The 70,474-nt window shown below is 39.8% G+C and overlaps 7 protein-coding genes and 1 long non-coding RNA gene across 8 annotated transcripts; 7 read left to right on the top strand and 1 right to left on the bottom strand.

Moving 5' to 3' along the window:
- Nucleotides 1-811: 811 nt before the first annotated feature.
- On the top strand, nucleotides 812-1,346 carry LOC104415211 (major strawberry allergen Fra a 1-3). Its single transcript, XM_039300178.1, has 2 exons — nucleotides 812-994; nucleotides 1,113-1,346. Exons 1-2 carry the CDS (start codon nucleotides 812-814, stop codon nucleotides 1,344-1,346), a joined length of 417 nt encoding a protein of 138 aa, XP_039156112.1.
- A 6,184-nt stretch (nucleotides 1,347-7,530) lies between these two features.
- Nucleotides 7,531-8,398, top strand: LOC104415209 (major allergen Pru ar 1). The gene is made up of 2 exons (XM_010026461.3): nucleotides 7,531-7,777; nucleotides 7,874-8,398. Exons 1-2 carry the CDS (start codon nucleotides 7,594-7,596, stop codon nucleotides 8,167-8,169), a joined length of 480 nt encoding a protein of 159 aa, XP_010024763.1. The 5' UTR covers nucleotides 7,531-7,593; the 3' UTR covers nucleotides 8,170-8,398.
- Nucleotides 8,399-15,033: 6,635 nt separating this feature from the next.
- Nucleotides 15,034-16,113, bottom strand: LOC104417536 (F-box/kelch-repeat protein At1g57790). The gene has a single exon (XM_010028793.2). The coding sequence runs from the start codon at nucleotides 16,111-16,113 to the stop codon at nucleotides 15,034-15,036; it is 1,080 nt and encodes a 359-aa protein (XP_010027095.2).
- A 1,624-nt stretch (nucleotides 16,114-17,737) lies between these two features.
- On the top strand, nucleotides 17,738-20,253 carry LOC120286882. Its single transcript, XR_005545596.1, has 2 exons — nucleotides 17,738-18,259; nucleotides 19,854-20,253. It is a non-coding gene; the product is annotated as an uncharacterized LOC120286882 (long non-coding RNA).
- A 7,234-nt stretch (nucleotides 20,254-27,487) lies between these two features.
- LOC120286427 (major strawberry allergen Fra a 1-3-like) lies at nucleotides 27,488-30,911 on the top strand. Its single transcript, XM_039299255.1, has 2 exons — nucleotides 27,488-27,773; nucleotides 30,386-30,911. The coding sequence occupies exons 1-2, from the start codon at nucleotides 27,590-27,592 to the stop codon at nucleotides 30,679-30,681; spliced, it is 480 nt and encodes a 159-aa protein (XP_039155189.1). The 5' UTR covers nucleotides 27,488-27,589; the 3' UTR covers nucleotides 30,682-30,911.
- A 3,591-nt stretch (nucleotides 30,912-34,502) lies between these two features.
- LOC120286764 (major strawberry allergen Fra a 1-3-like) lies at nucleotides 34,503-35,257 on the top strand. The gene is made up of 2 exons (XM_039299256.1): nucleotides 34,503-34,770; nucleotides 34,869-35,257. The coding sequence occupies exons 1-2, from the start codon at nucleotides 34,587-34,589 to the stop codon at nucleotides 35,162-35,164; spliced, it is 480 nt and encodes a 159-aa protein (XP_039155190.1). The 5' UTR covers nucleotides 34,503-34,586; the 3' UTR covers nucleotides 35,165-35,257.
- A 4,575-nt stretch (nucleotides 35,258-39,832) lies between these two features.
- LOC120286912 (major strawberry allergen Fra a 1-3-like) lies at nucleotides 39,833-40,602 on the top strand. The gene is made up of 2 exons (XM_039299516.1): nucleotides 39,833-40,081; nucleotides 40,180-40,602. The coding sequence occupies exons 1-2, from the start codon at nucleotides 39,898-39,900 to the stop codon at nucleotides 40,473-40,475; spliced, it is 480 nt and encodes a 159-aa protein (XP_039155450.1). The 5' UTR covers nucleotides 39,833-39,897; the 3' UTR covers nucleotides 40,476-40,602.
- Nucleotides 40,603-45,316: 4,714 nt separating this feature from the next.
- Nucleotides 45,317-46,474, top strand: LOC120287388 (major strawberry allergen Fra a 1-3-like). The gene is made up of 3 exons (XM_039300176.1): nucleotides 45,317-45,358; nucleotides 45,471-45,728; nucleotides 46,364-46,474. Exons 1-3 carry the CDS (start codon nucleotides 45,317-45,319, stop codon nucleotides 46,472-46,474), a joined length of 411 nt encoding a protein of 136 aa, XP_039156110.1.
- The last annotated feature ends 24,000 nt before the right edge of the window (nucleotides 46,475-70,474 follow it).

Genomic DNA, 70,474 nt, shown 5'->3' with positions numbered 1-70,474 from the left:
TTTCCTACTACACGAACGAAATGTAATTCTTCATGTTTGATGGCGATTTGCCTTTTGTATTGAAGCCCTAACGTCATGGATTCCTCGCAGGATATATGTAAGAGTTATAGGCCCGTGTGACTTGTTATATTGCTTGGTGAGATTCGATCACTAGTTGAAATTGGACGAAGAGGTAATATGGTATTTGAATTCGAAGAATTTCAAAACATGACTTGTTTCGTTGGTATCAAGTACGGACCATACATTTCTGCTGTTCCACTCCAAGAATGTATGAAGTCAAAATCAACTCTGGCTGTCAAAATTAATTGGCTTTGAGCTGCGACCAGTACTCTTTTTCTCCTAGATTTGCGTTGAATTTTCTCCTCACCCTTTCAGTAAGGCAGGGCAACCTATGTCTATCTGGAATGAAAACTAATTCAACAGATTTGCCCTATTTTTCTTCTATAAAGATAATGGTTGTGGGTCCCGTAGACTAGAAGAAAACGAGGGTTTTTCTTTTCCTTTTCATTTTTATTAAAGTTGAAGTCTTTTCAGCTTGCAAAATTGATAAAATTCTTCATTTCACAACGGTGTGTCCCTTTTCATGACCTTCTAGAGGACCGGTGGCTCCGCCCGCCCTACAAGCAAGGTCTCATTATTCCAACTCGGAGAGCTTTGACCTTTGAATGAGATGAAGTGCCAAGCTTCTACTCGCCTATAAATGCCAACTGGTTCTCTTATTCATCCTCATCAGCTCAAGCCTTCTTTATCAATTGCAATCACATTACACCCTTTTGAGTTCATTTCTCTCTTTGATTCTTACGTAGCAAATATGGGTGTCATCACCTACTCTCAAGAATTCAAATCCGCCATCGCCCCATCGAGGATGTTCAAGGCTTTGATTGTTGACTCGCACATTGTCATCCCCAAGATTGTCCCCGAGGGCATTAAGAGCGTCGAGTTCATCGAGGAGATGGTGGAGCTGGTAGCATCAAGAAAACTAACTTTGCCGAAAGTAAGATTGATCATACATGAATAATTACCACCTATTGATACAATGTTACGAATTATGGAACTCACTATTATTTGCTTTTCATAAATTGGCCTATAGGTTCCCCATCAAATATACCAAGCACAAAATTGATGCTCTTGACGTGGATAATTGTTATTGCAAATACACTTTGATCGAGAGCGGTGTCCAATTCGACAAGATTGACTTCGTTGTCTATGAGGTGAAATTCATCGCGGCCGACGGCGGATGTGTTTGCAAGATGACCAGTGAATACCATGCTAAGGAAGGTTGTGAACTGAAGGAGGATGACATCAAGCAGGGCAAAGAAAGCCATGGGATTGGTCAAGACCGTTGAGGAGTACCTTTTGGCCAACCCCGATGTTTGCGCTTAAATGCTGTTTTTTTTTTTTTTTTTTTTCAAAATCCTTCGAAGGGATACTATAAAAATTGCATTCACAATTTGTATTGTATTTTCCTTTTTCTTCTTCTTGTGGATCCACCGTGGAGTTGTTTAGTGTGGCAAAGGTGTTTTAGGTGTGATTTCTATCTTCTAAAGGATTTGATGGTCGGGTGTGTAAGGTCAAGTGGAAATAAGACTTCAAAGAGGGCAATGAGCAGTGCAATAAATTAGATTGCCCTATTTTCGATTTTGCCTTCCCAAAAAGAAAAGATCTCTCTTGGTGATTATCAAGGGGATCTTTACTATGTTTCCAAAACTTCTTGTGACTTCAATATAATTTAGAGACAGAATTAGAGGTGGCAAAATGGGTCTAAATCCCATTTTTGATTCATATTTAAGTGGGTCAGGTCATTAATTTGAAAAACAGGTTCAAATGGGTCAAAAAAATAAATTCCTAACTCTATATGAGTGTTAATGGATTGGGAACACATCCACTTGAAGCGCACTTTCATTGCAGTACCTAGGCATATTTCAGGATCTATGGCCACAACCTTTGCTATCTTCCATGTGGGAAAAAGTCGATGGAGCTTTATGAGCAAGGACGTCGTATGCCTCGATTTTATAGAACCATATTTATTTCAAGACAAATGTCGGACAAGTCCATGGTTGTGTTTTTGAACTTTTTACTTGTCAATTTTTACTTTTTAACACCAAAAAGGAAGGCAATTAGTTCGAGGCAACAACTCACAAACTTTTTGACTTTGTTATTAGTCCAGATTATAATTTGATAAATTCAATAAATAATTCTATTACGTTTGTTTTTTATGACGAGAGTCAGCAATCTTCATTTAGCGTACCGTTAACTCGCTACATATTAAAAGAGTTTTAATTTCATGATAATAAAAATGGTCCTTCAAATAGTTTTCTAATTGTTTTTACATTTTGATTCATCTAGATGCCCGAAAACCCAGTCGGGTGCAGATGTAAAATAAAATCAAGCCCCAAAACCCGATTTGGACCATCTTAACTAAGGGATTTCGGGACGGTTCATCACCGATCCAAATTTTCAAGTTTTTAAATTTCGTAATTTTTCAGCCGACATTTTTCATGTTTAATTTGCTTCACCACCTCCTTCACCCTGCCGCCGGACATCCATAACCCAATCCCTAAACGCACCCAGGCAGGTGCTCTCGCCAGTCAGCGTGGCTCTCACCCATGGCTTCACGTTGCTCATATGCAAGTGAAGTCCTAGCCCATGACCCAACTTGAGCACAGCAAGCCAAATCATAGAGTTGCCTATTCTTCATAAGTATCATATTTTAGGAAAAAATATTAAGAATTGGAGCTCAAGTTGGATTTGGTATGGGTTGCTAAATTAATATGGTATATAGATGGCTCAATATAGATTAAACTAGTCAATTTGAGTCAGAGCAATTTCCACCCAATGCAACTCACTCATTAAACGGGTCTAGACAATACATCATAATTCGATTCATTGGAATTTTTAAAGAATGTGAATATCGAATTATTCGATGAAACGATATTGATTGTGTTTCCCGAAAGCACATGATGTGAATGGTGAACCAAAGCGTAGAGCTAGACATGATATTGATTTCAAGAATTGAAAGAAAAGGAAAATAGTTTGCGTTTCAACACGCTTAAACATTCTAGTCACCAAAGTAATTAAATAATTTGTGAAATTTGTTTAATTGCATGTATAATGTAAGCTTATATTCACCTATCAAGACATTTTAAATAAGAAAGCTAAAGTATTCAAGTATTGTTCAAATGTTGAAGTGTGATAGCTTGAATTTTCAATTTTGTTTTTCATTGAATAAATCAGGCATTTTATCGACGTGCTTATAGTGCTATTCTCGAGCTGATCACTCATGAGATAATTAGATTATTCGGGGAAATCATTAAGAAAGTTTAATGCAATAGACTTGAGAATTCGACCAGAATCGGCTCATTTCGTCCGTGCTAGTTTACAAGGGTTATTACGGCATAGTCGAAAATCTATCATAAACTGGAGATAGGTCGATTCAACTGAGGTATGTGATCAGAGTATGGGTGATTCCACCATATTGCAAAATTCTCGTCGATTGGCACTAAACCGATTTTTCTATCGTTTTGGTAGCTTGTGCCCATATTTGAAATCTTGAAATTTTCACGACAACCAAAAGCCGCCAATGGGTCGAAGATGTACGTTGTGACTCGAGATAAATTGATCACGGGTCAATTGCATTAAAAATTTCTGAAATCTACTTAGTAGGTTAGGTCACGCTAAAATCGCGTCGATTAAAATTAACCGCGAATTTGAACTTGATTTTAGAAATTGAAAGTTCGTCATATTACGATTTATTTTAGGAACATCGACTCATCATTCGAAGAATTTTGGCGAGTTTGGGATTTTTATGGAAAATCGATCTGAACGTTTGAAAAAACGAACAGAAATTCAGACGAGGCTGAATTTAGGGAGTTTTGACTTCCAAGCCAGCTATTTGGCGTTGGGCACTTGCAGAAAATATGTGGGCTTCTTCCTTGTTGAAATTGGACATTAAATTGGGAAATTTGATGAAGAAATGGAAGCCCAAAATTGAAGAAATTCGGATACTAATATGGGGGCTGCATTTTTTGCTTCAATTTGGATTATTGGTGGAATTATTGTGCAAGAAATAATTGGAGGACATAGAGGATATGCATGAGGGCTTATGGGGACCAAAATAATGATGAATTTTAGGATTTTTTTGCTTGACTCTTCCTCCCCCTTCACCAAGCTTCTCACGCATGCCCCGTCTCCTTCTTCAGTCGATCTCCACCACCCGCCCCACGCCACCCGCGCCCCCGCGCCGCCCCCCCGACTTCCCATTTTGTTGACCAAAGCAACCCAAAACTCCATCGAAGACCCTCCATCTTGCTGCCACGCCGTCCACTACCGTCTGTTCCCCACGGTCAACACCCAGCAGCTAAACACCCCATCTTTGACCACCGAAGTAGCTGCCGCTTCATCCGCGAGTTGCACTCCACCGAAGCCTCGAGGTCAGACCATGCGTCCGCAGCTGCGTCTCCACCGAATCAGCGGCCCACGAGCAGCCTGCCTCCTCCTTCGCCTAGCAACCGCGAGGCCATCAACCGCAAAAAAATCCAGCCAGCTTCGTGGCTGTTTTGGCCCGGTCCGGTCTCCATTTGGCACTGCCGCTTTGGAGCTTATTGGCCGCCGTCGTGCCGCCGTCGCTGTGGATTCACCGGCTCGTTAATCCAATGAGTTTACTGACTAAACTCTACTTAGGGAGTTAATTATACTTAAGGAGTGTTTAGATTAGGCTAAACATGTTTAGGTGGTTAGATTAGTTTAATTAAATATTGATTAGATTATGTGCATGATTGGATTAGTGGATGGATTAATTAGTCTAATTGTGTAATTATATTAGTGTAATCTTAATTAGACTTTAATTAATTAATTATTTAAATTAAATATCATTTAATTTTATTATTTTATATTTAAATTAAATCAGAATTTATTTAATTATTAATTAATTAATTAATTAATATTTTCCAAAAATTATACCAAGAGAGCCATTTGTTAGAATTTCGCACTAAACGTAGCAAAGTGTGGTTAGTTTGTTCAATTGATTGTTATGTTTGTAAAATTGAGTGATTGTTGTGAAATATTGGTATTTTATTTGGAAAATATCGAGTGTTGAGTGTTGACATTGAAAGTGGTCCTTAAGTACCAAATTAGCTTAGGTAAGTAATCTAGATCTATAGCAGCTTCGGGGAGCATTAACACCAATATAGATCTATAGCAGTTTCAGTGAGCAATAATACATTAGCAGATTCGGTGAGCACTATAGATATCGGCTTCGGCAAGCATCATAGTTTTCTAGTAGCTTTGGCGAGCGTTATAGTTATCTAGTAGCTTCGGTGAGCAATAATTAATCAAGCAGCTTCGGTGAGCAATGATATATGAATATATCTATTTCAGCTTATGTGAGCAGTGTTCGAATCGATAAAGTTTATAGATGGCATCGATTAGTATGGAGTTGAATGAGTCGACCAATTGATGGTTGAATTGAATCGAATGGAATTGAATTGTTTGATCGAGTATTTGATTATATTGACGTGTAGGAAAGATTTGAGGTAAAGGTAAGTCCTCTGACTCGTGCTTAAGCTTAGGTAGCCTTCTATTTTCCCCCTAGATTGCTTGCTGCTTCTGTTGCTTCGAGTGTGTAATTCTTCTGTAATATAAGATCAAGTTATGGTCTCGAATTACAGAGAATGGGACCGTGCGACCCAATTTTTTTTTCACAAAAAGCCTGGCGTAATAAAACGGTGCGGATACTACATCGAATGGTCAGGTTCACATCAACACCAGAAAATTGCATCAGGTCGAGTTAGGATTAGTGCGTAAGAAGATTCAGCTAATACACTTCGATCTTTCTTTTTCTGAACTTTTCGAGGTCGCACGTGGATGCTTTGGATAGAATAGAAGGCTCGAATTGAAGAGTTGGCACAAAAGATGTAACTAGGTTTGATTTGAGATGGTTGTTGTTCTTGTTATAATGATAGAGATGAATTTCTTGAAATTGTCTAAACTTTGGGGGATCAACTGCTGGAAAATTCAAAAGCTTGTGCTTATGGCAATTCCAATCGAAGTCAGTCGCCGCAATACGTGCAGGTCAGGAACTTGCAAGTTCAGCATAAATTCATGGTGTAGTTACGCCAGGAATAATTCCATCGGATTCAACACGTCATACATGGGCGATTCGTTGAGCATACGATCGCGATCCATTACTTTTAAGCTTAAAGCAAACAAGTAATAACATCTCATGATGTAGGACAGGTTACGAACTTATAAAGTAGGGTCAATATGTAAAGCTCCGATCGAGCTGGATCGAGTAAACATAATTTACCGGTTTATATTTTGAAATTCGAGCTCAACCCAAATCCGGTATTTCAAAGCTTGAACCGGTTCTTTTTTATTAATGAGTAACAAAACAATATGAAAATTAAGTTTTGATTCCCCAACTAGAAAAACATCAGTTTCTTATTTCATAAATAAGAATCATATGTGAATTTATGTGTCAATATTTATATATTGTGAAAGTTTCAGAAAATCAAGATTAAAAAAATCAAAATGTGTAGGCCATGAGATCTAAAAAAAAAAGAGCAAAAAAAGGTAGAAAAATGGTCAATGCTACAAAAAAACCTCAGACTATACAAATACTATATATATATATATATTTAGTATCATTGAAAATTTCAAATTTTGCATTGTGGATGACGACATTATGATAGATCTCTCTGACCGCCCGCCACCCACACCACCAACCGCGCCCCCGCGGGTCGTCTTCTGTCTGTAGCCAGAAAACGTTTTAATTCGTTCGAAGCTTTTCCTACTACACGAACGAAATGTAATTCTTCATGTTTGATGGCGATTTGCCTTTTGTATTGAAGCCCCAACGTCGTGGATTCCTCGCAGGAAATATGTAAGAGTTATAGGCCCGTGTGACTTGTTATATTGCTTGATGAGATTCGATCACTAGTTGAAATTGGACGAAGGGGTAATACGGTATTTGAATTTGAAGAATTTCAAAACATTACTCGTTTCGTTAGGATCAAGTACGGACCATACATTTCTGCTGTTCCACTCCGAGAATGTATGAAGTCAAAATCAACTCTGGCTGTCAAAATCAATTGGCTTTGAGCTGGGACTAGTACTCTTTTTCTCCTAGATTTGAGTTGAATTTTCTCCTCACCCTTTCAGTAAGGCAGGGCAACCTATGCCTATCTGGAATGAAAACTAATTCAACAGATTTGCCCTATTTTTCTTCTATAAAGATAATGGTTGTGGGTCCGTAGACTAGAAGAAAACGAGTGTTTTTCTTTTCCTTTTCATTTTTATTAAAGTTGAAGTCTTTCCAGTTTGCAAATTTTATAAAATTCTTCATTTCATAACGGTGTGTCCCTTTCCTTGACCTTCTAGAGGACCGGTGGCTCCGCCCGCCCTACAAGCAAGGTCTCATTATTCCAACTCGGAGAGCTTTGACCTTTGAATGAGATGAAGTGCCAAGCTTCTACTCGCCTATAAATGCCAACTGGTTCTCTTATTCATCCTCATCAGCTCAAGCCTTCTTTATCAATTGCAATCACATTACACCCTTTTGAGTTCATTTCTCTCTTTGATTCTTACGTAGCGAATATGGGTGTCATCACCTACTCTCAAGAATTCAAATCTGCCATCGCCCCATCGAGGATGTTCAAGGCTTTGATTGTCGACTCGCACATTGTTATCCCCAAGATTGTCCCTGAGGGCATTAAGAGCGTTGAGTTCATCGAGGGAGATGGTGGAGCTGGCAGCATCAAGAAAACTAACTTTGCCGATAGTAAGATTGATCATACATGAATAATTACCACCTATTGATACAATGTTACGAATTATGGAACTCACCATTATTTGCTTTTCATGAATTGGCTAACAGGTTCCCCCATCAAATACACCAAGCACAAGATTGATGCTCTTGATGTGGACAATTGTTATTGCAAATACACTTTGATCGAGAGCGGCATCCAGTTCGACAAGATTGACTTCGTTGTCTATGAGGTGAAATTCATCGCGGCCGACGGCGGATGTGTTTGCAAGATGACGAGTGAATACCATGCTAAGGAAGGTTGTGAACTGAAGGAGGATGACATCAAGCAAGGCAAAGAGAAAGCCATGGGATTGGTCAAGACCGTTGAGGAGTACCTTTTGGCCAACCCTGATGTTTGTGCTTAAATGCTGTTTTTTTCAATTTTCAAAATCCTTCTGAGGGATTGCATTCACAATTTGTATTGTATTTTCCTTTTTCTTCTTCTTGTGGATCCACCATGGAGTTGCTTAGTGTGGCAAAGGTGTTTTGGGTGTGATTTCTATCTTCTAAAGGATTTGATGGTCGGGTGTGTAAGGTCAAGTGGAAAGAAGACTTCAAAGAGGGCAATGAGCAATGCAAGAAATTATATTTTCGCTTTTGCCTTCCCAAAAAGAAAAGATCTCTCTTGGTGATTATCAAGGGGATCTTTACTATGTTTCCACGACTTCTTGTGACTTCAATTTAATTCAAAGACAGAATTAGAGGTGGCAAAATGGGTCTAAATCCCATTTTTGATTCATATTTAAGTGGGTCAGGTCATTAATTTGAAAAACAGGTTCAAATGGGTCAAAAAATAAATTCCTAAGTCTATATGAGTGTTAATGGATTGGGAACACATCCACTTGAAGCGCACTTTCATTGCAGTACCTAGGCATATTTCAGGATCTATGGCCACAACCTTTGCTATCTTCCATGTGGGAAAAAGTCGATGGAGCTTTATGAGCAAGGACGTGGTATGCCTCGATTTTATAGAACCATATTCATTTCAAGACAAATGTGGGACAAGTCCATGGTTGTGTTTTTGAACTTTTTACTTGTCAATTTTTACTTTTTAACACCAAAAAGGAAGGCAATTAGTTCGAGACAACAACTCACAAACTTTTTGACTTTGTTATTAGTCCAGATTATAATTTGAAGAAATTCAATAAATAATTCTATTACATTTGTTTTTTATGACGAGAGTCATCAATCTTCATTTAGCATACCGTTAACTCGATACATATTAAAAGTGTTTTAATTTCATGATAATAAAAATGGTCCTCCAAATAGTTTTCTAATTGCTTTTACATTTTGATTCATCTAGATGCCCGAAAATCCAGTCGGGTGTAGATGTAAAATAAAATCAAGCCCCAAAACTCGATTTAGACCATCCTAACTAAGGGATTTCGGGACGGTTCATTACCTATCAAAATTTTTAAGTTTTTAAATTTAATAATTTCTCGGCCGACTTTTTTATGTTTAATTTGCTTCACCACCTCCTTCACCCTCCCGCCGGACATCCATAACCCAATCCCCAAACGCACCCAGGCAGGTGCTCTCGCCAGTCAGCGTGGCTCTCACCCATGGCTTCACGTTGCTCATATGCAAGTGAAGTCCTAGCCCATGACCCAACTTGAGCACAGCAAGCTGAATCATGGAGTTGCCTATTCTTCGTAAGTATCAAATTTAAGGAGAAAAATTACTAACAATGGGACCTCAAGTTGGATTTGGTATGGGTTGCTAAATTAATATGGCCTATAGATGGCTCAATATAGATTAACCAGGTCAATTTGAGTTAGAGCATTTTCCACCCAATGCAACTCACTCATTTAACGGGCCTAAACAAGACATCATAATTCGATTCATCGGAGTTTTTTTAAAGAATGTGAATATCGAATTATTCAATGAAACGATATTGATTGTGTTTCCTGAAAGCACATGATGTGAATGGTGAACCAAAGTGTAGAGCTAGACGTGATATTGATTTCAAGAATTGAAAGAAAAGGAAAATAGTTTGCATTTAAACACGCTTAAATATTCTAGTCACCAAAGTAATTAAATAATTTGCAAAATTTGTTTAATTGCATTTATAATGTAAGCTTATATTCACCTATCAAGACATTTTAAATAAGAAAGCTAAAGTATTCTAGTATTGTTCAGATGTTGAAGTATGTTTTTCATCGTAGCCAAAAATAATATTTAATTTGAAACTATGGGCCTGCATCTAAACACTCTAAAAAGTGTTTTAACACTTTGTACTTTTTTGTTAGGGAACAAAAAAGAAAGCAACGCGTTTAGTTGCGTTTTTGTTCTTTTTTTTTTGTTCCCGGAACACAATTGGAGCAAAAAAAAGAAACACAAAAAAGTTACTTCTTGTTCCAGAAACAATTTTGAAGAAACACATTTTCTCTCTCTTCTCTTTTCTTCTTCTTTTTTTCTTCTTTTTCCTTTGGCCAGTCGCCGGCCTCGGCCATGGCCGGCAACCGGCCGTTGAGGGCCGGCGACGCCGTCGAGGGCCGGCGACGCCGTCGAGGGTCGGCGACCTCACCGGAGCGTGCGCCCCCCGGCGAGGCCGAGCCTCGCCGTGGCTGGGCGAGGGCCCGGCCGTCGGCCGGTCGCCGGAGGCCGGCGACCGGCAAAAGAAGAAAAATAAAAAAGAAAGGAAAAATGAAAAATAAAATAAAAATATTAAAAATTAAAAGAAATAATAAAATAATAAAATTTACCAAACGTGTTTCTATTCATTTTTTATTCTCGAACAAACGTTACCGAACGTGTTTTTTTGTTCAACAACCGTTCCGGAACAGAAACACTTTTTTTTATTTCTGTTCCTTGGAACAAAAAAAAGAACAGAAACGTTACCATTCGCATCCTATCTAACTTTTGCTTCTCGAATATGATATAAGGCGCATAGAGATAATTGCTAATCTGGCAAGTTCTCTCTTTATTTCGTGTTGATGTACAAGCTAATCGACGTCAACGACATCATTTGACTTTTCCTTTAAAGGGAAATAATAAAAATGTTCTCTGAACTTTGACATAATGTACAATCTAGTATCTGGATTTTTAATTTGTTAAATATGGTCTTTGAACTTGAGCCTAATATACGATACGGTCTCTGAAATTTTGGCACTTGTTCAATTTAATTCCCAAATTATATAAAAACGTTCAATGTTGAATTAATTAATAGACAATATTTAACATTTTTATATAATTCAGGGGCTGTATTGAACATGTACCAAAAATTTAGGGATCACATTAAACAAAATAAAATTTTATAGACCACATTACATATTAGATCAAAATTTAAAAATCATTTAGCTGGTACTAAGTCAAAGTCATGCTAATAAGTTGATTGGCATGGCTTATGAGGATATTCTTTTCCGCTAGTCGGTGTCTGTGTAGAAGTCCCATATTTTATGAAAGGTCAACTAGAAGGACAGAAATGGCTCAACGAATTTTTTTAAGAAAAAATTAATTGTATATAAAAATTATGAAATATCATATATGACTCAAAATAAACCTTGAAAATTTCAAGATGTTCCCTTCACTGGATAATCTAATATTTTTCTTGTTCTTAGATAATCTATTCTCTTTGAAAGCGGTCAATCAAGCAGCATTAAGCGTAATCTCATATAAACTAAAGGGTTGCACAGAGCTCTTACATAGCGCCTGATAGACTAGCTTCACTATACTTTGATGAAGGATAAATTTCTTTGTGGAAGAAGTCCAAATCTCCATCTTTGTTAGTCAAAGCTTTGCTTTACCTTTGTCTCTCTCATTTTCCGACTGATCAGTATGATAAAACAATTACAACATTAAATAAGGAGAAAAAGAAGAAAATAAGGGGCCGTTGAATTTCAAGCTCTTAATTTCATCAATAAGATTGAATTCATATTTGGAATTGCCCTAAAAGTACCAAATAAAGTTTATATAATGAACCAATCAAGATATATAATAAAGTAAAGGACAACTCAAGGTCCCATTAAATAAACCCGCAACATCAGGGATTCGTTATATATAATCATGTCCTCTTCCATTTTTTCTCTTCCAGATGACTGATGATTCCACCTAATAAGCAAAGAAGGTAGGCTTAAAAGGCTGACTAGTCAAACTTGGTGTGCATTGAATATCGAATGACGGTGGAGTGCAATGACTATGTAACACATCTGTAGATACCATGTGCCTGTATCCCTAACTATCATCAGCTCAAGCCTTTTTCCTTAGCAATCACACCAGACCCTCCCATTACCTTCTTGAGTTCATATCTCTTTGATTCTTACAAGGCAAGCATGGGAGTTATCGCCTACTCGCAGGAGGTCACATGAGTTGTTGCCCCACCAAGGATGTTCAAGGCTTGATTCCTTGAGTCACACAATATCCTACACATGATTTTTTCTGAAGGCATCAAGAACATTGAGTTCATCAAGGGAGATGGTGGAATCGAAAGCATCAAGAACACTAACTTCGGTGAAAGTAAGTTGGATCGTAAGTGCATTTCTACCATGTCAAGTATATACATTAACAGCGAAATTGAGGATTAAATTCTCCACTTTCATTAATTTATGTAACAGCTGCCCACATCAAATATATGAAGCACAGATTGATACTCTTGATGCAGAGAATCATTATTGTAAATATACTCTCGTAGAAAGCGACATCAAGTTCAACAAGATTGACTTCATTGTAGAAGAAGTGAAATTTGTCGCAGCCAACAATGGATGACCAGTGAGTATCATATTAAGGAGGGTGCAGAGCTCAAGGAGGAGGACATCAAGAAGGGTAAAGACAAAGCTATGGGATTGTTAAAGGCTGTTAAGGAGTACCTTTTGGCTTTGGGATAAGTATACTAGAAGTGCCAAAAGTTGGGTACAGTGTTCACTTTGGTGCCAATTTTTTTTTTTTTTTTTTTTGGATCACTTAAGTGATTGTTTTTTTTTTTCAAAAAAACAATCACTTAAGTGCCAATTAGGTTGTCAGAAATTCAACATTGCTATATTTTATTAATTTCTTTCCTACGTAGCTCACCAACGTGCCTAGTTAACATATAACACCTAAACGACACTTAATAAACAAGTTGACGAGTGATAATTTGAGTGTCAATTATTGTTAAAAGTAATTATTTAAGTATCGGTTGTTAGTAAGTTAGTAAAAAAACATCACTTTAGTACCGATTATTGTTAAAAAGTGATCACTTTAGTGCTCATTTCATTTAAAAGTTGATCATTGTGCGATGTTGTTTTGGATGTCCACGTGGATTGGATTTTCTAAAAAATGTGTCAAATCATATTAAAATTTTAATTATAAATATTACGTAATCAATTTGACCAGAGTATCTCACCAATTTTTTTTTTTCCGATTTGGTATATAAGTGAACTAACGAAAACTTTTGACACCAAAGTGAGCGTTGTACACAATTTTTGGCACTTTCAATGTATTTATCTCTTTGGTCAACCCCAATGTTTGTGCCTAAATGCTTTCATCAAAATCCTTTTTGTTAGAGTGATAATATAGTAGAGTGAGTGTCATATATTATGTTTCCTTTTTGGCTTTGCCTCGAGCTTTTGGGTGACCAAAGGTTTGTTTCGTGAGTGATTTGTATGTTCTAAAGGATATGATGGTTGTGTGGAAGGTCACGCCCAAATAAAAATTGAATAAGCAATATGCAATCCAATGAATTATAAATATTACCCAAAAGAAGATCTCACTTTGTGGTCACGAAAATCAATAATTCAAGAGTTATAGTGGTTATAAGGATACAATGACAATTGATCTATAAAATTGATGTTCAACATAAATAGCAGGACAAGTTGGCCATATTCATTAAAAAAAAAGAAAAGAAAAAGAAAAGAAGTTGCGTTAGCCACTGCTCCCAGATCCTTAAGAAAAGGATGAAATTGCATTTTGAGTTGGAAGTGAAAATCGCAGGAGAATGGCAACGTGCAAGGTGTACGCAGCCTGTGAAAAAATCAGGAAGGAAGGAGAAGGGGTGTGTAGTAAGCGAGCCAAATGACGACATTATGTGAGATAAAGAGAGATAAATCTCTCTCGCTCTCGAAAGAAAAGAAAAAGAAAAAGAATAGAGAATAAAGAAAATAAAGAATAATTAAAATTCGAATTTTTTTAAATAACATAAAAATAAATGAAATTCCATTTTTTAAAATAAAAAATTATTAAAAAATCGAACTTTTTTTACATGAGATGGAATGACGAGTGAGATTCAAACGTCAAAAAGCGTTTTCGACCATATATCACTAAATAAAAAATAATTATATTTCTGATGTTTTCCTTTATTGTTAAGTTTTTTTTACCGAAACAAACGCCACCCAACTTCGTTTTCTGAAGGTAATTTTGCTAGTTTGACTTTTCAAATGTCGGTGTAGCTTTCGCACCGAATGCATGTGACTGTTCTGGGGATTAAACCGCAAAAGACAAATGTCTTTCTTGGGACCACTCTTTTTCTTTTGAAAATTTTGCCATGTTCTTTCCCCCCGCCAGCTGTTTTAATACAACGGTTTCTCTATCCTTTTTAGAATTGTCAACTTTGCGCAGCTTTTTCATCATCTTCCGAAAGGGCGGATATGACCGAGATTTCTCCTTCCCCTCCCCTTTCCTTTGGCTGTTCTGAACCTAAATTTCTCTTTCCCTTCCCTATTTCGTTGGCTGTTTCGATTCTCTCTTATCCTTTTCTTGCTTTCCTCTGGTTTCGAGAATTTTTTTCTTCCGATCTAGTATAGATCTGTAAGCTTCTTTCCTGTCTCCGGGAGGGCCCTATTAGATCTAGTCTAGATTTGAGAATCTTTTGCGTGTATCATTTTGGAGTTTCACTCCCCTTTGGATTTTGTTAATGCACATCTCCATCTTTGCTCTCGCAGGACTTAGACCTATGCCTATTTAATCTTTTTACTCTAGAGTCTTAGATGATAAAAAGTGTTGGAAATGTTGAATCTGGGCACGCATTGCCAAAAGGCAAAGATGGAGATCTCGATGCTTATTACTGAAGATGAATTCAGTGACCACAAAAGATCAATTATCAAAACAGGCTGGGGGTCACACAGAAATTATTTCTTTCACAAATCAAATTTGGATTATATACAGGCACCCAGCGTATCTTTATCAAAAGTGAAGTGATTCACTGCCCCTCAACTCCTGTTGAGAGACATTTTCTTGATTGCCAGAGTACAGATTTATGGAAATGTATATTGCAATGCCCAATTTTCCATTGCACTTTATTTCCACGTATTTTTCTTTCAATTATTGATAAGATGCATCCCAATGTTCACACGACCAAGGCTATTTGTACAAAGACTGGGCTGAATCCACCGCGGGGTGGTACCTGCTAGCATGGGCATCAATTCCGGGTGTGTCTTAATTGTTCCATCTTCCATGCTATAGGAGAGTATCTTGTGATCCCAGAGGCCGAAAAAATCCGTGAAGTATATGTGGTTTGCCCTGATCCCAGGAAGGCGAGACTTTGCTTTTAACTCCACTGAGAACGAGCACTCGTACGACAAGAAGATGGATGCGCTCCCCAACCTTTCTGCCTTCGTCCAAGTCCCCCCGTCCAAATCGACCTTGCAAACTTGGAATCTAGTACTCGAGACCGGGTCAAACGAACTGTGCTTTTGCCGAACCACAAACAACAACGAGCCAGAGCATTCCACGAGATAAAATGTCGGCCATCCCTCAAACTTCTCAAGGACTACTCGGTTTTCCTGGGGTTTATATTTATTCTTTGGGTCGAAAGTGATTACCCGACATTTTTCGTCCAAGGCTACAAATCGGCCCTTGTAATGTATCAGATCCATGATCTGAGACTGAGGGAGATATGTCCGTGTTGTCCATGCCCTTTTTCTCGGATGATAGAATGCGAACGTGTCCGGCTGAACGTGGACCATAACTACAGAGTTGTCAGACACAGAAGGGCTCGAAGATAGGGCGACCTTATGGACACGACGGAGCATCTCCGGGCCAGGGAGTTCGATGATGATGCGCGAAATCGGATTGAACAATTTGAGTCCTGGGCCCTCTGCCTCCTGTGCAATTGTCATCCATCCTTGGTAGCACAAGTGCCCCACCCTGCTCGGCAAGCGTGCTCTGTGGACTTCCACTCTGGACATGCTCCAGAACAGATATTCCGATTCTGAGAAACTTATTAACCAAGGGACTCTTGTTTTGGCATTGTATTCACCCTCAACAGCGGACTGCCACGAAGGGCACACTGACCTTAAGATTACAAACTCCTTCGCATCTAGCCGTTCTGCAACACACCTTATTAGATCTGGGGGCAAATTCCTCCAGTCCGACGTAAACTTAGTAAGATTTGACATTTGATGAAATCAGAGTTGTGTTCTGGGGCAAAAGAACTGTCTAGTGCTTGCCTTCTTATGAGGTGTTCTCTGTTTTGGGTGGGTAAATTCGGGCTCAACACTCGACGAGATTCGTACGATCTTTTTGCTGAAGATCGTTTCGAACTCTACAGTTTGTCTAGTCAACTTTGTCAGAAGGCCTGAGCTGATGAAGGTGAAGAAGAGAATGCCGAGAAAATATTGGGTGGAGCTCTGAGGCCGGAGACGACTTCCCGGAGGAGGAGCGCCGGAGGGCTCGAAACGAAGAAGAGAGAGGAGGGAGAATTAGTACAATTGAAGAGAGAGAAGATGGAATATTAATTTAAGTTATGGTGAGCCAAAACGTGATATATATCGCTCTATGAGGCCCCCTTTTATAATTTGGTTTTGGTTTCCTTGAGGGCCCCACTCCTCAATAATTAGTGATTACGCACAACATTAATTTTTTTTTTTTAGAACTTTCTCTCTTCTTCAATCCTCTGGCCCTAGGATTGAAGAAGAGAGAAAGTAAACAAAATAAAATTCCTCTGGCCCTATCGTCCAAAACAAAAATTACTCCGGCCCTCTCTCGCATCACTTTCACAGTTCTCCCTCTCACACTGATTTTGCCTCCTGGGTTTTGAGAAATTTAGAGTGAGTCCTTGTTCTATTATGTTACCTCTTCTCTTTGATCGTTTAACCTTCTTCAAGGCACTACAATTGGCCTCTTTTTGAAGGGGAATTAGTGGTTATCAACTCTTAATTTTTATTTTTTTTTCATTGACTTCTCGTGTGCTCTGAGTTTATGGATTCATTAGGACAGTCAAAGATGGAGGGAATGACTGATTTGCAAAGCTCACCGTTAGGGTTGGTGCATTAGCGTCAATGCTGAGCACATTGTGGCCACAATCCTGACGAGCATGATTGCTATGGCGTCGACTTTTCTGCCCCCTCTTTTGTCTTCTTCTCTCTCTCCTCCTTCTCCTTTTCCCTCACTTTTCCCCCTTCGGCCATCCATCCCCCTTCCCCCCCCTCTCTCTCTCTCTCTCTCTCCTCCCCTTCTCCCTTTCACACTGATTTTGCCTCCTGGGTTTTGAGAAATTTAGTGTGAGTTCTTGTTCTATTCTGTTACCTCTCCTCTTTGATCGTTTAACCTTCTTCAAGGCACTACAATTGGCTCTTTTTGAAGGGGAATTAGTGGTTATCAACTCTTAATTTTTATTTTTTTTCATTGACTTCTCGCGTGCTCTGAGTTTGTGGATTCATTAGGACGGTCCAAGATGGAGGGAATGACTGATTTGCAGAGCTCACGGCTAGGGTCGGGGCATTGGCGTCAATGCTGAACACAATTGTGGCCACAATCCCGATGAGCATGATTGCTGTGGCGTCGACTTTTCTGCCCCCTCTTTTGTCTTCTTCTCTCTCTCCTCCTTCTCCTTTTCCCCCAATTTTTTCTCCCCTTCTGCTATCCATCCCCCTTTCCCCTTTCTCTCTCTCTCTTTCTTCTCCCCTTCTCCCTCTCACACTGATTTGAGAAATTTAGTGTGAGTCCTTGTTCTATTATGTTACCTCTCCTCTTTGATCATTTAACCTTCTTCAAGGCACTACAATTGGCTTTTTTGAAGGGGAATTAGTGGTTATCAACTCTTAATTTTTATTTTTTTTCATTGAATTCTCGTGTGCTCTGAGTTTGTGGATTCATTAGGACGGTCAAAGATGGAGGGAATGACTGATTTGCAGAGCTCATGGCTAGGGTTGGTGCATTGGCATCAATGCCGAACACAATTGTGGCCAAAATCCCGACGAGCATGATTACTGTGGCGTCGACTTTTCTGCCCCCTCTTTTGTCTTCTTCTCTCTCTCCTCCTTCTCCTTTTCCCCCACTTTTCCCCCCTTCTGCCATCCATCCCCTTTCCCCTCTCTCTCTCTCTCTCTCTCTCTTCTCCCCTTCCCCCTCACGTTACCTCCTGCGGCCCTCCTTTTGTCCTTTCTTTCTTTTTCTCTCTCTCTTTCTCTCTCTCCCCCCCCTTGGCCGTGGGTTTGAGGAGCCGTGGCAGCGGCCATCTTCGTTGTGCCATTTGTGCCGTGCGACTCATGTTTTGTCGCCATCGTGCCTCCGTCATCACAAGCTTGCCATCGCCGGACATCGGTGAGTTAACCTCCCAATCATGGATTAGGACGTTAATTGTATTTAGGGATGGTTAGTTTAATATTAACGGTGATTAGTTTAAGTAATTACAGTTAGATTAATTAATCATGATTAGATTAATTAATTAAGTTTAGTTTAATTAATGATAATTTATTTATTTTTTGATTGTAATTTATTTAATTAATCGTAATTATTTTAATTAATGTTGATTACTTTTTAATTAATTATAGTAAGGCTAGTTAATTGAGTTTAGTTTAATTAACTGTAATTAGCCTAATTAATCGCACTTAGTCTAATTAATTGTGATTAGCTTAATTAATTGCGATTAGTGTAATCAATGGCGGATTAGCCGTTAAGTAAAATTTATGCTTGGATGAATTTACACTTGATTTTGATCGTTTGAGCATGTAATGCCATGATGTTTGATTGCCCATATAATGTATTTTAAATGCTATTTTTCAAAGATGGTTTATTGGTAAGAAAATAGCAAACTTTGAGATGTCGTGTTTGGACGCCATATTTTACGTAATAAAAGGGGCAATGATGTTTTAAAATGAAAGTGTGCAAAGTTTGATGGGTTGATTTTAAATATGTGACCACGTACGGTTATTTTATCGGAATTTTTAAATGTTAAGATTTTTCCGAGATTTGTTATTTAAACACGAACTCTTTTACACTGGGCTAATTGATGGAAGATAAAAATTGGCTTGAGTGTTGGTGTGCTTGTATAGTCATGTAATTGAACTCATCGCCCAATGGGAGTTTGGGGACGATGTCCGATGTTTATCAGATGCTCAGTGGGGTCCGGATGCCGAGTCGCGGTCGAGGTTGAATCGATGTTCCTTTATGGAATGTTGTCTAGGCGGGGGTTTTAGACGTTGCCGTGTCTGATGGGGGCGGGACGATGCTTGGTCATGTCGGAAGATCGCCAACTCGTGTGTTGGTCGTGGCTCCAGGAGTCGTAATAATCGGAACACATGTGAAGGATTGTGATGAATTGCGTTTGATTATGGGGTGAAACTGTTAGACATTGTATGGGATGTGCCAAAACGGGTTTTACCTTATAATTGGGACTCGTGTGGATGTTTGAGGTATGAGAGTTATGCGTTCTGATTATTGATTATGCTTATTGTATTGATAATAGCATATGTGACGTACTAATATGCAAGGGTGTGTCAAGGCGAGGTAAGATTGAATGCTGTTGCATGATTAGGCTGCCTTTGTACGAATTTGCGTCCTAATCGGGGTTTAGGAAGTTGACTCTTTGAGATTTTATCTTACCCCATTGTTGTTAACCATTTTTAGGGTCATAGCGTGGAGATTTGTTAAGTGCAAATGTGGTGGGCGTGGGATGTGACACTTTTTGGCTGGCCCTACCGTTAGTGAAGCTGGAGTTAACCTTGACCCATTTTTGCTCATAGGTTGTGTAGGAGTTGTATTTTATTGTAGGCATGTAAATGTTAAACTCCTTGGGTTAACAAGTGGATAAATAAATGTACGACTTTGGGAAATCGTTTGTTGTGTTTTACTATCCATGTTTTATTGATTGAGTGGGTGTTTATTTAAGTCGCTTCTATATGCATTTAATCGAAAGATAAAAAGAATGGGTTGATGATGCGTCCTGGGATGTCGCAATTTAATCGACTGCCGAGGGATGTTCGCGCGCTTGAGGTTCGGGGCGTGACAATTGCAGCTATCGGAGCCGAGCTTGAGGAAATTGAGCCTTGATGGTAGGGGTGACAATAGTTGGCGAGGATCGAGGAGAGGAGGCTCAATGCACGGTTAGGAAGGTGCTAGTTAAGGAGATAGAAGAACACGTAAAGTGCCAGAAAAGGTATACTTCAATGCTAACGGTGAGAATTTCTGGCTAAACTGTTGACTTGGTTTTTTCCGATGAGAATTTGAAGTGATGTGACATTTCTTTAAAATAATTTTACCCACGTATAGGGCAAGCAACGTTTATTTTGGCTATTAAGTGATTATTTTCTACAAAATTTGATACTTAAGTGTTCACTCTTAACTACGAGTGGCACTTGAGTAATCACTTACACCATAACTTGACACGTAAGTGACCATTTTTTAATTACGATTGGCACTTAAGTGAATATGGAGAATGACGGCTTTTTAGACAAGGATTCCAATGAGCCAAGTGGGCCATGTTTATCAATAAAATAATATCACGTCGAGTTATCGGCAAGCTCATCGGAGTTGACACTTAAGTGTCTAATTTTTTTGAAAAAAGTGGCACTAAAGTGTACATTTTGAAAGTTTTAATACTTATAATATCCTCTATGGTAAGTTATGTCATTCGGGCTGTGTTTCGCAGTAAAGATAAAATTTAGGATATGATAAAATTTATCCTATGATTTGTTTAGATATAAATGGAATATAGACTGGATAAAATTATCCCATGAATAAGGAAATATAAAGATGGATATGATTTCTAATATCTATAATAGGAAAATTATTTTTATCGAATAATAAACTTCTTACATTAACAAAATTAAATTATATTTCAATATAAATATATTTGAAACAACAAAAAAATTATTATTTTAATTTAATCTTATTTCATTTATATATTGGAATTTAATTATATTTTATAATATAACTTAAATATATAAATATGAATATATATTTTTATTTATTACATATTTTAGGTATTTTAGTATTTTGGATATATTAGTAAAATTTATTATTTAATAAAATTTTATTAGAGAATAATGGAAGGGAAAGAAAGAAATAAATTTAAAAAAGAGAGGAAAAAATAAAAAAAATAAAAAAAAAAGTAGGCAAAAGTGTATGGAGAATTTTTTTACAATTTTTGTTTATAAAATTTTTGGTTCATTTATATTAATATATTTTTATAGTAAATAATATACATAATATGATATGAATATATGCGACTTTATTATTGTAATTATCGAATAGTGAATATGTATATTTCATATATTTTTCTATCATATTCAATCATATCTTAAGTAGAAATCCAGGCTAACAAATGTAATCTTGGACATTCTTTAGCCGAGAGTTACTAGAAAAGAAGCTAGCGGATGGCGATGGTGTCATTGATTGATTGGAGGCGGCAATGCTCTTAGTTTGACGTGGTGGGGTTGTTTTCCTCTTTGTCATTATTGTTGCCTTGAGACATTCCTAAATAGAGGGCCTTTGCTACGCGTAAACCAGAGGAAAAGTACAGTTGAATTGCCAAAAGTTGTGTATGGCGCTCACTTTGGTGTTAAAAGTTTTCGTTGAATCACTTTAAGTGCCAAATTAGAGAAAAAACGATCATTTTGATGCCATCGGCGAAAGATTCTAGCCAAATTAATTACGTGACTTTTATATTTAAAAAGAAGAAGTTATGGTGGCTTTTAAATGATGTTGTTTTCCATCATCCTTAAGAAACGACGTCGTTTTGCCATCATACGTGGACAACCTCAAAAAATGACGCCGTATAGCTAATATGGGGACTGAAATTAGGGTTTCTTTGTCGTTCGCCTGCCATCGCTCGACCACCGTCGTTCACCCACCGTTGTTGGGCCATCATCGCTCGACCACCATCGTGGTTGTTTGATCAGTGAGCGAAGAGAGGCTGAGGTTGTTGCTCAAGCAAAAAGTGCCACGATTTAGGGTTCTTACTTAAGGAAAGACGCCAAACAATATGTTGTATTTGCATGTTGACTGTATTCTCTAACAAGCCACATCACGTCAGCTTAAAAAATTAATAAAAAAATGACACGTCAGATTTCCGGCCAATTAGTTCGGTGTTAGTACTTAAATGATCATTTTCAAATTTGTTAGCATTTAAGTGATCTAAAATAAACTTTTGGTATCAAAGTGAGCGCCGTACACAACTTTTGACACTTATAGTGTACTTATCTCTACAAACCACATAGGTAAGAAGAAAGGGAGTGGGACCCTTGGGGAAAGAAAAGGAAGCACGCCACATGAGGTTAAGGGGAAGATGCCAAAAAAAGGTAATAAAATGGTTTAAACATTGGAGGGGATGAAAAAACACGACCCATTTTAAAAAAGAGAAAAAAACAAAAGAAGACCGTCGTTTTCTTTTGGTTTAAAAATTGCCACTAAAATCTTCAATAATGTCAACATCAAGATATTATTATTGTTTCTTATAATGTAAGAGAATTGATGAAACACATATTTTGTTATGAAACACATATTTCAATAACGAACTTCTAATTAATTCTCATGTTGATAATTTTAAGTAAATTAATAGCGATTAATGGATTATGGACATATTTGGAATTAAAGAAAAGGTTAAGAATTTGAGATCGTATTGGAAGTGGATTCAAATTTTGAGATTTTCCATGAAATTTTAAGCCTCCAATAGTACAATCATTTTGGATGAGATGGCTTGGTTACAATGGCATTTGAAAAGTCAAGCAAGGAAATTGCCTTTCGAGAACGGCAGGACAATAAATCAGATATCAAGCTTAAAGTTATTGTCCAAATCAGTTCTTTTTGAAAAATAATAATCAAATTTCCTTTGCGAATAGGATCCTGTCTAAGCAAATCGGACTTTAAAATGGATTAACTTGTCTAGACTCGTACATTACATTATTTGGTTCTAGTGGAGTTGGAGATATATGGTCTGGCTCCCTCGGCCCAAGTTCACCTCCTTATACAAAGATTAGTTTTAAAATAAATTAATCGATTGAATATTTGATGTCGAAGAATGACTATCTGTAATCAAATTTCTCATTTCTTACTAATCCATAAATTCCAGTTTTTATTAAAGAAGAAGAAATAAATTTTCATTTTATGATGAAAGCATCACGCCCGAACCCCGCGCGTGCACATCCCACTACGGTCAATCAAATATGCGACATTCCCAGGTAATGTCGCCGACCCCATTCATTTATAAAACCCCTAACAATGAAATACGGAATAGAAAAGCAAGAAGCAAAACCACAACATAACACTTTCATGATTTAACAGAATTACAAACAGAGGTCTACGGTCAAAAGTCTACAAAAGACCGGCTCTGAAAAAGGAACTATCTCACAACCGACAAGTCAGACACACTCTCCAATCCTTATGACTTCACTTCTGCAACTCCTCAAGGCCAACCAAAGCTATCTAGCCGCTCTGTCCACCAGGGACTTGAAATTGTAATCCCCAAACTGGGATGAGATAATGTCTCAGCAAGTTCAACCCCCTAAACCCCTATTAGAAAGAAAATACACCCCGCGTGGCCTAGCCACATCACATAAAGACTTACCTCGCATTAGTCTTCATCTGCAGGTTAGCACAGTTTATATAATTCAACCACGTGCAATTATGATAACCAAACAACTGCGGCACAATCGCATCATTAGAACAATTCAACCACTTGGATCGTCTCAGCGATCAATCGACTCGGCCGATTACATGTCATTCTAGCACATCAATCACTACTTCCAATCACGACCCTATAGGAAGGTTTAACAATCAGTGGCAATCACGGCCCCACTTGGCATAACCTCTGGATCATGCAAACAGAAGAGAGCAATAAAGAAAATTACTCAGAAAAAAGTTTTGAATCCACCGAGAGTAAAATCCAATGGCCAGAGAAGCAGAGGAGAGGGAACAGAAAAGTCAAACCTGCCGATGCTTCTTTGGACGGCAGCACCTTGGGTCTCGTGCCTTTGCTTGGCCAGGACCATCTTGACCACCAAAAAGGTAAAATGAACTGAATCAGTGGCCCGAGCACTTCCGTGAAGCGGGAAAGGCGAGTTCCTACTTTCAGCGACCGTGGGCGTCAAAACAGGGTAGAGCCGCGAAGGGGTCGGTCCCGTTGATTCTGGAAGGAATAGACGTACTAGGGTTGTCACCGAGGGTGGCAACACAAAGCTGAAGCAGCTTGGTTGCACATTTGTGAGTTTTATAATTTAATTATATTTTTCGATAAAAAAACAGAGGGACAGAGGAAGTGCAGGGAAAAATTAGCATTTCAATACATGTTACTTTATTAGAAGTAGGGGTGAGCATGGTCCGGGTTGGTCCGGGCCACCCCCTAACCCTAGGACCAACCCGTACAGTGTCGGTCCTCAATTTTTAGGACCGAGGACCGACCCTATTGAGCTTGGGACCAAAGACCGGACCGACCCAATGGGTTCGGTCCGGTTCCAGGGTCAACCCGGGACCGATCGATAATTTTTTTCGTCTTATTTTTTATACTCCCTAAAAAAGCAAACTTACAAATTCAAATTACACATTTATCGACAATGCGGCATTGTGCAACTAAACTATAAATACCAATACATATTTAGCAAATTTAAGATGGCACAATAATAGAAATTTCATACCTACTAACTGCTCATCGAGATATGGAACAAGATGGAAAGTTCTTGTAATCATCTATCTTTAATATTCATAACATCATATGCAAAAGCGTTTTCCTGCATTTGATCATGTAGAGTCCACTCAACTAAAAAATGAACTTCACACTACTTGACTAGCAAATCACCGTAGCAAATGCAGTACTACTCTACTCTTCAAAAACTTCTACCATTTGACACAAATTGAAAGCAAAGTGTAGCTGAAATTCATTAGTAAAATACAATTAAACCATAAAAAGTTTAAAATACTTAATATAAACCATGAATATATAACTTCATATATTTTTAATTCACTTGAACTTCTAAACACCTGAAAACAAAACAAACGACACATAATTAATACTCAACAAAAGTTTTAAATTGAAATTACTATTAGTGCTATTCATAGAACATCTCAATATAATATAATATAATAGACATTTTACTTAGATTTGAATATATAAAAGAATTATAAATAATATAATATAATATAATATAATATACGGGGTTGGTCCGGGGTTGGACCGACCCAAAACTCTTAGGACCGAGGACCAACCCGCACGGTGTTGGTCCTGGAATTTTCAGGACCAAGGACCGACCAGTCCCCTTGGGAACCGGACCAGGACCGGCGGGGTTAGGCCAGTCCGGGGTCGGTCAGTCGACCCTAGACCGCTGCTCACCCCTAATTAGAAGCATCTTGCCAACATAAAAGGGAAAATTTCAAATAGAGACTCGACGTGCCCTTTTCTTTTTTTTTTTTTTTTTTTCTCAAAAGAGGATTTGCGGTGGAGTCTATCTTAAATAAGGACTCAAAGTAATTATTTAGTTTTAAAAAAAGACCCGACTCGCCAGCCAACGAGAGACGCATCTTTGATGTGTATTCCGATGGTCTGGTCATGGATATTTTCGTCCAAAAGTTTTTTTTTTTTTTTTTTTCACTTCATCTTCTTTATTTAAACAAGATTTTTTCTTCTTCTTCCTTAGGCATTAGAATAAAGCTGTCCAAATCGAGGCCCTACATGGAGGTGCTTGAGGGTAGAGGGGCAGTCAGAGGGCATCGATTTGGGAGCGATGGTGGGAGGAAGGGACGAAGAAGGCGGCATGGGGGTCCCGGTCGTAGTCCTAGTAGAAGATGAGGTTGTTGGTGGAGCAGTGGGTAGAGGAAGCCGCCCCTTGCGGCCATCAATGAGGTCACCCTCGCTAGCCTTAGGTGAGGTTGACCCTCGCTAAATCTAGGGAGGGTCCGCCGCAAGTCTTCACCGGCAGCCGGCAAAGGGCTCTATGGCCTTTGCTCGCTACGGGGATGGGTGTTGAGCCCTTGCGGCCTCGGGTGAGGTTGACCCTCGGCAAATTTGGCTTGGGTGGCCTCACCGGCTGTTACTAGTGGTCGACGAGGGTTGCGGAATGCTCTTTGGCCCTTCCCCAATTTTGGTGTTCTTGATGGGCAATGCTTATCTTCAACATTAACGAAAAGATGATGAAGATGGACAAGCTGTGGGTGGCATTAAGAAGAAGATGAATTGGGGAAAAGGAAAACGAAAAGAAAAAAATTATTTTTTGGACGAAAATACCCTTGATGGATTGCCAGAACACACATCGAAGATGCATTTGCTCGTCGGCCGATGAGTCAAGTGATTCTTTAAGACTAAATCACTACTTTGGGCCCTTATTCAAAATAGAATTTATTTCAAGTTTTCTTTTGAGAAAAAAGGAGGACACTTTAGATTCCTAGTTGAAATTTTCCCTAAATAAAATGGAGAAATTTTGGCCAAATCAAAATAAAATAAAATGAATAAAATTTGACTGGCAAAGTGGGGTAGCCGCCTTCCAGGCAGTCATTTGATAATAATCTTCGTTTTGGCAAGAAATCTCCATCTAAGACAAAAAAAAAAAGGTAGAAAAGAACTTAGCAAAATGTTATAAAAGAAAAAGAACGGTCGAACAGGAGAGGCGTTTGTCCTTGTGGACTTATCCTAGTTTAGAAGACAGTCACTTGGATTCGATGACGTGGCTTTATTGGCCTTTTAAAATTGAAACTGGCAAATTTGCCCTTGGACAGTAAATCTGATATCAAGCCTAATTTTCGTGTCTACATCAGTTCTAAATTTAAAAAAAAAAAAAACTCAATATTTCTTTTCGAACAGGATCGTGTCTAATCAAGTCGAAGCAAAAGGGTTAACTTATCTAAACTCATCGATTGCACGCTTTGGTTCTGGTGGAGTCGAAGCTCTATGGTTTGGCCCACCAGCACCGCAATCACCTTAGTTATAAAAAAAAAAAAAAAAAAAAAAAAAAAAAAAAAAAAAACTATACATTTATTAGATATTGATGTCAAAGAATGACTATCCGCAGTCACTTTTCTCATTTTCTTGCTAATCCACAAAATCCACTTTTTATTAAAGAAGAAAAAAGAAAATATTGTTCTACGATAAAAGGACTTGTTAAATTAAGTTATTCCGCAAGATATAAAGGGTCGTGAAATTTTAAGACGGAGTTTCACCAGTAAAATTAGAAGATTGATTTCACATTTGGAATTGTGCAAGAAAGGAAAAACTATTTATCTTAAAGAGGTGATTGTAAAATGATAAGAAAATGCCAATAATGTTAAATAAAAATTAAATTGTGAACAAATCAAGATTTTACGGGCCAAAAAAAAGAGCAAGGTTTGAAAAAAAGTAAGAAGAACAATAATAGGTCACTTCAAAATCCTGCAGTTATACATAATAGTTTTCTTCCGGTTTGATAATGAGATCTATTTTCAATTCTTCTAGATGACCGACAGCTCCGCCTAATGTGAAAATAGGGAAGACTTAAACCAAGGCGGACGGGTCCAACTTGGTGCGCTTTGAACTTTGAATGGTGATGGAGTACTAAGCTATGGACTTGCCCATAAGTATCAAGTAATTCTCTTCATCATCTTCATCAGCTGAAGCTCTCTCCGTTAGCTGTCACACCAAACCCTTCCGCTACCCTTCTTGAGTTCAGTTCTCTTTGTTTCTTACAGGGCAAAATGGGAGTTGTCACCTACTCAATGGAGATCACAAGTGCCGTCGCACCGTCAAGGATGTTCAAGGCTTTGGTCCTTGACTCCCACAATATCCTGCCCAAGATTGTTCCCGAGGGCATCAAAAGCGTTGAGTTCATTGAGGGAGATGGTGGAGTTGGTAGCATCAAGAAAACCAACTTTGGTGAAAGTAAGTCGGATCACACTCCTACTTCTACCCTGTTAAGTCTATATATAGACCTCAAAATTAAAAATTAACTTCTTCGCTAAATGAATTTATATAACAGGCTCCCACATCAGGTACACAAAACACAAGATCGAGGCTCTTGATGTAGGTAGTTTTTACTGCAAATATACTATGATCGAAAGCGATATCAAGTTCGACAAGATTGACTTTGTCACGGAAGAAGTAAAATTCATCGCAGCTGGCAATGGATGCGTTTGCAAGATGACTAGCGAGTACCACGTTAAGGAAGGTTGTGAGCTCAAGGAGGAGGACATCAAAAAGGGTAAAGACAGAGCTATGGGATTGTACAAGGCTGTAGAGGAGTACCTTGTGGCCAACGCCGATGTTTGTGCCTAAATGCTATTCTCAAGATCCCAAGTGATGATACAGCAAAGTGAGTGGAAAGTTTGTATTGTATCTTCTGTTTTCCCTTTTGGCTCTGCCTCGGAGCCTCTGGATGAGGAAAGGTTTTTTATGGTGTGATTTCTATGTTATAAAGGGTTTGATGGTTGTATGTAAGGTCATGCTAAAAATAAAACCTGAAGGAGCAACGAGCAATCCAATAAATTATGGATCTTGCTCAAGAAAAGATCTCCCTTTGTGGTCATGAAGGTGAATTTTCACTTGTCTTATAGATAAGTTGGATAAAGAAGGCAAAAGGAAGTGCAAGGGAAAATTGGGCATTTCATAATGCATTTCCTAACCGAGATAGATCGCCGTTAGATGAAAAGAAATGGAATTTAATGGGACAATAAAATAAGTCATTCCGACATCTCGGCTAGATCCAGTCATTTGGATTCGATGAAATAAATGCATTTTCTAAGTGAGAGCATTTCATTAAAGTCATTTCAATTCGATGACTCAGCTATGGTGGCCTTTGAAAAGCCAAACTAGCGAAATTGTCTTTCGGGGAAACAAAAGCACATTAAATCGGATTCACTTCGATTTAAAAAAAAAAGTATATTGAAAGTTTTAAAATTTATCATTAAAGTGTAATTAAGCTCTAAAATTTTCAAAAAAGTGTAATTAAATCTTAAAAATTATCATAAAAGTATAATTGAATCCTAAAACTTTGAAAATGTATACTTAAATCGAAAAACTCGTCAAATTAGTCAAATCAATTTCTTCTGTTGATTGCATTTTTTGAAAGTTCTAAGATTTGATTACATTTTCATAATAAGTTTAAAATTGAATTGGCAATTGTAACGGGTTTAATACTTTTTTGGTAATTCTCCTAATTGTCGATTCTTCTCCATACGGACGTGAGCATGATACAATTACTGGCCATAAGTTTATTCGGTTGCACTTGTTTGAAAACATAGTAAATTATGCCATATATATATTATACGCTGCAAAAGGAGTTACAATGACTCACGAGCAGAAACGAACTGAGTTCAGAACACGAAGGACCAAAAGATACGGGCGAGTGAAGAAGCGGAGAGAACTCACTGAGGGAATGTCGAGAACCAAGCCTAAAGGGAGATGAACCACGCCCGGAAAGCGAGACTACATGGTTGGAGATGCAAAATCGGCCTCCGTATGGCAGACGATGGACTGAAGCTCGCGAGGAGCGATGAGGATTGGGCAAGGAGCAGCGAGGACCGAGTGCGCGGCGGCCGAGGATCGAGCGAAAGCGATTTGCTCGACCAGCGTGAGAGAAAGAAAACTGAAAAGGAGCAACGAGAAAACGTGAACAAATTGAAAAGAATGATCTAATCAATTCGATTTGGGGATTTTCCTTGTTTTTTTTTTTTTTTTTTACTTAATTATAAATTTTGGATAAAATTGCTCATTTTCTACCTCCCGGAAAATGTCCACCGGGGAAAATTTGGTTGGCTGGTGATCTTAAACCCTTATTTGATATTGACTTATTTGAAATAAAATCATTTTCGAGTTCTTTTAGAAAAAAAAAATGGCTCCATTTGGAGTCATTATTTAGAATTTTCCCAAAAAGTAAAAGAATAAGAAAATGTCAGCTTCAAATAATCCTGCAGTTATATATAATAAATGTTTTACTTCGGGTTCAATAAAGGCATCCATTTCCAGTTCTTCTAGATGGTCGACAGCTATGCCTAATGAGAAAAGAAGAAAGACTTGAACCAAGGCCAACTAGTCCAACTTGGTGCGCTTTGAACTTTGAATGGTGATGGAGTACTCGCCAATGGACTTGCCTATAAATACCACGTAGTTCTCTTCACCATCTTCATCAGCTCAAGCCTTCTCCTTTAGCAACCACACCAAACGCTTCCACTACCATTCTTGAATTCAGTTCTCTTTGTTTCTTATTGGGCAAAGATGGGAGTCATCACCTACTCGATGGAGATCACAAGCACCATCGCACCGTCGAGGATGTTCAAGGCTTTGTTCCTTGACTCCCACAGTATCCTACCCCAGATTGTTCCCGAGGGCATCAAGAGCATAGAGTTCATCGAGGGAGATGGCGGAGTTGGTAGTATCAAGAAAACCAACTTTGGTGAAAGTAAGTCAGTTCATACTCATACTTTTATCATGCCAAGTCTTGATATAGATCTTGAAATTAAGAATTAACTTCTTTGCTTAATGAATTCATATAACAGGCTCTCACATCAAGTACACAAAGCACAAGATCGAGGCTCTTGATGCAGGTAGCTTTTATTGCAAATTTACCATGATTGAAAGCGATATCAAGTTCGACAAGATCGACTTCATCACAGAGGAAGTGAAATTTGTCGCGGCTGGTAGCGGATGCGTTTGCAAGATGACCAGCGAATATCATGTTCAGGAAGGTTGTGAGCTGAAAGAGGAGGACATCAAGAAGGGTAAAGACAGAGCTATGGGATTGTACAAGGCTGTTGAGGAGTACCTTGTGGCCAATCCTGATGTTTGTGCCTAAATGCTATTCTCCAAATCCATTCGAGTGATGACATAGTAAAAAGTGAGTGGAAAAATTGGGTTGTATCTTCTTTTTCCTTTTGGGCTCTGCCTCGAAGCTTTTGGCCGAGGCAAGGTTTTTCTCATGTGATTTCTACGTTCTAAAGGATTGGATGGTTTTGTGTAAGGTCATGCTAAAATAAAGCTGAGAATAAGCAATGAGCAATCCACTGAATTGTGGATTTTCCCCAATAGAAGATCTCCTTTTGTTGCCATGAAAATCGAAAAAAAAAAAAAAAAAACAAAGAAGAAGAAGAAGAAGAAGAGATAAGAGCACTAAAGGTCCCAAAACTAATGAAGAATGTGCAAACGAGTCATAAAACTTTTGAAAATCATAATCAATATTTATACTTATTAACTTGATGAATTAATTCTCTCCGCTATAATATTTAATTAACAGAAAATACCGACATAGCTATTTCGTTTTTACTACTTGCTTAAGATATATCCCCCACACTACACAATAAAAAAACCAGAGACATGTTTCAGCAAGAAACCTGAGAACTCATCCAGCATGAGAGAAAGGGATCCAAGTTCCTCAATTCCTTCTTGAAAATCCACCCACCCATGACAGTTTACAATCTTTGGATCTCGCAAACGGAAGAGAACAATAAAGAAAATTGCCCAGATAAAAAGTTTTGAATCCACCGAGAGCAGAATCCAATGACCAAAGAAACAGAGAAGGCAAATCTGCCAATGCTTCTTTGGACGGCAGCACCTTGGCTCTCGTGCTGTAGCTTGGCCAGGACTTCTTGATCACTAAAGGGTGAAATAAACTGAATCAGTGGCTTACTCGAACTGTCAAACGTGCAAACTAGCGAAGCACTTGGCACGAGCACTTCCGTGAAGCGAGAAAGGCGAGTTCCTGCTCTCAACGACGGTGAGTGTTGAAACAGAGCAGAGCCACAGAAGGGGTTGGTCCCGGTCGATTTTGGAAGGCATAAATGTGCTTGGGTTGTCAAGGGTGTTAACACAAGGCCGAAGCACTGCCGTGGCCTAGGTTGCCGGCCAGGGATGTGAAGCTCGCAAAATCACGAAAATAGGGGCTCTCAGGTCTTACTATGCATCGGCGGTTCTAGGTGTCGCTCGCCCTTTGCTTGGATGTGGATGGGGCACGGAATGAGGATTCGACGCTCTAGAAACAGCTCGACAAGTGTCGTAGCCAAGAAAAATGGCTGCTTGGAGCTCCAAAAATGGTGAGTCCAAACGAGGGGATCTCATTCGGACTTGTCAGAACCGATGCCGGCGGCTGTCGACTGTCAGGGAGGGATTGATGACGGTGTTGACGCTCCTCTGGAGGCTTGATTGGTGGGCAAACACCGTTGATAATTACAGTCGTAGTTGAACTCGCGTTGAGAAGAAGATGAGCAGTAACAAGAGTAGGCATGTAAATAAAGAGAAGGAAAAAAAAAAAAACAAAATAATTGGGTGATCTTTAATCTAGTGTGAGAATAAAGTATGTTCTATATCACACCAAATAATTAATAAATAATCATAAATTATTGTGGGGTTCATTTCTTTAAGAATTTATGGCTCACAATAAAGCAATTCAAAACTATTATACTAGTAAAGCAAAAATCAAAGGGTTAATATCCTGAAAAACTTCAAACTGGTACACTTGTGACAAATTTACCAAAAATTATTTTTGACCACCAAAAACCCCAAACTGGTATACCTTTAATAAATTTACCCCCAAACTGGTACACTTGTGACAAATTTACCCTATATTAGTTTTTGTTAAATTTTATTCTCAAATTATTAAGTTAAATGACACGTGACTTAGGTTAACGGTATACCGATTTAGGATTTTATACTCCGTTTGTCACAGTTTACAATTTTTGTGATTTTTGTGGTATTAATCTAGTTTAGCAAATGGTATATTTGTCACAAATTTATCGGTTAGGGTTTTTTGCAGTCGAATAAATTAGTTTGGGGTAAATTTGTCATAAATGTACAAGTTTATGGTTTTTATAGTCGGTCGGGGTAAATTTGTCACGGGTTTACCGGTTTGGGGTTTTTCATGGTAAAAAAAATAGTTTGGGGTAAATTTGTCACAAGTGTACCGGTTTGGGGTTTTTCGGGATATTAACCCAAAAATTGTGAAAAACCATGTTGGCCTCATGTATTTTAAGAAATTAATAAAAAAAGTCATGGACATTTTCCCTTCATAAAATTAGATAGAGTTAACTGAGAGACCTAATTGTACCAATTTGATGAATTTTAATATTTGATTGCCTTTTAATAGGTTTTATTTTAATTCAATTGTATTTTCTGATCAAAAGAAAAAGTGAGATAGATGTGTTTAGGGAAATTTGGGCATTTCAATACGCATTTCTTTATTAGAACCATCTTGCCAAATAAAATGGATAAATTTGGCCAAACAAAAATAAAATAAATTGGAGAAAATTTTACTGGCCAAAGTAAGGTAGCAGTCTGCCAGGCAGTCATCTAATGATAATCTTTGTTTTGCCGATAAGTCTCCATCTAAGACAAAATAAAAAAGTAGAAAAGAACTTAGCAGAATGTTACAAAAGAAAAACAACGTTGCCCAAGAGAGACTTTGGGTGCGTTTGTCTTTGTGGATTAGAGAGAGAGAGAGAGAGAGAGAGAGAGAGAGAGAGAGAGAGAGAGAGAGAACTCTGTCTTGCTTGGAAATTTCCATGTGCTTGTCTTTGAGAAAGGAAATTTTTATGGACATCTTTTGACCGTCACCACACACGGTGGATGAGAGAAAAAGAGAACCGTGTCTTGCTTGGAAACTTTCATGTGTGAAAGGAAATTTTTATGGACTTTGACTCTCACGGCATGAGACCGTGATGCTAGCACTATTCTAATCCAAGTATAGACGACAGTCATTTGGATTCGATGACGTGGCTATAATGGTCTTTGAAAAGTCAAAGTAGTAAAATTGCCTTTAGAGAATGGAAGGACAATATATCTGATATCAAGCGTAAAATTCATGTTTACATCAGTTTTAAATTAAAAAAAAAAAATCAACTTTTTCTTTGCGGGAAGGACCTTGTCTAATCAAATCGGACCAAAAAGAGACTAACTCATCTAAACGCGTCCATTTCATACTATGATTCTGGTGGAGTCAGAGCCTCATAATTAGGCTCACCAGCTCCGCAATCACCTCTCGTACAGAGATTAGTTTTTAAAAGAAAAGTACATTTATTAGATACATTGATGTCAAAGATTGACAATCTGCAATCGTTTTTCTCATTTTCTTACTAATCCATAAAATCCACTTTTTATTAACGAAGAGAAAAAGAATTTCATTTTTGATAAAATGAATTTTAAAATTAATTTATTCCACAAGAAGAAAATAAAGGGTCGTTAAATTTCAAGTTTATAGTTTCACAACAAAAATTAGAAGATTGACTTCACATTTGGAATTGCACAAACAAAAAATTATTTATCTTAAAGAGGTGATAGATAAGAAGACACCAATAATGATAAATAAAAACTAAGATGTGAACAAAGCAAGATTTTACGGGCCAAAAATAAAAAAGAAGTGAGATTTGAAAGAAAGTAAAAGAGCAATAAAAGGTCAATTCCAATAATCCATCTGTTGTATATAATAATTTTCTTTCGGTTTGATAATGATATCCACGTTCCACTCTTCTAGATGACCGACAGCGCCGCTGAATAAGAAAAGAAGAAAGGCTTAAATCAAGGCCGACTAGTCTAACTCGGTGTGCTTTGAACTATGAACGGTGATGGAATACTAACCAATGACTTGCCTATAAGTACCAAGTAGTTCTCTTCATCATCTTCATCAGTTCAAGCCCTCTCCATTAGCAATCACGCCAAACCCTTCCACTACCCCTCTTGAGTTCAATTCTCTTTGTTTCTCACAAGGCAAACATGGGAATCGTCACCTACTCGATGGAGATCACAAGTGCTGTTGCACCGTTGAGGATGTTCAAGGCTTTATTCCTTGAGTCCCATGATATCCTACCGAAGATTGTTCCCGGGGGCATCAAAAGCATTGAGTTCATTGAGGGAGACGGCGGAGTTGGTAGCATCAAGAAAACCAACTTCGGTGAAAGTAAGTCGGATCATACTTGTACTTCTATCATGTCAAGTCTATATATAAACCTCAAAATTAAGGATTAATTTCTTCGCTTTAATGAATTTACATAATAGGCTCACACATCAAGTACACGAAGCACAAGATCGAGGCTCTTGATGCAGGTAGCTTTTACTGCAAATTTACTATGATCGAAAGTGATATCAAGTTTGACAAGATCGACTTTGTCACGGAAGAAGTGAAATTCATCGCGGTTGGTAGTGGATGTGTTTGTAAGATGACCAGCGAGTACCACGTTCAGGAAGGTTGTGAGTTGAAGGAGGAGGACATCAAGAAGGGTAAAGACAGAGCTATGGGATTGTACAAGACTGTTGAGGAGTACCTTGTGGCCAACCCTGATGTTTGTGCCTAAATGCTTTTTTCAAGATCCTTTCTGAGTTATGATATAGCAAAGTGAGTGGAAAGTTTGTGTTGTATCTTCTATTTCCCCCTTTGGTTGTGCCTTGGAGCTTTTGGGTGAGGAAAGTTTATTCTGGGATTTTTATGTTATAAAGGGTTTGATGGTCGTGTGTAAGGCCACGGCAAAAATAAAACTTGAAGGAGCAATGAGCAATCCAATAAATTATGGATTTTGCCCAAGAAAAGATCTCCCTTTATGGCCACGAAGGTGAATTTTCACTAGCCTCATATATGAGTTGCATAAGGAAGAGATAAGAGGGCAAAAAGAAGTGCAAGAGAAAATTGGGCATTTCATCACGCATTTCCTAAGCTTTATAGATTGTCATCAGGTGAAAAGAAATGGAATTTAATGGGACAATAAAAAAGAAAAATCCATTTCCACATCTCGCCTAGATCCATTCATTTCGATTTCCGCAGCTGTCGAAGAGAATTCCATGATTCAATTAAAAATAAATGCATTTCCTAAGTGAGAGCATTTCATTAGAGTATAGTCATTTCGTTTCAATGACTTAGCTATAGTGGCCTTTGAAATGTGAAACTAGGAAAATTGCCTTTCGGAAATAGAAGTACATTAAATCGGATCCACTTTGATTTTTTTTTTTAATTTTAAAAAAGTACATTGAAAGTCCTTAAACTTGTCATTAAAGTGTAACTAAGTTCTAATACTTTTAAAAAATATAATCATGTCCTAAAATTTATCAAATTAGTCCAATCAAATCTCTTCGTTGATTACATTTTTGAAAATTTTAGGGATTGATTACATTTTTGTAATAAATTTTAGAATTTGATTACACATTTCAGAAAGTTTTACGACTTGACTATACTTCGTTATAAGTTTTATGATTTAATTGCATTTTTTGAAAGTTTTAAGACTCAAAATGTGCTTTGGTGACAAGTTTTAGGACTTTCAATGCATTTATCTTTAAAAAAATAGCACTCCTCTATTGTCTTTTTTTTTTTCCTAGATGCAAAACCTACATTATTAGGTTTATGGGTTGAAGCCTAACTCCAACCCGGATTGTGTTAAAATAGGAAGCAGGAATCTATGATGAAAGGTCAAATACTCTGAGGGCAAAGAACTTTTGTTGGATTACATCAATTAAGACATTACAATCGGTTTTAAACATTTCTTTTTAGATGCCAAGAGACTGCATAATTGCAGGCAAGAAGAAGAGTAGCTGCTCACACCTCCCCTTCCAACGCCCTGTTCATGTCCCAGCTTTGACTACTAAGCCGCTAGCTGATCATGGAATAATACCTGCGGCTCTTTTGTTATCTTTTCAAGTACCATCTTCATTAAATTTTAGCCCCTGATCTGGCGGTGAGATCACCTTCCCAAGATAATCGGCTCCTAAACTTATTTCTGCAAGCTGTCCTCGACAGCGCAAAGAAGGAACATAGAATTATGCCTCAACAAAGGTGGTCATAGCTGTTTGATATCAAGTCTAAAATTCGCGCCTGAATGAGTTCATGATATAAAAAAAATTCAATTTTTTTCAATAAAGATTGTATTAAGGTAATTTGGAGCTGAAAAAGGGATTAACTTATCTAGACTCACCTATTTTACTTTTTTGTTCCAATAACGGATAATTCACATTATGACCAAAATATTTGATTTGAATTACTTTTTCTAGAGAGGTGGCATACCCGGTATGGAATATTGTGTTGGGCCCACAGTGTCTGCAAATGAGTGTGTAATTTCTTATTAATTGTAATACCCACGTTGTTACAAATTTATAATAATGGCCAGACAAAAGAGCTTTGATCGTGATTTGCCTTTTTCTTCACCTTCCAGATAATTGGTGGCTCCTCCCAATAAGAAAACAAGAAAGGCTGGAAAGTAATTCGGCTCGGTCCAATTCGGAGTGCTTGGAACTTTGATTGATGATAGAGTACTAAGCCTTGGACTTTGCTAAGTGCCAAGTAGTTCTCTTCCTTGTCTTCATCAGCTCAAGCCTTCTCCATTAGCAATCATACCAAACCCTTCCGCCCCCGTTCTTAAGTTCCGTTCTCTTTGTTTCTCACAAGGCCAACATGGGAGTCATCAACTACTCGTAGGAGATCACAAGTGTAGCTACACCATCAGGGATGTTCAAGGCTTAGGTCCTTGACTCCCACAACATCCTACCCAAGATTGCTCCCGAGGGCATTAAAAGCGTGGAGTTCATCGAGGGAGAAGGCAGAGTTGGTAGCATCAAGCAAACCAACTTTGGTGAAAGTAAGTTAGATCATGCTTGTACTTCTACCGTATCAAGTCTATATATAAACCTCAGAATTATGAATTAACTTCTTTGTTTTGATGAATTAACATAATAGGCTCCCACATCAAGTACATGAAACACAAGATAGAGGCTCTCAACGCAAGTAGCTTTTACTGTAAATATACTATGATCGAAAGTGATATCAAGTTTGGCAAGATTGACTTCATTGTGGAAGAAGTGAAATTTGTTGCAACAAATAGTGGATATGTTTGTAAGATGACCAGCGAGTACCACATTCAGGAAGGTTGTGAGCTAAATGAGGAGGATATCAAGAGAGGTAAAGATAGAGTTATGGGATTGTACAAGGCTGCTGAGGAATACCTTGTGGCCAACCCTGATGTTTGCGCCTAAATGCTTTTCTCAAGATCCTTTTGGAGTTAAGACAAAGTAAAGTGAGTGGAAGTTTGTAGTGAATTTTTTGTTTCCCCTTTGTGGCTCTGCCTCGGAGCCTTTGGGTGAGAAAAGGTTTTTATGGTGTGATTTCTATGTTATAAAGGGGTCTGATGTTTGTGTGTAAGGCCATGCAAAAAATTAGAACTTGAAGGAGGAATGAGCAATCCAATAAATTATGGATTTTGCCTAAGCAAATAGCTCCCTTTGTAATAATGAAGGTGAATTTTCACTTGACTTCTAGATGAGTTGCATAAAGCAGAGATAGAGGGCAAAAGGATGCGCATTTCATTATACATTCCCTAACTGAGATAGATTGTCATCAGATGAAAAGAAAATGCAATTTAATGGGACAATGATGGCATAATCTGGCAATCCAGAAAATAAAAGAAGTGGTAGTGAATCTTTTTACTTTTGATGAGAATACAGTGGGACCCTGTATTTTTTTTATCCAATTTGATTTATAAGAAATAAAAATTTTCCACTAACTGTATTAATCATAGTTGAACAACTTAACATGGATTAATTAAGCTATAGTGTTATTCTTTGAAAATCATGGAAGGCAAGCATTGTTTCCCAAATAAAAGGGAGAAAATTTAACAACCACAAAAGAAAAATAACAGGTAGAAAAAAATTAAAAAAAGTAGAAGAACGGTCATGATAGGGACATTTGCCTCTGTGAGGTAACCTAAGTTTTCGGTACGGTCATTTCGATTCCATGACTTAGCTACAGTGGCAATCGAAAAGTCAAACTAGCAAACTGGCCTTTCGTAAACAGAAGCATAATATCCAGAATAATAATAATAAACAACAAATCAGAAACACAATAAATCGGATCCACTTTGATAAAAAAAAAAAAAAAGCGCTTCGCCAGTGTCCCTTCCCCCCAGAAATAACTTTTAATTACATTTAGGATGCGATACCTGCATTAGAATAATAAATTAAAGAAGACTACTAATATAATATTTTTAACTTAGATAGGAGTTTGTAAAAAGAAAAGGTAGCTCCTATTTGATTGAATGCCCAATTTAGAAGCGTATGAGTAGCTCCATTATTAGGTTCATGGCCCAAGCCTAACTCCGACCCGTATTGTGTTGAAGTAGGAAGTAAGAATTTGCGATGAAAGGGAGACATTAATTAAGACATCCCAATCAGTCTTTTCTGATGCTGAGGGACTGAGCATAAATGCATGCGAGAATAAGAGCTGCTGCTTACAGTTCCATCAACGAGTTCCAACGTTTTTTTTTTTTGTCAAAGATTGGACTACTTAGCCACTAGTCGATCATGCAAAATACCTATAGCTCATTTGTTATCTTTTCATGCAGCATCTACATTAAAAATTGGACCTTTATGCCAAAAGTCTGTCCTTTCCCCAAGGGAATCAGCTCCTAAACTTATTTCTGCATCTATCCTTGATAGCGCAACCAACGAACATAGAGTTATGCCTTAGCAAAGGTGGTCAAGGCTATATGATATTAAGCCTAAAAGTTGTATTTGAATGAGTGTATGGTATAAAAAATTCAATTTTTGACAAATATTTTATGCAGGCAATTTGGAGGTGAGAAAGAGATTAATTTATCTAGACTCACCTATTTTATGCTTTCGCTCCGACGAAAATGGATGATTAACATTACGACCAAAATATTCCGTTTGAATTACTTTTTCTAGAGAGGTGGAATACCAAGTATAGAGTCTATAGACTATCGTGATGGGCACACAACGTCTGCGAACATTTATAATAATGGCCGGTCAAAGAGCTTTGACCGTGATTTGTCCTTTTTCCTTGACCTTCCAGATGATCGGTGGCTCCGGCCAATAAGAAAAAAAAGAAAGGCCGGAAAGAAATTCGGCTGGGTCCGATTCGGCGTGCTTTGACCTTGAATGATGGAATAATAAACAAAAGACTTCGCCTATAAGTACCGAGGAGTTCTCTTCATCATCTTCATCAGCTCAAGCCTTCTCCTTTAGCAATCGCCCCAAACCCTTCCACCACCCCCTCTTGAGTTCAGTTCTCTTTATCTCTTACAAGGCCAACATGGGTGTCATCACCTATTCGCAAGAGATCACAAGTGTCGTTGCACCGTCAAGGATGTTCAAGGTTTTGTTCCTTGACTCACAGAATATGCTACCCAAGATTGTTCCTGAGGGCATCAAGAGCATTGAGTTCATCGAGGGAGATGGTGGAGTTGGTAGCATCAAGCAAACCAACTTCGGTGAAAGTAAGTCACATCATACTCATACTTCTACCATGTCAAGTCTATATATAGACCTCAGAATTAAGAACTAACTTCTTCGCTTTAATGAATTTGCATAACAGGCTCCCACATCAAGTACATCAAGCACAAGATTGATGCTCTTGACGCTAGCAGCTTTTACTGCAAATATACTATGATTGAAAGTGATATCAAATTTGACAAGATTGACTCGGTAGTGGAAGATGTGAAATTCGTTGCAGCTGGTAGTGGATGTGTCTGCAAGATGACCAGCGAGTACCACGTCCAGGAGGGTTGTGAGCTCAAGGAGGAGGATATCAAGAAGGGTAAAGACAGAGCTATGGGATTGTACAAGGCTATTGAGGAGTGTCTTGTGGCCAATCCCGATGTTTGTGCCTAAATGCTATTTTGAAGATCCTTTTTGAGTTATGATATAGCAAAGTGGGTGAAATGTTTCTATTGTATCTTTTGTTTTCACATTGACTTTGCCTTGGAGCCTTTGGGTGAAAGGTTTTTATTGTGTGATTTCTACATTATAAAGGGATTTGATGGTTGTGTGTAAGGCCCTGCCAAAAATAAAACTTGAAGGAGCAATGAACAATCCAATAAATTATGGGTTTTACCCACGAAAAGATCTCCCTTTGTGGTCATGAAGGTGACTTTTGACTTGACTTATGGATCAGTTGCAAAAAGAAGAGATAGAGGGAAAAATGAATTAATCCAATTTGATTTATTAATTTTTTTTTTTCCACTAATTGTATTCATCATAACTATGCAACTTAAAATTGATGAATTAAGCTGTAGTATGGTTCTTCGCAAATCCCGAAAGCAAACATTGAGATTGTTTACCTAATTAAATCCATCCTGCCAAACAAAATGGAGAAAATTTGGCTAGAAACAAAAAAATAAAATAAAATAAAGGAAAAGACCACCAAAAACCCCAAACTTTGCCTTAAGTGACAGATTTACCCCAAACTTTTTTTGTGACACGAAAACCCCAAACTTTGCAAACCTGTGACACATTTACCCCATTAAGGGCATTTTCGTCTTATCTTTTATGTTTTTCTTTTATTTCTTTTTTTTTAATTTTCTTCTTCTTCTCTCCGCCGCCCGCGGAGGAAGCCGGCGCCGGCGAGGGCTACCCTCGCCGGGGCCGGGCGAGGGTCGCCCTCGCCCGGGCCGACACCGGCGAGGGGTGCCCTCGCCCGACACGGGCGAGGGCGGCCCTCGTCGGCGTCGGCGAGGGCCTCCCGGCGAGGGTCGCCCTCGCCAGGCCTGGCCGGCGAGGGGTGCCCTCGCTCGACGCAGCCCTCATCGGCGTCGGGCGAGGGTCGCCCGCCCGGGCCGACGTCGGCGAGGGTGACCTCGCCCGACGCAGCGAGGGCGGCCCTCGTCGGCGTCGGGCGAGGGCCTCCCGGCGAGGGCCCCGCCCGGGCCGACGCCGGCGAGGGGTGCCCCTCTCGACGCAGCCCTCATCGGCGTCGGGCGAGGGGCCTCCCCGGCGAGGGTCACCCTCGCCCTGGGCCGACGCCGATGAGGGGTGACCTTGCCCGACACGGGCGAGGGCGGCCCTCGTCGGCGTCGGGTGAGGGCCTCCCTCGCCCGGATCCGGCGAGGGCGGCCCTCGCCAGCCGGCAAGGGCACCCCTTGCCGGCGTCTCGCGAGGGCCACCCTCGCCGGCCCCGTGAGGGCCACCCTCGCCCCGTCGGCGTCGGGCGAGGGCCTCCCTCACCGAGACCCTCGCCGGATCTGGCGAGGAGGCCTCGCCGGCGTCGAGCAAGGGTGCCCTTGCCCGACGCCGGCGAGGGCAGCCCTCGCCCGACGCCGGCGAGGCAGCCTCGCCCGACGCCGGCGAGGCAGCCTCGCCCGACGCCGGCGAGGCCTCCCTCACGGGAGCCGGCGGAGGAAGAAAGAAGAAAAAAGAAAAAAAGAAAAAGAAAGAAAAAAAATTTAAAAGTAAAAAGACAAAAATATCCCTATGATTTAGGGTAAATATGTCACAAAAATGAAAGTTCAGGGTTTTTTGTGTCACAAATGAAAGTTCGGGGTAAATGTGTCACGGTTAGCAAACTTCAGGGTTTTTCATGTCACAGAAAAAAGTTTGGGGTAAATTTGTCACTTTTGGTAAAGTTTAGGGTTTTGGTGGTTTTTCCCTAAAATAAAATAAAAGGTAGAAAAGAACTTAGCAAAAAATTTGAAAATGAATGAAGGGTCCCAAGAGAGACATTTGTCTTTGTGGGTTGATCCAAATTTAGAGTATGGTCATTTGGATCCGAGGACGTAGCTATCAAAGGCATTTGAAATGTCAAACTAGCAAAATTGCCCTTCGGAAACAGGGCAAAAGCGAAAAGAAAAGGGAAAGAAAGGAAAAAGCGCTCTGTGGCCATCCCTGATGGCGCAACGAACGAACGTAGAATCATACCTTAGCAATGGTGGTCATGGTTGTCTGTTATTAGCTTAAATCTGTGTCTAAATCAGTTCATAGCATGAAAATTCAATTTTCTTCACGAGAAAGATCGTATCCAGGCAAATCGGGGCCAGACAAAAGAGCTTTTAATCGTGATTTGTCCTTTCCTAACCTTCTGGATTGGTTCCTCCCAAAAGGAAAACAAGAAAGGCTTGAAAGTAGTTCGCCCGGTCCAATTGGGAGTGCTTTGTACTTTGAATGATGATGATGGAGTACTGAACTCTGGACTTGCCATGGTTGTAAGTACTATAGATTTCTCTTCATCATCTTCATCAGCTAAAGCCTTCTTCTATCACACCAAACCAGATCCTTCCATTTCCTACTCGAGTTCGTTTCAAGGCAAAGATGGGTGGCATCACCTAAAGATGAACATGTAGTCTTGGATAGATTGGCAATTTTTTTACAAAGAATTCGCTTTGACTCTATAATCTACAACATTTGGTTACATAAACTGCTACCAAGAATTAAAAATTGCCTTCTGTGCCTCCTATTATTCGGTAACACTTATCTATCCCGCTACTTGACGGCTACATCTTATATTCTTTTCCATCGACCGAGTTAACCTGCCTCATTTAGTGACTCTTTGCTCCACACTTGGCCACTTTCCGCTGACATCTCCATCGACCTGACCCGGTCTTCTTTATCGGCTAAACCCTCCCAAAACTTAGTAATCTTCATCTCCTATTGCCATCTTAACAATCTTTTGTCGGTCAAGCTGCAGACCAAACGTTTGGGCATTTTGTGATGTTAGCACAACCACAATCAAGAGAGAGTCCCCGAGAATGACGGTTTTACGACTCAAAGATTGTAATTCGATCGAACAAGTCATTTTAAAAAAACTTAATCCTCTTTAGCTACATGTATGTATGTAAGTATGTATGTATGTATGTATGTATAAAATTGTGCATTGAAGGTTGTTTTGTTTCCTCGCGCTTGCTTTTTGCGATTGTTTTAATGTTTTTACTTGAAAGCATATTTGTGTACATTTACATATAAATAAAATGCACGTTTTATTTTCGTGCCAAAATTCGTCGTATTGTTTGAATATTGAAAAATATCCCGACGCTTGCGGCGCCGTGGAGATGGAACGCTCGTCCATGGCGCCTCCACTCTCTGACTTGATCTAGTTTATTTTTAAGATTTTTGTTTTCGCCAAACTTTTTTTCCTATTTTAATTTAATTTTTTTGTATGTTTGATATATTTTCTGATGTGGTGCCACGTATGCTAACAAGTAGTTTAAAATACGACGATAGATTCTTGCGTGCAAGATCATCGAATTTGACCGTTTACCTCATCAGAAGGACCAAACTACATCCTGTAAAAAAAAAAAATTTATTGCATAAATTCAATTGTTTAAGATTTGGTTTCATGTTTAGCATAATTTTGGGACTACTGATGCCATTTTTCCCATTTGTATGTTGTGAAAGTTTTAAATTTTTTAGGTATAAACAAGTCAAATGGTCTGCAGGGCAAAGATTAATTAAGCGAAAGTCAATCTAGACATGCCTTGAAAAATCACATTTCTTATCCATCCCCATATTTAATGCTATAATGTGGAAGGTGACTATTCACGTTGTATCCCATCATTTTCAATTTTGAATGGTTTAGAATCTGGTTGTACCTCAATGCATGTCACATAAAAACATCTTTTAATGCGATACTTGACAAATAATATCATAGCCTGGAACTATTATATGGGCATTTCCAATTATTCCAATAGTGACTTGAGAATATGGTAGTTAACATGATTGAATGTCTAGAGAATCTTAATCGATGAACGTGAACATTTAATAAATGGAATAATTGATTTATAGAAGAATACATTGCCGGCATGATAAATAATTTCTATGAAGTTGATATCTCTATTTATATCACCAATTTAGATTGTACTGCCTCTACCGTGTCAGTGAACACGACATGAACAAAGAATTATGGTCCTTCATGTTTGATCTATAATGAACTCGTCCCTAATCTTCTAGATTACTGGTGGCTCTGCCCCAATGAGAAAGGAAGAAAGGCTTAAAGCAAGGCTGATCAGTCCAATTTGGAGTGCTTCGAACAGCTAACTAACTATAAATACCAAGCGCTTCTCTTCATCGTCTTCATCAGCTCAAGCCTTCCTCAATAGCAATCACCCAAATCCTTCCACTGTCTTCTCAAGTTCATTTCTCTTTGATTCTTACAAGGCAAACATATGAGTCATCACCTACTCTCAAAAGTTCACATCTGCCATTGCTCCATCGAGGATGCTTGGTCCTTGAGTCACACAACATCATTCCCAAGATAGTCCCCGAGGGCATCAAGAGTGTTGAGTTCGTTGAGGAAGGTGGTGGAGTTGGTAGCATTAAATAGACTAACGTTGGGGAAAGTAAGTGGAATCAAACACATAGCTTTACCATGTCAAGTTGATTTATAGTGGTAGATGTACAGTGCAAGTATCAAAATTTGGCACTGGAGAACATTTAGATACCAAAAGTTAAGAAAGTTATACTTAAGTGCCACTTTTTTGAAAATTAGAACACTTGAATGCCAAATTCGGTGACCTTGGCTGGAAATCCTACGTGGCATTTTTTTTTATTAATATAGCTCGCCGAAGAGCTGAGTCGACGAAGAGCCAAAATAACGTCGTTTTGCCTCAAATTTGAATTTGAATATTAATATTAATTAAATTAAATTTAAAACTAAATTATTTAAAATAAAAATTAAAAAAAAAACGAAGAAGAAGTTGTTGAAAGCGAGCGAGGGCTTGCACAAGAGTAATTCATTGAGGGAGATGGTGGAGTTGGTAGTATTAAGCATACCAAGTTTGGCGAAAGTAAGTCAGATAATGGATGTTTATCTATCATGTCATATTCATTTATAGAATGCAAAACACAAAATTAATCTTTTCACTTTTGTGAATTCATGTAATAGGTGCTCTCATCTAGTACACTAAGCACAAGATTGACACTCTTGAGGTTGAGAATTTCTACTACAAATATACTTTGATTGAAAGGGGTATCGAGTTCGACAAAATTGAGTTCATTGTCTATGAGGTGAAGTGCACATCAATTGATGGTGGATGCGTTTGCAAGATGAGTAACGACTATCATGTTAAGGAAGGGGCAGAGCTCAAGGAAGATGAAATCAAGCAGGGCAAAGATAGGGCTATGGGATTGTTCAAGATAGTTGCAGAGTACCTCTTGGTAAAATCGATGTTTGTGCTTAAATTGTCTTTTTAAAATCCTTCGAAGTGGTAATTATTGAAACATGAGGGGATTTCTTTTGTATGCTTCTTTTTTTCTCTAGCTTGGAGCTTTTCAATCCAAATTTCTATTGAATAAATCGAGCATTTTAATTGACGCACCCATAGGACTATTCTTATAGCTGATCACTCTCGGGATAACTAGACTATTTGGGGAAATCATTAAGAAATTTTAAAGCAATAGACTTGAGAATTCGATCAGGAATCGACTTCTTGACCGTGTCCATCTTTAGAGGCCATTATGGCACAGTTAAAAATCGATTTGAAATCAGAGATAGACTGGTTTGATAGAGATGTGTGGCTAATTGTGGATGACACCATTAAATTGGAAAATTCTTGTCGACCGGCACTAAACTGATTTTCTTATTGTTTTGGTACCATGTGTCATTATTTGAATCATTGAGATTTTCACAACAACCGAGAGTTGCCAATGAATTGAGTGAGTCCAATGTGGCTCGAAGAAAATCGACCACGGGTCATTTACACTTAAATTTTTTTGAAAGTTACCCGGTGGCCTAGGTCACGTTAAAAAATGCGCAAAGTGGAAATTAACTGTGAATTCAAGTACGATTTCAGAAATTGAAGTTTTTGTCTTTGGAGACCGTTTTGAGGTGTTTCCGGGCCCTGTACCTTAGGCCCGCTTTGGAGAAAAACATCCCCTGCGAAGTTCCCGACGTTTCGATCTGAATGGATTGTTAAATGGGTGAGTTTAACTCACTAAACCTCGCTTAGTTTTCTAATGATGCTTAATGATTGATTAGTGTTAATTAAACATGATTAGCATGTTAGATTAGTTTAGATTAATTAAATTAGTGACTTACCAATGCATGTTAGGTGGTTAGACATAGTCATTAGCAAGTAGAAAGGTTCTATTATTTATTGAAGGAACCTCGAGATTTTTCCCGGTCCGTTCCAGCTCCCAATTAGGCAATATGGGCATAAATTGGATTTATTAGTATTTAATAATTAATTTTTAATAATTAATTATTTATTTTTCGAAAACTCAACCAGGATGATCGGTGACCAGAATTTCATGTTGATTGTCGTGGTGCAGTCCGTTTATTTATTTGAGCTTTGGTTTGTATCGAATTGATTTAATTGTGGATTTTAGGATATCCTAAATGAATTGATTTTGAGTATTTGATTGAGGAACAACCGGGTATCGGTTGTCAGTATCAAAAATAAATTGGTGAACCACGGAGAATAGTGGAATTTGTGGGGTTGGGATTGATTATGTATAGTATTACGCCGGCTCGATGATTAAGCATATCATCTCGGAGAAAGGCGTCATATTATATTGGAATAGTGGTAGGATATATATCACCTTGGAGAAGACACGTGGGCTTGGTGAGTCGATATATCACCTGGGAGAATGCAAGTGGGCTCAGTGATTGAGTATGGCATCTCGAAAGGGACACGTGGGCTCAGTGATTTGATGCATCACCTTAGAGAATGCACGTGGACCCAATGATTAAAGTATGGCATTTTGGAAAAGACATGTGGGCTCGGTGACTTGATGCATCACCTCGGAGAATGCATGTTAGCTCAATTACTAGATATTCCACCTTTGAAATGTACGTGAGTTCGATGAGTAGATACGTTGTCTTGGAGAATGCACGTGGGCTTGAAAACTCGGTATGTCATCCTGGAGAATGCACGTGGGCTTGGAGACTCGGTATGTCATCCTAGAAAATGCATGTGGGCTCAACAACTAGATATTCCATCGTGGAGAATGTATGGTACTGATTGAAATGACCGAGGAATGGTTTGATTGACATGTAATTGACTAGGTCGATTGATTGATAGTTCGATCTGTGTTGAATAAGTGGGTGCCTATTATGAATTGTATTGATTTGCAGGTGGGATCTGAGGCTAAGGTAAGTCCTCTGACCTGTGTGTGCTTAGGCAGCCCATAGTGTATTGGTTTACTAATCGAGTCTTAGGAGGGTAGAATTCGCTGAGACGTAGTCGCACCCCATTGTGGGACAATATTTCAGGCCCCTAGATGGCAGCACCTCCACCTCGTCGTCCTCCAATGCATTTCAGCATCCCTGAAGAGATCTTAGAGGTAGCATACCACTTCTACATACACCCTCATCCGGAAGGACTAAAGTATGTACTGGTTAAGTTGACCGTTTGGGTTGACGTGGGTCAGGACGTCTTGAGGCCCCATGAGTATTGATCATGGTACCGTCATTACTTCAATGGGTGAAGAGAAGGTCTTATACCGGAAGGTGAGGTGCTTATGTACGTTCTGGAAGAGGCGTTTGAAGAAGGAATAGCCGATCATAAGGATGGGTTGGTAGTGGATGTTAAGGATCTGAAGCTTGAGGACGAAGCTCACACTCCCGTGTACTCAGTTGATGACGACAACTGGAATGGAGAGGATGGTGAGATCGTGGACCAGGAGGAGTGGCAAGAGGATGAACCCATGGAGGAGGAGCTTGAGGACGAGCCGGTGGATGAGCTTGAGGAAGAACCCCAGGTGGAACCTGAAGAGGAGGAGTCTGAAGAAGAAGACCTTGAGGAAGAGGAGTTGGAAGAGGATCTAGAAGATGATCCAGTATGATCCCGACGAAGATTGAGACCTCTACCTTGTTTTGTAAACTTTGAGTTTTGATCGAGAGGATAGTAGATTAGACTTGTAAATAGTATTGTATTATATATTATGGGGTTATCTTTGTATAAAAGTGTGGTTGTGTTATTTTTCAGTTGTGAAAAATATAGACCTACTTTTCTATCCCATTATTTTATTATCTAGGGATTTATTTATATGCTTCCCCATGCGTATTAAAATGAATGGGTCCGAGATGCGTCTTGGGACGTCGCTATTAATCGACCAAGTGAGGGATGGGCACACGTTTGAGGATCGAGGCATGACATCACGTTTTGGTGGTATCAGAGCAGAGTTCAAGTTTTGAGTGATAAGGAGTGATGGTTCATAGGATAGTAGTAGGAGAGGCCTTTAAATTCATGTTGGTGCATGTTTGTGTTAGTTGAGTGCTAGAATTGCTTGTTGTTTGGATAGCTCATTTCGATTCGGTGTTAAATTGGAAGCGGTATCGGTAGATTAAAGGTACACCATGAGCAATCAGGAGCCAATAACTCCTGCCAAGAGGGCTAGTAGGGCCGTGACTCGGGGTAGAGCTCTGACCAGGGTCGATACCCAAGGAGGTTGCAGTCGAGCGCCAGCTCAAGCTAGCACAAGTAGAGCGGCACCACTTGCAGTGGATGCCGGGGTAGCAGCTCCTGGTGATCTCATAATAGAAGGGATTATGCAAGCGCTAGGGCCATGAGGGATGTCATGGCACAGCAGACCTTGAATCAAGCAATCGTTGCTGCTGTTGCACCTATCACCGCACTTGTTGCCGCTCCTGCCACCGCACACGTCGAAGGCTCGCCAGGAACAGTAGTCGCCGAAAGACCAATTTACAAACTGGTGGAACAATTCTTGAGGCTGAATCCGCCTCAGTTCACTGGGACAAGAGACCCTAGAGCTGCTGCTTCATGGATCCAGAAGTTGAAGAAAGCTTTTGCACTACTGATGTGCAATGAAATGGAGAAAGTAGTCCTTGCAACTTACCAACTAGAGGAAGTTACAAATACTTGGTGGAAGACTACCCGAGGAGCAATATTTCCAGAAGGTGTCGTTCCAGAGTGGAACACCTTCTTAGAAGCCTTCAATGAAAAACTTCTCCAAGACTGCTAGAGAGGTGAAGATGGCAGAGTTTCAATGTTTTCGCCAAGGTTCCCTGACCGTTGACCAATATGAGGCGAAATTTACTGAACTTTCGCAGTATGCTCCAAAACTGATTGAGAACCCGACAAATCGAGTGAGAAGATGAAGGTTTATGGATGGATTTAGGCCAGACTTGAGAAGCATACTAGTCTCTTTGGATCTAAGAACTTATAATGACAGGGAGAGCCCAAAAGATCGAGAAAGATCAGAACGAAAGAGCTGCCTCATATGGATTGAGGTTAAGCTCTCATAGAGACAGCATCCGCCAAGGAAAGAGGCCTGTTCCTGGAGGCAGATTCCCAGTCCCGCCTAACAAGAAGGGTGGATTTGGTAGGTCAAAGGCTAATGAGACTGAAATGTGTCGCTTTTGTGGAAGGCGACATGGGTCAACGCCGTGCCCATCTAGGTCAAGTGCGTGTTTCGAATGTGGCCAACAGGGTTACATAGCCAGAAATTATCCCAGGAAGCTAAAGGGACAACCGCAGCTACTGCCGCTGCTGCCAATGGGACAGATAAGAGGGTATGCCCCTCCGAATGTGCCACATGGAGGATAGCTAAGACCTCCAGTTCAGGGTACCATGTATGCTATTACACAGGGTTAGGCAAAATTTGTGCCTGAGATGATAACAGGTATGGTTTCGCTCAACGACCATCCTGCTTATGTTTCATTTAATCCATGAGCAACTCACTCCTTCATTGCTAAGCAATATATTAAGTTGATAGGAGTCAGTCATATATTATTGGAGTCAGCAATTTGCATATCTACACCCTCGAAAGATAAAGTCATTGTTGCTTTAGGTTGTTTGGGGTGCAAGTTAGTGATTTGTGAGCGAGAGGGGAAAATATATTTATTAGTCCTAACCATGTATGATTTCGATTTAATAATTGGCATGGACTGGCTCACCAAGCAAAGAGCTAAAATGGACCACTATCGCAAAGCGATTCAGTTTGACCCGTTAGGGGGTGAGAGTTTTGAGTTTGTAGGAAGTCGAGGAGGACCCTCGATTGTCTTGATCTCGTCGCTAGAGGTAACTCGTCTATTAGACGAGGGTTGCCAAGGGTATCTGGCAACTATCGTGGATACGAGAGCTAAAAAACTGAAAATGGAAGACATTTTAGTCATGCAAGATTATCCAGATGTTTTCCCTCAGGAATTGCTAGGATTGCCACCTGAGAGAGAGATTGAGTTTGTAATTGAGTTAGCACTCAAAATAGAGCAATCTCTAAACCCTCTTATCGGATGGCGTTATCTGAGTTGAAGGAACTGAAGGTGCAGATGCAGGAATTATTGGATAAATGATTCATTCATCCTAGTGTATCACCTTGGGGAGCACCATTTCTGTTTGTTAAGAAGAAAGATGGTTCGTTGCACTTATGTATCGATTATCGACAACTCAACCAAGTAACCATTAAGAACAAGTATCCCCTCCCAAAGATCAATGACCTGTTCGATCAGTTGCAAGGAGCGTTAATATTCTCGAAGATTGACTTAAGGGCATGTTACCATCAGCTAAGAATTAGGAATGAGGATATTCTTAAGTCAGCGTTTCGTACTCGATATGGTCACTATGAGTTCACAGTGATGCCATTCGGGTTGACGAATGCTCCAGCTGCCTTCACAGATTTGATGAACATAGTATTCAAGGAATACCTAAATCAAATTGTGATCGTGTTCATCAATGATATCCTGGTATACTCGCGAAGTGACGAAGAGCATGAGAATCATATGAGATTAGTGATGCAAAAGCTGAGAGTCCATCAATTGTACGCTAAGTTTAGCAAGTGTGAGTTTTGGTTGACTCGTGTTGCTTTCTTAGGACATGTGATCTTAGGTGAAGGAATTTCCGTAGACTTGAGCAAGATAGAAGCCATGATCAATTGGCCAAGATTGAATACATGTGACGAGAGATAAGAAGTTTTATGGGTTTGGCATGTTATTATAGACGGTTTGTGGAAGGATTTTCATCGTTAGCATCGCTACTAACAAAACTTCTGAAGAAAGACGAGAAGTTCATATGGACAGACAAGTGAGAGTAGTTTCCAAGAGCTGAAAGAAAAGCCGACTACCACACCTGTATTGACAATTCCATTTGGTCTTGGAGGATTCAAGATCTACAGTAATGCGTCATTCAGAGGGTTGGGTTGCGTGTTAATGCAACATGGTAGAGTTGTTGCATACACCTCCCGTCAGTTGAGAACCCACGAGCAAAATTACCCAACACATGACTTAGAGCTTGCGGCAATTATATTTGCTCTGAAGATTTGGAGACACTATCTGTGTGGGGAAAAATTCCAGATCTTCATGGACCATCAAAGTTTCAAGTACCTGTTCTCTCAGAAGGAGTTGAATATGAGACAATGCAGATGGATGGAATTGCTAAAAGACTACAACTGTGATATTCTATATCACCCAGGAAAGGCGAATAAGTTCATCGATTTTTTGAGTCAAAAGTCTTTAGTAGCGCATATACTGATTAAGGCGTGGAACTTAATCGAAAGAACTCGAGATTCGGTCTTCAATTTTGAGGTAGGCCACCTTTCAAGTCTTATGGCCATCCTCAGAATTAAACCGGATGTCCAAGTCAGGATCAAATTACTCCAATTGACAGATCCAGATGTATAGAAAATTCTTCAGGAGGACATTGAGAAAAGAAAGGTTGACTTTCAGATCTCTAGTGACGGAACACTAAGGTTCTGAGGATGTTTGGTTGTGCTTGATGATGTGGAGCTTCGAAAAGATATTTTATTTGAAGCACATTGTAGCAGCTACAGTATTCATCTTGGAAGCACTAAGATGTATCATAATCTGCGTCAATACAATTGTTGGTCAGGTATGAAGGTAGATATCACTAAGCATGTCGCCAAGTGTTTGACATGTTAGCTTGTTAAAGCTCAACATTGCAACCCAGGAGGACTTCTACAACCTCTCGTGATCCCAGAATGGAAATGGGAACATATCATGATAGATTTCGTGACCGGACTACCAAGGAGTCAAAGAGGAAATGATTTAATTTGGGTGGTAGTCAATAGATTGACAAAGTTGACTCACTTCATTGTAGTTCGAAAAGACCTCAGTCTAGATAGACACGCAGACCTGTACATGCGTCAGGTGGTTTGAATGCATCTAATGCCAGTTACAATAACCTCAGATAGAAACCCAATATTTACAGCCGCTTTTTGGAAAAGCTTGCAAAGTGCTCTTTAAGTATAAAGTTTCAGTACAGTACGGCATATCATCCTCAGACGGGTGGCCAATCTAAGAGGATAATTCGGACCCTCGAAGACATGTTGAGAGCTTATGTACTAGACTTCAAAGGAAATTGGGAAGATCAGCTTCACCTGGTGGAATTTGCATACAACAATAGTTATCAACAAAGCATTCATATGGCTCCATTTGAAGCGTTGTATGGTAGAGCGTGCAGAACACTAGTGTGTTGGGATAAAGTTGGGGAAAGGAAGATTACGGGCCTAGAGTTGGTCCAGTGGTCAATGGATGCCGTGGCATTAATCCAAGGCAGATTAAAGATCGTACAGAGTAGACAGAAAAGTTATGCAGATAAGTGCTGGAGATTATTAGAATTCCAAGTTGGTGATTAAGTTTTTCTAAAGGTGTCACCAATGAGGGGAACTTTGCGCTTTGGAAAGAAAGGCAAACTGAGTCTGAGGTACGTAAGTCCATTTGAAATTCTCGAGAGAATTAGGAACCTAGCGTATCGTCTTGCGTTACCACCGAGATTGGCGCAAGTGCATGATATCTTTCACATGTCGATGTTAAGGAAGTACGAGCTTGACTTGACTCATGTGCTCAATTTTGAGGAATTGGACGTGCATGACCGAGTGTCATATGTAGAAAGCCTGGTCCAGATTGTGGATGGAAAGGAACAAGTGTTGCGTACAAAGACCATTCCGTTGGTTAAAGTGGTCTAGCAACACCACGGATCTTGAAGAAGAGACATGGGAGACTGAAGAGTCAATGAGAGAATTGTACCCCACCTTTTTGCTTAAGTATTGTAATTGTTTAAATTTTGAGGACGAAATTTTTATAAGAGGGGAAGAATTGTGACATCCCAAATTTTCAATCCTGCTTTCTACTGAATAAATTGAACATTTCATTGACGTGCCTATAGGGCTATTCTCAGAGCTGATCACTCTCGAGATAACTAGACTATCTGGGGAAATCATTAAGAAATTTTAAAGCAATAGATTTGAGAATTCGACCAAGAATCGGTTTCTCAACCGTGTCCATCTTTAGAGGCCATTACGGCATAGTTACAAATCGATTTGAAATCAGAGATAGACTGGTTCAACAAAGATGTGTGGCTAATCGTGGATAAAACCATTAAATTGGAATATTCTCGTCGATTGGCACTATACTGATTTTCTTATTGTTTTGGTACCCTGTGTCCGTATTTGAATCATCGAGATGTTCACGATAACCAAGAGTCACCAATGAGTCGAGTGGGTTTAATGTGGCTCGAAGAAAATTGACCACGGGTTATTTGCACTTAAAATTTTTTGAAAGTTACTCGGTGGTCTAGGTCACGCTAAAAACGCGCCAAATGGAAATTAACCACGAATTCAAGTTCGATTTCAGAAATTAAAGTTTCTATCATATCATAATAAATTCTAGGAATGTCGGCTCGTCTCGGAAGATTTTCTGCAACCCGACACTTTTTGGGAAAAGTCGTCGCGGGATCATTTTTGTGCAAAAAAGCCGGTGATTGTTTTTATTGCAAAATTGGAATGTGAGATGGACTCATGGGTGAGGAAAAATGCTAAGATGACCGATGGTAGGTGGATTGACTTTATGAGAGCCAATTAAGAGTAAGTCAAGAGAGAATTGATATCCAATTTAAGCCAAAATGTGTCAAATTCGTGTGCCCCTTCCCCCTAGCATTTTGGACCATCTCACATGTCCTAGAAGAAGGCATTGGTGGCCTATGGACAACCAAGGGATTATACTTGGCCTATGATAAGTTTTGAGAGATATTTTTATGGAAAATGAAGGCATAGGGCCCCTCCACCCTTATCTCTTTCTATCCTCTCCCTCTCTCTCTCTCTCTCGACTGGCCAAAATTCTCTCCCTCCTCCTCATTTTCGAACCACTAGTAGCAAGATGGAGATGTAGCCACCGCACGCTAGAGAGCCATCCGCTGCACACTTGGACACCACCGCCTTCGGGCGCCACCAGCCGCACGCCGTCCACCCCTTCTCGCCCCCTCACGCCACCCAGCTTGTTGTTTCAGCCGCCTAGCTTGTCGTCCAACCATGCCAACCACCGCCAGGAGCCTCCTCCACCGTCGGTTTGTCACGGTTTGGACCTAAGACCATCCCCGTTGCCTTTCTAGAGCCTTGCCTTGTCATTTCAGCTGGTTTTCTTCTATTTTTGCAGCTAAAATAGAAGGTTTAGAAGTGGGTTTCTAGCTGCATTTGGAGACCGTTTTGAGGTGTTTCCGAGCCCCGTACCTTACGCCCGCTTTGGAGAAAAACATCCCCCGCGACATTCCCGACGTTTCGATCTGAATGGATTGTTAAACGGGTGAGTTTAACTCACTAAATCTTGCTTAGTTTGCTAATGTCGCTTAAGAATTGATTAATGTTAATTAAACATGATTAGGAGGTTAGATTAGTTTAGATTAATTAAATTTGTGACTTACCAATGCATGTTAGGTGGTTAGACATAGTCATTAGCAAGTAGAAAGGTTCTATTATTTATTGAAGGAACCTCGGGATTTTTCCCAGTCTGTTCCAACTTCCAATTAGGCAATACGGGCCTAAATTGGATTTCTTAGTATTTAATAATTAATTAATTAATTATTTATTTTTCAGAAATTCAACCGGGATGACCGGTGACTGAAATTTCATGCTGATTGTCGTGGCATGGTCTGTTTATTTATTTGAGCTTTGGTTTGTACTGAATTGATTTAATTGTGGATTTTTAGAATATGTTCCTAAATGAATTGATTTTGAGTATTTGATTGAGGAACACCCGAAAGAGAGAAAAAGATTCAACACTCTATGTTCCAAATACAATTAATCTCGCGGTAGAATCTACACTCAATCAAAGGATTCACCTGGAGCATGTAAGTGAAAATTTCAATCTCTCTGTGGAGATGGGATAACAAGAAGAATCACGTCAACAATTACAAACAGTATAAAGGGAACATTCTTGTATCAATCCATAGTGACAAATGATCAGGAAATCTAGCTGGAGTAGACACTACAAAATTCAACGAGCTATTTTGGGTTAATTGGGAAAGAAATAATAAGCCCCAGCGTCACACTGTACAAAAAAAAAAAAAAAAAAAAAAGAGACATGTTTCAGCAGGAAACCTGAGAACTCATCCAGCATGAGAGAGAGAGGGATCCAAGTTCCTCAATTCCTTCTTGAAAATCCACCCACCCATGACAGTTTACAATCTTTGGATCTCGCAAACAGAAGAGAACAATAAAGAAAATTGCCCATAAAAAAGGTTTTGAATCCACCGAGAGCAGAATCCAATGACCAAAGAAACAGAGAAGGAAAATCTGCCAATGCTTCTTTGGGCGGCAGCACCTTGGCTCTCGTGCTCTAGCTTAGCCAGGACTTCTCGGTCACCAAAAGGGTGAAATAAACTGAATCAGTGGCTTACTTTTTTTTTTGGTCTGAAGTGGCTTACTTGAACTGTCTAACGTGCAAACTAGCGAAGCGCTTGGCACGAGCACTTCCGTGAAGCGAGAAAGGCGACTTCCTGCTCTCAAAGACGGTGAGTGTTAAAACAGAGCAGAGCCACGGAAGGGGTTGGTCCCGGTCGATTTCGGAAAGGCATAAATGTGCTTGGGTTGTCAAGGGTGTTAACACAGGGCCGAAGCACTGCCGTGGCATAGGTTGCCGGCCAGGGACGCGAAGCTCGCAAAAGCGCGAAAGTAGGGGCTCTCAGGTCTTAGTATGCATCGGATGGGGCACGGAATGAGCATACGACGCTCTAGAAACAGCTCGACAAGTGTCGTAGCCAAGAAAAATGGCTGCTTGGAGCTCCAAAAATGGTGAGTCCAAACCAGGGGATCTCATTCGGACTTGTTGGAAGCGATGCCGGCGGCTGTCGACTGTCAAGGTGGGATTGATGAAGGTGGTGACGTTCCTCTGGAGGCTTGATTGGTGGGCAAACACCGTTGATAATCACGGTCGTGGTTGAACTCGCGTTGAGAAGAAGATGAGCAGTAACAAGAGTAGGCATGTAAATGAAGAGAAGGAAAAAAAAAATGATTGGGTCATCACTAAACTAGTGTGGGAATAACATAATGTTTTATACCACAAAAAATAATTAACAAATAATCATAAATTATTGTGGGGTTCACTTTTTAGGAATTTGTGACTCATAATAAGGTGTTATTATTACAGTAGACCAAAACTATTATACTAGTAAATCAAAAGGAAGGGTTAAAAACCATGTTGGCTCCATGTATTTTGAGAAATTAAATTCTAAAAAAAGTCATGGACATATTCCCTTTATAAAATTAGATAGAGTTAACGGAGAGACCTAATTGTACCAATTTGATAAATTTTAATATTTGATTGTCTTTTAATAGTTTTTGATTCAATTGCATTTTCTCATCAAAAGAAAAAGTGAGACAGATGAAGTGTAGGGAAAATTTGGGCTTTTCAATACACATTTCTTTATTAGAACCATCTTGCCAAATAATATGGATAAATTTGTTCAAACAAAAATAATAGAAATTGGAGAAAATTTGACTGGCCAAAGTAAGGTAGTTGCCTACCAGGCAGTTATCTAATGATAATCTTTGTTTTGTCAAGAAGTCTCCATCTAAGACAAAATAAAAAGTAGAAAAGAACTTAGCAGAATGTTACCAAAGAAAAAGGGAAAATCCCAAATAGAGATCCAGAGTGCCTACATTTTTTCAAAAGAGGACCTGAAGTGGGGCCTGTCTCAAATAAGGACCTAAAATGATCATTTAGTCTCAAATAAGGACCTCACTCGCCGACTAGTGAACAGATGCATCTCTGATGCATATTCCGGTGGCCCGATCATGGGTATTTTTGTCCAAAAAAATTCTTTTTTCATTTTCGGTTGTCCTATTTTTTTTTTTTTTTTTTGGTTAATGATTGTGCTATTCATCATCTTCTTTGTCCCTGTTCGGCTTCTTCTTGCCTAGATCAAGAACATTGGACTTGGGAAGGCCAACGAGGGCTCGACGCCCATTGCCAATAGTGGGGCTCGCCTAGCCCTAGCAATGGGCGTCGAGTCCTCATAGGCCCTTACCAATGGCTAGTGCTCGCTGGCCTTTCCCCAAGTCCAGTGTTCTTGATCTGGGCAAGAAGAAGATGAACAGGGGATGAAGAAGACGATGAATAGGACAATCAAAAAAGAAAAAAGAAAGAAAGAAGAAGACCAAAACACCATAATCAGGCCATTGGAATATGCATCAGAGATGCATCTATTCATCGGCTGGCGAGTGAGGTCATTCTTTGAGACTAAATGACCACTTTGGGTCCTTATTTGAGATAGACTTTACTTTAGGTTATCTTTTGAGAAAATGAGGGTACTTTGGGTCCCTATTTGAGATTTTTCCAAAGAAAAAGAACGTCGCCCAAGAGAGACTTTGTCTTTATGGACTAGAAAGAGGGAGAACCGTGTCTTGGAAACTTCCATGTGCTTGTAATTAAGAAAGGAAACTGTCACCACACTTTGCGGATGAGAGAGAGGGAGAATTGTATCTTGCTTGGAAACTTTCATGAGCTTGTGTTTGAGAAAGGAAGTTTGTGTGGACATTCTTTGACTCTCACACCGTGAGACCGTGATGCCAACACTATTAGAATCCGACAGTCATTTTGATTCGATGATGTGGCTATAATGGCCTTTGAAAAGTCAAACTAGCAAAATTGCCTTTCGAGAATGGAAGGACAATATATCTGATATCAAGCGTAAAATTCATGTCTACATCAGTTTTTAATTAAAAAAAAATTAACTTTTTCTTTTCGAAAAGGACCTTGTCTAATCAAATCGAACCAAAAAGGGATTAACTTATCTAAACTCGTCCATTTCATGCTTTGATTCTACTGGAGTCAGAACTTCGTAGTCGGGCTCACTAGATCGGTAGTCAGCTCTCATACAGAGATTAGTTATAAAAGAAGAGTAAATTTATTAGATATATTGATCTCAAAGATTGAGAATCCGTGAAAAAAAAAAAAAGATTGAGAATCCGCAATCAATTTTCTCATTTTCTTACTAATCCATAATATCCACTTTTTATTAAAGAAGAAAAAAATCCATTTTTGATAAAATGACTTTTTAAAATTAAGTTATTCCACAAGAAGAAAATAAAGGATCATTAAATTTCCTTACCATTCCGTGAAATGTCCCCCTCTTGCTTTTGGCTAAGAATGCGTGCCAGGAAGGCTGGTTCTGCTAGAGAACAAAAGGAAGGCAGGCAGGAGAGGAGAGGATCAGATGCAAATTGTTTCAAGCAGCAGCAGCAGCAGCAAAGAGAGAGAGAGAGAGAGAGTGGCCAATCAAGGAAGATGTACAAAGAACTTGTGGCTGAAAGATGGGGCTGGTCCAGGATTGAGCAAGCCAAGGCTCTTTTCGCGCTGGCGCTGTAACATTGTAATGCTATGAAAAGAGTCACGAGACTTCTGTTGCTTAGAGCAGCCGATTTGCCCTCTTTTGTTTTCATCTGCGCCAAGAAAACATGTGAATTTTTCTCTCTCTTTTTTAAAGGCCTATGTTTGAGTTGCGTTCAATTTTTCATCTCTGCCGGCCGAATGAAAGGGAGGGATGAATGAGATTTCGAGGTGGATTGTGGCATCGTGTTCGGATTCAAAAGTAAAGAATATAAACTTTGCCTCGCTAGATCCGGCGAGCTCGAGGCTCGCCGGCGTCGGGAGCTTGAGCTCGCCTCTCGCCGGGGGCGAGGCTCGAGCCTCGCCGGGCGTCGGTGAGGCATCCCCTAGCCAAATCTGGCGAGCTCAAGCTCGCCCAACGCCGGCGAGCTCGAGGCTCGCTTGGCCGGTCGCCGGCCATCGCCGTGCCGGCGACCGGAAGGAGGAAGGAGAAAGAAAAAAAAAAAAAGAAAGAAAAAAAAAAGAAAATTAAAATAAAAAATTATAATTTCGATTTTTACAAAAAAAATATTTTTATAAAGTTAAAGAGGGTAGAGAGAGATTATAAGGTTTTTGTTGAAAATGGGTTCTCCATCCAATCCATTTAAAATCCACTTAAGACCCACCTATCTTGAACTTTTAACTGTGAAACCCATGTAAGTACTTTTTGTCAAAAACAAGTGACTCATTTATGACCCCTTTATGATTAAAATGGGTCATATATGGGTTTATGACCCATTTTAACATCTCTAATCATGGTTGAGCCTTCAAAAATGATGGAACAAGTCTTGACGAGGCCATCCCTCGCCTAGATCTGGCGAGGGCCGGCCTCCTCTGTGACACCATAACTGCGACAGATCTGGCTCCAAGGTCTGTTGTGTGGCCATGGCTTCAAGTTCTGTCGAGAATGCGGCCATGACTCTGCGGTTCCAGATCTAGATCCTCTGGCTTGTGCGGTGGAGACAGCCGCACCGGTTTCTCAAGTGGTTGGGCAGGCAGTGGCCGGAAGGAGGAGGAGGCCGTGTCATCCATGGCCGAGAAACGATTTGCAGAGGAGAGGAGAAGAGTGGGTGGTGCAGGAAGTTGAAAAAAAGAAAGATTTTCATTTTTTATTCCACCTCATCCAACACGTGTCGATCTATTATTGGATATAAATAAAAAAACGTGCGCCACGTCAACAATTGGAGAAAGAGTTGGATTGAGTTGAGTCCTTTGACCGGTAGGTCCACCGCGGAGTTATCAGGTCTCTTCTCTCGTAACGACGTGGTCTTTCTATGCTTACATTTGAAGAAAAAGTATAAATAGCCCCTCGGTTCTTCCTTCTTCTGCATCAAATTCAAGTTCCTCCGCTAGTAAAAAGCACTTACGTTTATTCCTTCTTTTTTTTTTTGATAAGCAAACATCATCGCTTGATTTACTATTTAATATTAGGGAAAGTTACACTCAGAGCGTCGGTGCATAGAAGATCAAATAAAGCGGGGATTAGAAATCCAGTTCGGGGTAGGAGGTTGGTTCGGCATGCCTTCGCTATCCAATTTGCAGATCGATTCGTGCTCCTATTGCGGTGGGCCGAGAGATAGGCCCGGTAGATGGCGAGATGTGCTCGGGCCGGTTCACGGCGGATGCGGTTCCCAAGTCGGTTCGGTCGAAGTCTTCAACGCGTGCACTAAAGGCAAACGGTCAGAGTGTACTTGAGGAGAGAGAAATCCGCGGCTTTTGACAAATTTTAGGGTTTCTTCCATTGCGATCGCTTCGCTTGAAGAGACGAAGTGGCCTCGACTATCTTTGCAAATCCGTCGACGAGGAACCCCCGTGATCTCTGCAAACACCGGCGATGGCTGCTCTGTGTCGGGGAAGTTCTCTTGTTTCGCTGAGTGCTTCGTTTCTGTCCAAATCTGGTTCGAAAGATGCGTCGAGGTTGATTCGAATCGATCCTGGAGGAGGTGGACACCGGGCTTGAGATAAGACTTCAATATTGTTCTTGCTTTTTGGTTTTTGTTTAGATCGTGAAGCTTTTTGCGAACGCCTCTGCTCTGGCTATTGTTTCTTGCGATCTTGGGATTTGATGGTTGAAGATGCTCCGATTTCTTTCCTTCCAGATACTCCATAGTACGACCGCTATGTGGTTAAAATTTCTCGAGGTGACTGGGTTCTGTTTTATGCTGCAGAGCCAATCTTCAAATCGGGTGAGTCCAAACCTGGATATCCGTAGATGCAGAGGGGCTGACTTCCAAACCTTGGCTGTCCATGAGCAGAGGAGAAGAGTGTGTTCTAGTGTTTCTACTTCCAGTTTGCACAGTGGGCATAATGGAGAAGGTACGATCCTTCGGTAGTGTAGATTTTCCATAGTTGCTAGGGCATTGTTGCATGCGTTCCAGAGGAAAATTTTTATTTTGGGTGGGGTTGTGGAGTGCCAAATAAATTTCCAGAGATCGGGATTGGCTGTGTAGGATGTTGTTGCTTGTGTGTTTTGTGATGAAACAGAGACGTTACGGAATGTGAAATAACCACTTTTTACTGAATAATTGCCTGATTTTGTGTGCAACCATACCAGTTGATCCTCTTCATCAGGTAAGCCAATGGGTTTGGCTAGAATTTCCCGTACCGTTCTTTCGTCAAACATAGAATGTAGAAGAGGCTCATTCCATGTTCCTGTGCCTGGATTGATGATATCTGATACTTTTTCTGGTTCATGGTTTGATGCTTGGCCTCCTATTATGCCGCTTTTTAACCACCTCTCTGTTCTGATTGATGTTTTTTTTTCCATTTCCTATCCGGTTCATCACCTGAGGAGCAACTGAATCCCTTGCCTTGATGAGGCTTTGCCATCCCCACGAGGGTCGTGATCCTCTGCCAGCATGCCAAAAATCTCCATGTGAGTAGTAAAGGCCTTTCAATAATTGAGTTACCAGTAAGTCTGGATTTGTGATTATTTGCCACATCTGTTTTGATCCTTTAAAAATGAGTTTCATAAAAAAAAAAATTTCTTTTATCATCAATGTTTTTTTAGCGAAACGACCCATTCTTGAGCATTGAAAGGTTTGCAGTCTCCTTAGTCAATATTGTGTGTGAAAATAAAATAAAACACGACACGTGTCTTGTTTTAACCTGGAGAAAAAGTGATGATGCACGCGTAACAGCATAGATACAAAATTCCAAAGAATCAAAGGGTGAGAAAAACAATCGATTGACCGCAAAGTCACTATTTTCTCTTCGTCGGCTTTTGGACACATCTGCCGGGCCTGTACTCTCGATAAGACAACAATCGAACAAGACACATTAATCCATCGTCAAGGATGGTATCGCTCGTCAAGGATGGTATCGCGTTCTTGCGTTCCCACTCATCTTCTTTCTTAATTGACAAATTTCAACATCCTTGGGCCAGGTGGTTGTGGCAAAAGGGAGGGACCATGCTGCCTTAGGGAAGACGCACTCCCCTTTCCTCGTCATAGTTCTCCACAAATTTCTGGTTCGATTCCTTTCCTCTCCCAAGACAAAAACATGGGTGTCACCACCTTTACCCAAGAATTCACCACTCCCATTACTCCATCTAGAATGTTGTTCAGGGCTTTGATTGTTGATTCTCACTACCTGATTCCCAAGATTGCCCCTTTGGGTATTAAGAGCATCGAGTTTGTTGAAGGAGATGGAAGAGCTGGAAGTATTAAAGTCACCAACTTCGCTGAAGGTTAGTTTATAATGATGCTCAAAGAGTCCCATTTGTTTCACAATTATATGGATGTCTCTTTATATATATATAGAATGCTAGTTAATATACCTTATATATTATAGGTGGTCACTTAAAGTTCTCGAAGCGCAAAATCGATACTCTCTACACCAAGAACTTGGTCTGTAAGTACACTTTGATTGAAGGTGACGTGATATTTGACAAGATCGAATCGATTGTGTATGAGGTTCAATTCTTGGCTTCGAGCGTTGGTAGATGCCTTTGCAAGATGACTGGTGAGTACCACACAAGAGGGGATGTGCAGCTTAACGAAGATGATATCAAGCAAGGCAAAGAAAAGGCTATGGGACTCTACAAAGTCGTTGAAGAGTACGTATTGGGTAACCCTAATGTCTATGTTTAAAATGCAACTTCTTGTGCCATTTCTGTCATGAGTCATCTTGCTGCCTTTTCCCTTATCTGTCACGAAAAGGGGTATGCAAGCGTGCTCTATTGTAATTTTGAGTGCGAATGGTAATTGTGGGTGTGATTAATAAATTTCCATTGGAATCGTTGATGTTTTAATATCAGATTGAAGAGTTCTCATAATTGACTCATCACGCTTTCATTTTCATGTTTCCTATATTGATTTTTTGATCATTCAAATCAACAAATCATCCCGTGTTAACTCCTACATTTCGCCAGCAAGTTCATCATGCATTTCTTTTCTTTTTTTTTTCTTTTTTTTTTAATGAAAATCAGTTCCAAAATCAAATCTGCTGGTTACGGTGGAATTTGACCCTGGTAACAAAACGTCAGTTTATTCGTTCGTGCATTCCTTCCTCCACATCGCCCTTGAGTTATTATGCACAAAAAGAACCCTAGTCATTTTGCATCAATACACTAATCTTATAGATGAGATTCGATCATTTAGAGACTCTTGTAAGATTCTTACAGTTGAATGAAATAATATTGGGAGTTTCTCACAGTTGAATTTTGGGAGATTTTTACATGATTTTTGATTAATTTAGCAACCCACCAAATTACACATCATATCCAAGTGTATTAATGGTTAAGCTGTAATGACATAGCACTATAATTTCTAAAGAAATACACTTGACAGCCATGATCATGAAATTGGAAGACTTCTTATTCGGTGTCCAACACGCATTTGTTGTTACTGCACTACAATTTGTAATTAACTAGATATCCACTTAATTGTATATTTAATCATCACCTGTAATTTACTAATTTACTAATCAAACGTAATTAATAGTTTCATTTTCCATTATAGATTTCTGGTGTTTAATTTTTGGAGAGATATGACGATCCCCATAGTGGTAGATTGCACGTCTCAATCTTCCCTATAATGATTCTGAGCTGCGAATCCAACCACAATTTCCCGTGTCTCGCAAAATCATCGGGAAAAAAAAAATATCCTCCCTGTCGTCTTATCATCTATAAGTGGAGCAAAATGAAGGCTGACGGAATTTAATTTTCTTAATAAACCGCACAATTTAAGTTGCATAATTTAGAATACCACTGACATAATTCAGTTTAGAATTTGTTAAGATCACCGCTTGCCGCAAAATACCTCATCACTTTTTTATGGACCCAAAAGAAGAAAAATAATTCAGTTCAGTAATACAAGTTCCTTTCTCTCCAAAGCCTCTCTCTCTCTAGAAGCTTTCTTTCTCTACGGTCCAAAAGTGCCCTGTCGCCGCGCGGTCACCATCCCAATCGATCGGTCCGTGACGGATAACTGTCGGTAGCCAAGACACTGATTAAAAGACTCGTCTTGCCACACTATACAAGACATCATTCTATAGCTGAACCGCACTAATCCAAGACCAAGCGACCGAGTTACGCCGAATTCCATAACGGGAACATGCCTAAAACAATCGATACCCAGCCAAGACCCCGGGAGGCGAAGCCCCATTTACCTGCCTTCTCATCAGATACTTGATCCCGAACGCCAAGTCCCTGATCGGCCACTTCCCCAGGGTCTCCGAGTACGTGAACCGGAGCGTCTCCGCCAGTGTCGCGATCGCCTCGAATAGCGTCGCCGGTGCCTGGGCCAACTGCCGCCGGGCGATCCGCCTCTTCGACGGCCGGCCCGATCACGACGGATCCCCGGCGGCCCGGTCCCTAGCGTCGTCCTCGCCCTTCGAGGCCAGCGTCCTCTTGATGACATAGCACAGGAGCACCACCGCCCCCGCCGCGGTCGCCATCGTCCCCGTCGCCATCGGTCACCGGCACCGGCGCCCACCGCCGGAGACGGACTCGAGCGACGAGCCTGAGGTCCGGAATGCGGCTCGCCAGCGAGCGAAGAGATGGAGGTTCGATTCTCGGAGGCGAAGGAAGGAATGTAGCTCCGAACTGGTGGAGGCTCGAAGCTCGAAGAAGGAAGGAATGGAGAGAGAGATGACTAGAGAGAGGGGGAATTTACTGAAAAGTCCCGCCCTATCGTGAGAGCAGTGCGGACTTGATGCAGTGGTAATATAGTCATTTCGGGTGAGCCAATCGCAATTATGAGGAACTTTTTTGGAGATGGGAGTGGACACGGGACAATGGCGGGATCCAACTTGGGCTTTGTGGGCCCGGGCTCGGTGGGACCAACCACTCCTTAAACCGAAAAAAAAGGATGAGGAAAAACAGAGCCTCGAGTTGGAGAAAATATTCGGTGGTTCTAAAACGCCAAGTTAATTGCTGATGTGGTGCGCGTTTTTTTATTTATATCCAATAATAGATCGACAACCACTGGAATTCACCCAGTGGCCACCCTTCCAACATGGAAAGGGGAGGTGAGGGGTTCAAATCCCTACATTCTTAGGGGGGATGGGGTGGGGACGAGTAAGTTTCAAGAGTGGGTTTCGACTCCCACGCCCTGAGCGGCGGCGAAAGTCAGAGTGAGTGTAGAGGGGATGGGGGTGGGGCGAGTAAGTTTCAAGTGAGTTTCCACGCCCTACAAGCGGGGCAAAAAAGTACGAGTGAGTGTAGAGTAGGCGTAAGTAGGGCCGACAAAATAATAATAATAATAATAATAATAATAATAATAATAATAATAATAATAATAATAATAATAATAATAATAATAATAAATCGACAAGTGTTGGATGAGGTGGAATTAAAAAAATAAAAATATTTTTTCTCTCTTCATCTTCCTCCACGACAAAGAACACCGGTCAGAGCCACCATCTCGCCTTCCGGGGTCACTTGGCCGCATCTAGATTTGGAACCGCGAAGCCATGGCCGCAACAGACACTGGCCAACCTTTAGATCTCGGCGACTCCCTCCTCCGGTCATCACCGAGCCGGAAAAGTTGAGCGCTAAACCTTCTATAAATCTCAACCGAGCCATGGCCGAGCAACTCCTCCTCCAAATCTCGGTCGAGCCATCATGGTTAGAGTCGTTAAACAAGTGAGTTGGGTCGGGTTTGGGTCGGATCATTAATGGTCCAACCCAAATTGACCCATTAACCCATTTATGACCCATTTATGCATAATGTAAATTTTCGACCCATATTCAACCCAACCCATACCCAACCCATACTCGGCCCAACCCATATTAATAAAATATTTTCATATTTAACTAAATTTAGAAAAACTTATTTCTATGTTTTTTTTTAAAGATTATATTACTAAAATACTTCCAAACTTATTTCTTAATGGACAATTTTAAAATTATATTACGAAAATATTTTTATACAACACAATTTAAAGGACAATTTTTATAATTTTTAAAATAATTATTTTAAAAAATTGAATTTTAATTATTTTTATTTTTAAAAAATTAATTTTCTAATTAATTTTATTTTATTTTTTAAATATAATTTTCTTTTTCTTTTTTATTTTCTTTTTTCTTCTCCTTCTTCTTCTTCTTTGGCCAGCCGCCGACCACGACGATGGCCGGCGATCGGCCACAAGCGAGCCTCGAGGCTCGCCGGATCTCGGTAAGCTTGAGCTCGCCGGCGTCGGCAAGCCTCGAGGCTCGTCGGATCCGGCGAGCTCGAGCTCGCCCTCGGCGTCGGCGAGTCTTGAGCCTCACCGGTGTCAAGTGAGCTCGAGCTCGCCCCTCACCGGAATCGGCAAGGCTTGAGCCTCGCTCAACACCGGGGAGCTCAAATCGCGCGGATTGGCGAGGCCGGAGCCTCGGCAAGGCCTCCGTCTCGCCGCATTCGGCGAGCTCGAGGCTCACTTGGTCGGTCGCCGGCCATCGCCGTGCCAGCGACCGAAAGGAAGAAGGAGAAAGAAAAAAAAAAAAAAAAAAGGGAAAGAAAAAGAAAAGAGAAAATTAAATAAAAAAATTATAATTTCGATTTTTACAAAAAAATATTTTTATAAAGTTAAAGAGGGAAGATAGAGATTATAAGGTTTTTGTTGAAAATGGGTTCTCCACCCAACCTATTTAAAACCCACTTAAGACCCAACCTATCTTGAACCTTTAATTGTGAAACCCATTTAACTACTTTTTGTCAAAAACAAGCGACCCATTTATGACCCATTTTAGACCCATTTTAACACCTCTATTGAGGAGTACCTCGTGGCCAACTTTGATGTTTGCACCTAAATGCTTTTCTCAAGATCCTTTTGGAGTTAAGACGAAGTAAAGTGAGTGGAAAGTTTGTAGTGAATCTTTTGTTTCCCCTTTGTGGCTCTACCTCGGAGCCTTTGGGTGAGGAAAGGTTTTTATGGTGTGATTTCTATGTCATATAGGGGTTTGATGGTTGTCTGTAAGGCCATGCGTAGAAATAGAACTTGAAGGAGGAATGAGCAATCCAATAAATTATGGATTTTGCCCAAGAAAATAGCTCCCTTTGTAATCATGAAGGTGAATTTTCACTTGACTTCTAGATGAGTTGCATAAAGCAGAGATAGAGGACAAAAGGATGCGCATTTCATTATACATTCGCAAACTAAGATTGTCGTCAGATGAAAAGAAATGCAATTTAATGGGACAATTGGTATAATCTGGCAATCCAGAAAATAAAAGAAGTGGTAGTGAATCATTTTGCTTTTGATGAGAATACACTGGGACTCTTTATTTTTTTATCCAATTTGATTTATAAGAAATAAATTTTTTCCATTAACTGTATTAATCATAATTGAACAACTTAACATGGATTAATTAAGCTATAGTGTTCTTCTTTGAAAATCATGGAAGGCAAGCATTGTTTCCCAAATAAAATGGAGAAAATTTAACTACCACAAAAGAAAAATAACAGGTAGAAAAAATTTAAAAGATGTAGAAGAACGGTCATGATAGGGACATTTGCCTATGTGAGGTAACCTAAGTTTTCGGTATGGTCATTTCGATTCCATGACTTAGCTAGAGTGGCAATTGAAAAGTCAAACTAGCAAACTGGCCTTTTGTAAACAGAAGCACAATATCCAGAATAATAATAATAAACAACTCAGAAGCACAATAAATAGGATCCACTTTGATAAAAAAAAAAAAAAAAAAAAAATAGAAAAGTGCTCCGCCAATGTGCCTTTTCTCCCCCAAGAAATAACTTTTCATTACATTCAGGATGCGATACCTGCATTAGAATAATAAATTAAAGAAGACTACTAATATAATATTTTTAACTTAGATAGGAGTTTGTAAAAAAGAAAAGGTAGCTCCTATTTGATTGAATGCCCGATTTGGAAGCGCATGAGTAGCTCCATTATTTGGTTCATGTGCCCAAGCCTTACTCCAACTCGTATTGTGTTGAAGTAGTAAGTAAGAATTTGGAGTTTGGGACACTTGGAGTGCCATAACTTAGCACAGGAGGACACTTAAGTGCCATAACTTCAAAATGATACACTTGAGTGCCAGTTTCGAAGTTAAATGTAACACTTAAAGTGCCACTCCGGCGAAAATCCGGCCAAATGACTGAAGTGGCAATTTTTTAGTAAGTTTAGTCCAAAACGGCGTTGTTTTGCACGCTGACGTGGCGAGAAAATACTAAAACGACGTCGTTTCGTGTCGATGTGTAAATAATAGTATAAAAAATAATTAAATTAGATTTAAACTTAATTTTATTTAAAACATTCTAAAATTAAAAAATTTAAGAAAAAAAAAAAAAAGGGGGAGGTCGAAGGGGGCGGTTGAGGGCCGAGCCCTCGCCTTCTTGCCTCCCCGCCGTCGCCGGGAAGGGTCGGCGACGAGAGGGGGAGGGTTCACCGGGGTCACCGACCCCCGGTTGATCGGCGGCGAGGTCGCGAGCCCTCGCCGGATTGTGGCAAGGGCGTGACCCTTGCCCCGGATCTGGCGAGGGCTCGCAGCCCCGCCGCCGATCGGCCGACTCGCCGGCCCTTCTGGTGGCGGCGGGGAGGTTGCGAGGGCCCGCGACCCTCGCCCCACGCGAGCCCCACGCGAGCCCTCCCTAGATGCAGGGTGAGGGTCGCGGCCCTCGCCACCTCCCGCCGCCGGCCGGGAAGGGCCGGCAACGGAGTGGGGAGGGTCGGCCGGGGTGCCGTCGTTGGCCTTTCCCAACGACGGCGGGGGCGGGGCGACGAGGGCTCATCCTCGGCCCGCCCCCTTTGACCCCCCCATTTTTTAATTTTTAGAATATTTTAAATAAAATTAATTTTAAATCTAATTTAATTAGTTTTATATTATTATTTACATGTCAAACACGAAACAGTGTTGTTTTTGCATTTTCTCACCACACCAGCGTGCAAAACGACGCCATTTTGGACCAAACTCGCCGGAAAATTGCCACGTCGGCCATTTGGCCAGATTTTCGTCAGTGGTACTTAAGTGTTCCATTTAACCAAACCGGCACTCAAGTATACCATTTTGAAGTTATGGCACTTAATGTCCTCCCTTTGTCAAGTTATAGCATTTGGGCTGTTTTTCTGCTTAAGAATTTGCGATGAAATTGAGACATTAATTAAGACATCTTAATCAGTCTTTTCTGATGCCGGGGGACTGAGCATAAATGCATGCGAGAATAAGAGCTGCTGCTTACACTTCCATCAACGAGTTCCAACGTTTTTTTTTTTTTTTTTGTCCAATGTTGGACTACTTAGCCACTAGTCAATCATGCAAAATACCCATAGTTATCCTTTCATGCACCATCTAAGTTAAAAATTGGACATTTATTTGACGGTCACAACCAGAAGTCTGTCCTTTCCCCAAGGGAATCAGCTCCTCAACTTATTTCTGCGTCTGTCCTTGATAGCTCAACCAACGAACATAGAGTTATGCCTTAGCAAAGGTGGTTATGGCTGTTTGGTATTATGTTTAAAATTTGTGTATGAATGAGTTCACTGTATAAAAAATTCAATTTTTTATTTTTTGACAAAGATTATATCCAGACAATTTGGAGCTGAGAAGAGATTAATTTAGACTCGTCTATCTTACGCTTTTGCTCTGATGAAAACGGATGATTAACATTATGACCAAAATATTCTATTTGAATTACTTTTCTAGAGAGGTGGAATAGAGTATCGTGATGGGCCCATAATGTCTGCGAAAAATTATAATAATGGCCAGACAAAAGAGCTTTGACCGTGATTTGTCCTTTAGCCTAACCTTCCCCGTGATCGGTGACTCCAGCCAATAAGAAAATAGAAAGGCTGGAAAGCAATTCGGCTGGGTCCAATTCGGCGTGCTTTGACCTTGAATGATGGAATACTAAACAATGGACTTCGCCTATAAGTACCGAGGAGTTCTCTTCATCATCTTTAT

Source organism: Eucalyptus grandis, chromosome 8, assembly GCF_016545825.1.
Source record: "Eucalyptus grandis isolate ANBG69807.140 chromosome 8, ASM1654582v1, whole genome shotgun sequence".
Taxonomy (NCBI): Eukaryota; Viridiplantae; Streptophyta; class Magnoliopsida; order Myrtales; family Myrtaceae; genus Eucalyptus; species Eucalyptus grandis.
This window is presented reverse-complemented; position numbering and strand designations above follow the sequence as displayed.

Bases quoted from the DNA above. Each gene is read 5' to 3' on its own strand.
- LOC104415211 (XM_039300178.1), top strand. From the start codon at position 812: ATGGGTGTCATCACCTACTCTCAAGAATTCAAATCCGCCATCGCCCCA. The intron at 995-1,112 runs GTAAGATTGATC...AAATATACCAAG, and splicing joins GAAAACTAACTTTGCCGAAA to CACAAAATTGATGCTCTTGA.
- LOC104415209 (XM_010026461.3), top strand. From the start codon at position 7,594: ATGGGTGTCATCACCTACTCTCAAGAATTCAAATCTGCCATCGCCCCA. The intron at 7,778-7,873 runs GTAAGATTGATC...ATTGGCTAACAG, and splicing joins GAAAACTAACTTTGCCGATA to GTTCCCCCATCAAATACACC.
- LOC104417536 (XM_010028793.2), bottom strand. From the start codon at position 16,113: ATGTCAAATCTTACTAAGTTTACGTCGGACTGGAGGAATTTGCCCCCA.
- LOC120286427 (XM_039299255.1), top strand. From the start codon at position 27,590: ATGGGAGTTGTCACCTACTCAATGGAGATCACAAGTGCCGTCGCACCG. The intron at 27,774-30,385 runs GTAAGTCGGATC...TTCATATAACAG, and splicing joins GAAAACCAACTTTGGTGAAA to GCTCTCACATCAAGTACACA.
- LOC120286764 (XM_039299256.1), top strand. From the start codon at position 34,587: ATGGGAATCGTCACCTACTCGATGGAGATCACAAGTGCTGTTGCACCG. The intron at 34,771-34,868 runs GTAAGTCGGATC...TTTACATAATAG, and splicing joins GAAAACCAACTTCGGTGAAA to GCTCACACATCAAGTACACG.
- LOC120286912 (XM_039299516.1), top strand. From the start codon at position 39,898: ATGGGTGTCATCACCTATTCGCAAGAGATCACAAGTGTCGTTGCACCG. The intron at 40,082-40,179 runs GTAAGTCACATC...TTTGCATAACAG, and splicing joins GCAAACCAACTTCGGTGAAA to GCTCCCACATCAAGTACATC.
- LOC120287388 (XM_039300176.1), top strand. From the start codon at position 45,317: ATGGTGGAGTTGGTAGTATTAAGCATACCAAGTTTGGCGAAA. The intron at 45,359-45,470 runs GTAAGTCAGATA...GCTCTCATCTAG, and splicing joins GCATACCAAGTTTGGCGAAA to TACACTAAGCACAAGATTGA. The intron at 45,729-46,363 runs GTAAAATCGATG...GTACGATTTCAG, and splicing joins TAGTTGCAGAGTACCTCTTG to AAATTGAAGTTTTTGTCTTT.